The sequence below is a fragment of the Podarcis cretensis genome (genome assembly GCF_951804945.1).
Source record: "Podarcis cretensis genome assembly, chromosome: 10".
Lineage (NCBI taxonomy): Eukaryota > Metazoa > Chordata > Lepidosauria > Squamata > Lacertidae > Podarcis > Podarcis cretensis.
In genome coordinates, this window is record NC_137179.1 from 62,176,051 (window position 1) to 62,248,139 (window position 72,089).

The 72,089-nt window shown below is 44.3% G+C and overlaps 1 long non-coding RNA gene across 1 annotated transcript; it reads right to left on the reverse strand.

Annotated features, from left to right (window-relative positions):
- Window positions 1–29,906: 29,906 nt before the first annotated feature.
- On the reverse strand, window positions 29,907–33,267 carry LOC307226018. The gene is made up of 4 exons (XR_013843254.1): window positions 33,061–33,267; window positions 32,028–32,089; window positions 31,003–31,092; window positions 29,907–29,950 (listed from the first exon to the last, which is right to left on the reverse strand). It is a non-coding gene; the product is annotated as an uncharacterized lncRNA (long non-coding RNA).
- Window positions 33,268–72,089: the final 38,822 nt, after the last annotated feature.

Genomic DNA, 72,089 nt, shown 5'->3' on the forward strand with positions numbered 1-72,089 from the left:
CAGAATGTGTGCGTGTGTTTTTCTTGAAAAAGGATAAGAAATATATCATTTAAAAATGTATGTCCTCCTGAGGGACTCAACTAGATATTATAATAATAATAATACCCCAGCTACTAATATGGGCAGTTTCCAACACATATCAAAACATAATAAAACATCAAACATTAAAAACTTCCCAATACAGCGCTGCTTTCAGAGGTCTTCTAAAAGTCAGATAGTTGTTTATTTCCTTGACATCTGATGGGAGGGTATTGCACAGGGTAGGCACCACTACCGAGAAGGCTCTCTGCCTGGTTCCCTGTAACCTCACTTCTCACAATGGGGGAACTGCCAGAAGGCCCTTGGAAGTGGACCTCAGTGTTCAGGCAGCACAATGAGGGTGGAGACGCTCCTTCAGGTATACTGAGTCAAGGCCATTTAGGGGTTTAAAGGTCAGCAACAACTCTTGTGCTCGGAAACATACTGGGAGCCAGTGAAGATCCTTGAGGACTGGTGTGATATGGTCCTGACGGCTGCTTCCAGTCACCTTTCTAGCTGCCATTTTCTGGATTAGTTGTAGTTTCCAAGTCACCTTGAAAGGTCACCCCACAAAGAATGAACTGCAGTAGTCCAAGCAGGAGATAACTAGAGCATGTACCACTCTCGGGAGACTGTGCACAGGCAGGTAGGGTCTCAGCCGAGAAGGCCCTCTGCCCTGTTCCCTGTGACTTCACTTCTCGCAGTGAGGAAACTGCCAGAAGGCCCTCAGAGCTAGAAGTCTGCATTTTGGTTGATTGGTAACAAAGTTAATCTATCATGATTCCTTTACCCCATGAGCTGTCTTACACAGCTTTCATGCAAAGATCTGGAACTTGATCTAGGAGGGCAGACGTTCATTGAATTTCTGTTGTTGTGATGATCTAGTTTGGTGGCCAGTTTGAATTAATCTTTATGATAAGTAGGTCTTTCAAGCTCTGGGTAGTGGTGCCACCACTTCAGTCTTGTACAGGAACTTCTGGAAAACCACGAACTCGTTACAAGACAAGACAGATGTGGCCATGTTCTGATCTTGAGGGGGTGGGGAGCAGTTTAGTGAAAGCTCAACCAATGTCAAGGTGAAATTGCTAGGGGACAAAACGTGTACTCCCTAACAGAGAGCACGTGTTGCGGTGGGGTCTAGCAGGCCACCCCACTGTTGCTGGGCAGATCTGTTTGGATGGCCACAGGCAGTCATTGGGCAATTGAGTTTCTGGGGAGATTTCGATGTTGCCAATTTGGGGGTGGGACACAAAGGTTTTTAATACAGGGCACGCAGCTTTGGGTGTTTTCTTTTGCTGTGTGCACCGGATCACCCGCCCACCCTCCCTGAAATGGGGATCTTATCACTTTGACCTTGCTATGCCTGTCATGGGGTCATCTGCTTTTGGGGCAGGGACCTGGTAGGAATTTTGTCCACTTGGCTGATTGGCTGGTGCCATTTGGTTTTTGCCGACTGCGTAGCAAATCGTCACAACTTGTAAGGATTGTGGTTAGGCATTGGTTAAAAAATTGGTTGGTGGAGGGGTAAGTGCCTACCCCTCCAATGCTGGTGCTGCAAGGGAATTCCGTTAAAGGAATCCGGGGGCTTGTCATGCTTTTGTCCAAATCCCTGGCATCGGGTTTGGGCTGCGCAAGCCCCTGGGAGCATGCGGGGAGAGGTGAGGGTCTGTTGCCCAGCTTCATTTATCCCCCAATATTGTTTTCCCTGACTGGCTTCCGCCAGAAGTCAGTTCTGTCCCTGGGGCAAGGACAGATAGTCGTAACCAATGCCTAAGCAACCACTCACATTTGTGTATTTAAATAAAGTTGTGGCCAAAATTATGCAAAAAACCTTAAATAAAAATTCCATATGAAGTGTGAGTTTATTTTGGGGTGGCTTGGGGACCTCGACGCGCAAAATGCAGTTGGGACACAGAAGGCAATATAGTATCAGAGAAGGCTGGCTAGCTGTGAGGGAGGGGAAGAAACATGCAAAGAATCTTTAAAAATATGGCATCTCTGTCAAAAAAGTAATAAAGATGACAGCCAACCCTTGTGTAAGTCCTTTGTGACAAGGCATACTTAATGTTCCTCATGAGTGGCTATTTTTAAATATTTCATATAGAACTTAGAATGAACTTTGCCTTTATGGTTCCTGCTAATACTGCTCCTGTAGGATAGAGATAGATACCTGAACCATAACATAGAAGGACTTCGATCATAATGATATTCATTTGCAGCTTTTCATCGCACAAATATTATATTACTTTTTTTGAAGTATGGTGCTCATAAAATCTCTGCAAAAATCAGCACAGCCAGAGCCCAAATGACTCAGGAAGACTAGAGCTTCTTACAGCTAAACTTGATCCTCATCGAGTTATATATAAAGGGGTACCGAGGCAGCCATTTCAACAATTGCTGCAAAGGTAGCATATATGTGCATGATGGAGATATGGATGATGCTGTGGTCTAAACCACTGAGCCTCTTGGGTCTGCCGATCAGAAGGTTGGTGGTTCGAATCCCCGCGATGGAGTGAGCCCCCATTACTCTATCCCAGCACCTGTCAACCTAGCAGTTCAAAAGCACACCAATGCAAGTAGATAAATAGGTACCGCTGCAGCGGGAAGGTAAGCGGTGTTTCCGTGCACTCTGACTTCTGTCACAGTGTCCTGTTGCACCAGAAGCGGTTTAGTCCTGCTGGCCACATGACCTGAAAAGCTGTCTGCAGACAAACACCGGCTCCCTTGGCCTGAAAGCGAGATGAGTGCTACAACCCCAGAGTTACCTTTGACTGGACTTAACCATCCAGGGGTCCTTTACCCCCCCTTTTATATGTGCATGAAAGCTAAACACATGGCCCACTTTACAGTTTAACTCTCCAAAATTGTGTTCTGACGTCATTTCCCCCTAAGCTGGGCTCCAATACTGGAAGTGTATTTCATTTATGTAAGATTGGTTGTGTAGGGGAGCTGAAAATGATGCCAATATATTTCACATCTGGCAACCAATGTGCCCCTTTGGCTTCAGGTAGTACTTATCTAGACAAATCCAAAAAGCCCAGGACACAAATTTTCATGGCCCTCTAGCAACTAGTGTAGCCCATTTACCAGAAATACAGTGGAACCTCGGTTTTCAAATGTAGTCTGTTCTGGAACACAGCTTGACTTCTGAAACATTCGGAAACCAAAAACTGAAAACGGAAGTCTCAATACAATTTGTTGTTGTTGTTGTTTAGTCGTTTAGTCGTGTCCGACTCTTCGTGACCCCATGGACCAGAGAACGCCAGGCACTCCTGTCCTCCACTGCCCCCCGCAGCTTGGTCAGACTCATGCTGGTAACCTCGAAAACACTATCCAACCATCTCGTCCTCTGTCGCCCCCTTCTCCTTGTGCCCTCCATCTTTCCCAACATCAGGGTCTTCTCCAGGGAGTCTTCTCTTCTCATGAGGTGGCCAAAGTACTGGAGCCTCAGCTTCACAATCTGTCCTTCCAGTGAGCACTCAGGTCTGATTTCCTTCAGAATGGAGAGGTTTGATCTTCTTGCAGTCCATGGGACTCTCAAGAGTCTCCTCCAGCACCATAATTCAAAAGCATCAATTCTTCGGCGATCAGCCTTCTTTATGGTCCAGCTCTCACTTCCATACATCACTACTGGGAAAACCATAGCTTTAACTATACGGACCTTTGTTGGCAAGGTGATGTCTCTACTTCTCAAGATGCTGTCTAGGCCTGTCATTGCCCTTCTCCCAAGAAGCAGGCGTCTTTTAATTTCGTGGCTGCTGTCACCATCTGCAGTGATCATGGAGCCCAAGAAAGTAAAATCTCTCACTGCCTCCATTTCTTCCCCTTCTATTTGCCAGGAGGTGATGGGACCAGTAGCCATGATCTTCGTTTTTTGATGTTGAGCTTCAGACCATATTTTGCACTCTCCTCTTTCACCCTCAATAAAAGGTTCTTTAATTCCTCCTCACTTTCTGCCATCAAGGTTGTGTCATCTGCATATCTGAGGTTGTTGATATTTCTTCCGGCAATCTTAATTCCGGCTAGGGATTCATCCAGCCCAGCCTTTCGCATGATGAATTCTGCATATAAGTTAAATAAGCAGGGAGACAAAATGCAGCCTTGTCGTACTCCTTTCCCAATTTTGAACCAGTCAGTTGTTCCATATCCAGTTCTAACTGTAGCTTCTTGTCCCACATAGAGATTTCTCAGGAGACAGATGAGGTGATCAGGCACTCCCATTTCTTTAAGAACTTGCCATAGTTTGCCATGGTCGACACAGTCAAAGGCTTTTGCATAGTCAATGAAGCAGAAGTAAATGTCTTTCTGGAACTCTCTAGCTTTCTCCATAATCCAGCGCATGTTTGCAATTTGGTCTCTGGTTCCTCTGCCTCTTCTAAATCCAGCTTGCACTTCTGGGAGTTCTCGGTCCACATACTGCTTGAGCCTTCCTTGTAGAATTTTAAGCATAACCTTGCTAGCGTGAGAAATTAGTGCAATTGTGCGATAGTTGGAGCATTCTTTGGCACTGCCCTTCTTTGGGATTGGGATGTAGACTGATCTTCTCCAATCTTCTGGCCACTGCTGAGTTTTCCAAACTTGCTGGCATATTGAGTGTAGCACCTTAACAGCATCATCTTTTAAAATTTTAAATAGTTCAGCTGGAATACCATCACTTCCACTGGCCTTGTTATTTGCAGTGCTTTCTAAGGCCCATTTGACTTCACTCTCCAGGATGTCTGGCTCAAGGTCAGCAACCACACTACCTGGGGTATATGAGACATCCGTTTCTTTCTGGTATAATTCCTCTGTGTATTCTTGCTACCTCTTCTTGATGTCTTCTGCTTCTGTTAGGTCCTTTCCACTTTTGTCCTTTATTATGGAAATCTTTGTACGAAATGTTCCTTTCATATCTCCAATTTTCTTGAACAGATCTCTGGTTCTTCCCATTCTATTGCTTTCCTCTATTTCTTTGCATTGCTTGTTTAAGAAGGTCTTCTTGTCTCTCCTTGCTATTCTTTGGAAATCTGCATTCAATTTCCTGTATGTTTCACCATCTCCCTTGCATTTTGCTTGCCTTCTCTCCCCCGCTATTTGTAAGGCCTCATTGGACAGCCACTTTGCTTTCTTGCATTTCCTTTTCATTGGGATGGTTTTTGTTGCTGCCTCCTGTATAATGTTACGAGCCTCCATCCATAGTTCTTCAGGCACTCTGTCCACCAAATCTAAATCCTTAAACCTGTTCCTCACTTCCACTGTGTATTCATAAGGGATTTGACTTAGATCGTATCTTACCGGCCCAGTGGTTTTTCCTACTTTCTTCAGTTTAAGCTTGAATTTTGCTATAAGAAGCTGATGATCTGAGCCACAGTCAGCTCCAGGTCTTGTTTTTGCTGACTGTATAGAGCTTCTCCATCTTTGGCTGCAGAGAATATAATCAATCTGATTTTGATGCTGCCCATTTGGTGATGTCCATGTGTAGAGTCGTCTCTTGTGTTGTTGGAAAAGCGTGTTTGTGATGACCAGCTTGTTCTCTTGACAGAACTCTATTAGCCTTTGCCCTGCTTCGTTTTGATCTCCAAGGCCAAACTTGCCAGTTGTTCCTTTTATCTCTTGACTCCCTACTTTAGCATTCCAATCCCCTATAATGAGAAGAACATCCTTCTTTGGTGTCACTTCTATAAGGTGTTGTAAGTCTTCATAGAATTGGTCAATTTCAGTTTCTTCAGCACCAGTAGTTGGTGCATAAACTTGGATTACTGTGATGTTAAAAGGTCTGCCTTGGATTTGTATCGAGATCATTCTATCATTTTTGAGATTGCATCCCAGTACAGCTTTTGCTGAATGATGAACATTTCGGAACCCAAATGCCAAAAACCTGGAAGTAACTGCTTCGGTTTTCGAATGATATTTGGCCACGTGGCTTCCTTTTTGAGTTTCTCAATACAATAGGGAAACTCAAAAAGGAAGCCGCGTGGCCAAATATCATTCGAAAACCGAAGCAGTTACTTCCAGCTTTTTGGCATTTGGGTTCCGAAATGTTCATCAACAGAGACGCTCGATAACCGAGGTTCCAGTGTGCTGCATTTAGCATTAACTCTGAAAGTGTATACTTGATTCTGACTAAGCTCCCTAGAGCAAAATATACATCAGGATTAAAGGTAAAGGGACCCCTGACCATTAGGTCCAGTTGCGGACGACTCTGGGATTGCAGCACTCATCTCGTTTTACTGGCTGAGGGAGCCGACGTGCAGCTTCCGGGTCATGTGGCCAGCATGACTAAGCCGCTTCTGGCGAACCAGAGCAGCGCACGGAAATGCCGTTTACCTTCCCACCGGAGCGGTACATATTTATCTACTTGCACTTTGACGTGCTTTCGAACTGCTAGGTTGGCAGGAGCAGGGACCGAGCAACGGGAGCTCACCCCATCGCAGGGATTCGAACCGCCGACCTTCTGATCAGCAAGCCCTAGGCTCAGGTTTAGACCACAGCGCCACCCGTGTCCTGCCCCCCAACACACAAACACACAGAGTGGTGTTTCTCTCTCTGAAACATGAAGTACACTCAGAGCATTCCCTTTTCTTTCATGTTTGATGCTGTTAAATAGAATAAGGGCTGTGTGTGTGTGAAGGTTTTATGGTCATATTTCCAGGGGTGGACTAGATTGGGGTGCCTTCCAACTCCACAATTCTGTAAGTCTATGATTCTATGATATATATATCCAGCAGCAGCACTGTCCTCACTGCTGATTCTATTCAGCTCAGCATCTTCGTACAATTTAGGGTTGTTTGAGGCCAGTCCCCTTGAAACCAGGACTTTCCCTGCCTTAATTCTACGCGCTTACGGTGGAATCACACCAATTAGCACATCAGAATCATAGCAGAGTACCTATTTCACAGCAGAAAAGGGAGAGAAATTGAAGCAAAGCAAACTCACCAGTTAAAATTACTCCGACTTACCATTAGGTGGTGCACACATAGTATGAAATATTTGATTAAGTGGAATTCCAGGATAGTAGGTGAAAGGTTAAGTAATACATTTTGTAAAAGAACACATGCACACCAAAGAATGCAATTAATACTTGATTCCACTCAAAATTTCTAATTTATTCATGCCTGGAAGATCTAAGGCTGTTTGAGCTGAACTCGCCCACTCTCTCGATAACAGGAGAATTTAATACCACATTCCTGTATAGGGGTTGCTAGTTTCTATCTCTCTATCTGCCTCTGTCTCAGACCCTCCAAACGTCCCTGTTTTCCAGGGACAGCCCCGGATTTACAGAAGCTGCCCCAGAATGTCCCACTTCTCCTTAGGACGTCCTTTTTTTTTCATCAGAGAAACGTTGGAAGGTATGTTATGACGTCCCTATTTCCATTGGAGAAATGTTGGAGGGTATGGAGTTATGTGACCCCTGAATGAAGGAGATAAGAAACTATACAACCTTTAGAAGACATCTGAAGGCAGTCCTGTATAGGGAAGTTTTTAAAAATGTTTAATGTTTTATTTTGCTTTTTTATATGTTGGAAGCCACCCAGAGTGTCTGGGCAAGAGAGTCAGATGGGTGAGGTATAAATAATAAAATTATTATGAAATGGGATGTCCCTATTTTCATCAGATAAATGTTGGAGGGTATCTCTCTCTCTCTCTCTCTCTCTCTCTGACTCTCTCCTATATCCATCATCTATCTATCTATCTATCTATCTATCTATCTATCTATGTCTGTCTCTATCTATCTATCTATCTATCTATCTATCTATCTATCATCTATCTATCTATCTATCTATCTATCTATCTATCTATCATCTATCATCTATCTATCTATCTATCTATCTATCTATCTATCTATCTATCATCTATCTATCTATCTATCTATCTATCTATCTATCTATCTATCTATCATTGCTACATCTCCATGATAGTTGAATTTCCCAGACAGAGTCTGCTTCTACCTGCCTCACAGTCAAATATACCCATTCTCTGCAAGGTTTCAGTTATTCCTCAGCTTCCTTTTGGGGGCTCCTCCTAAAATCTATGTCAGGGGACACTACCAGATCAACCACTTCTTTTCCTTTTCTATTTCCTTATTACTGAATATTACTGCTGCCTACAGCTGCAACACTCAGTTAAAGGTTGGTACGTGGGTGGCACTGTAGGTTAAACCACAGAGCCTAGGACTTGCCGATCAGAAGGTCGGTGGTTCGAATCCCCACGGCGGGGCGAGCTCCTGTTGCTCGGTCACAGCTCCTGCCAACCTAGCAGTTCGAAAGCACAAAGTGCAAGTAGATAAATAGGTACCGCTCCGGCGGGAAGGTAAACAGCGTTTCCGTGCACTGCTCTGGTTCGCCAGAAGCGGCTTAGTCATGCTGGCCACATGACCTAGCTCCCTTGGCCAGTAAAGCAAGTTGAGTGCCGCAACCCCAGAGTCGGTCATGGCTGGACCTAGTGGTCAGGGGTCCCTTTACCTTTAAGCACATTGCAATTCCTACTTATTTCTTCATTCTCCTACCATGACCTTAGCAGCTTGGGGTCTTCTGTAGAGCTTGCATCTGAGATAAACTCTTCAAAAATATGCTGGATGGGACAGTCCTGTCAATTTGGCTTTTAAAAAACCCCTCAAGGAAATTAGAGAGAAATTATGGTCAACAATGGTGGGAGGTTGCAGCTCTAGAGAAGTTGTTGGACTACAACTCCCGTCAGCTGTAAGTATTGGCCATGCTGGCAAGGGCTGATGGGAGTCTGAGTCCAACAAATTTTAGATGGGCAAAGGCTCCCCTTTTAGATTGGCAGTATTTCTCTCTAGTTCAGCCTAGTGGGTTTCTTTCCTGAATTAAAAAACAACAACAACCAAAATGACAGGAGGGTCCCATCTATCAGACTTTTGGAACATTTGTTCCAGATGCCGAGCCCTGCCTTAAAAGAAAGATTGCAAAACAGAAGTGGCTAATATGTAGCTGACAGAAAACCTTCATAGGGAATCAAAAACACTTTCACAATCCCTCTCATTTTCCAGCATAAATCAGACGAGGATGACAGAAGCACCCTCACTGAAGTTTAAGCCAACCATGGTTTGTTGTTACAACCAACAAGAACCAACTGCGGCTAGTTTAAACTATGGTTTAGTGGAACAAGACAGATCAAATTATGGTTTACAATTCTGACTTGTTCCAGTAAACTATAGCTTTAAATTAACTTCAGTTGCTAAGTCAAATGACAAACTGAGATTAGTTTAAACCAAGAAGTAGATACTTCTAATTTATGGTGTGTTTAATGACCAACTGAGTTTGGTTTAAACCAGGAAGTAGATACTTCTAATTTATGGTGGAATGGAGAGTAAATTGAGCTGAATCATATTCATGTAGCAATGAATTAAGGTTAGTGTAATGTCTGAATCAAGCCTATCCCCACCAGTAATGTGGTACTTGGTGGGGAAAACTCACTACCTCACAATGTCACATTGTGCAGCAAGTTTCACAAGACCCTACCACTTTTGATGGCAGTCACAAGTCTTCTGCAGCATCTGGTTCTGCCTTATGTATCTGATCTCCAGCATATGGATTCCTAAAATTGATCCATATTAGCTATTCCATGCTGAACATTTGTACAACCTAGGGCAATTTTACTATCTGAAAGCACATGCTCTTTGAAGAACACATGGTGGCTGTTCTACCAGCCTTTGGCTGTTTCTCTGGGCAGTTAATGGAGAAGCTTTTCAGGGCATGTTTGACAATCTGCTGTACACATCGAGGGGCAAATGCCTTCAGATGGAACAAAAGCGCCCCAGATAAGAACTCTATTTAGTGAAGGGGTAAATTTGGGTCATTTTCGCATCGACTATGCCAAATAGAATTATGAAGTTGTAATTTGCAAATATCTAAAACAGCGCCGGGTGCTCATAAGAGAAAAGGCACTGGGGCTTTAATAAGAACAATTACTGAAGAGGCTTTCTAGGTGTTAAGCTGTTTAAATCCTGCTTGCATTTTCAGCAGTTCTCTTAAGTCATTATATAAAACCAGCCGCCTGGCCTTTTAGATGCACGCAGAGTAGCATGAGGTGCTGCCGTCTCAAGAAGGAGTTATGATACCATATGCTTCCAAATGTTGGTTTAAATTGTGTTCAGCTCTAGCAAATGACAACAGGACACTTTGCTGCTTTCCGGGAAACAAAACGTTAGTTGCAAATCTACACAGAGCCTGCATTACTAACCTGATAAAAGTTACCAATAATATGGACATATTTTGATTCTGCTTACTTTAATTTACCAGAGTTGTATCCTGTCTGTCATTGTAACAATGATCTCAGGGGAGCTAACAATGCAATAGTGTGGAAAAAGAGAAAAGTTGATTAACAACATTGTAATAAAACAACATACTGTGTTGTAAAAACCAAACCATGTGTTTGCCCCAGCTTCCTTGAGTCAGGAAGCCTGTCAGAAGCGAAAAGTTTTCAGCTAGCACCAAAAACTGGTCAATGTTGGTGCCACCATTGAGAAGGCCCTGTTGCAGGTCCTGGTAGCAGATCTAAGCCACAGGCAATCCGGAGTGATGTCACACACACACTCAAGTCCTCATGACATCAGTATTTCTGCAGTGCTAAGCAAATTTTTCACTTCTGAGGATAATTATTTCAAAATGTTAATATTTCAAGATTTTAAAATCACTTTTAATAACTATAGTTGCATATCCAACATGCATTTGCAAAAAACATGTCTTTTTTTTTTTTATAATGATTTTTATTAATTTTCCACACATAAAATAAAGAACAATGTAACACAGTATAACTTCATAATCATCGGTTCATAACCTTTTTTCTCTGACTTCCCCATACCTCCCTATCCCTGCATCCTTGTTTAAAATTCTTTAGCAACCCTTAAGTCCATTGTCTTAGTTCTTTTTCATAAATATTTCTTAAGTTTTTTTTGTTTACTGCTGCAATTCTTTACTTCTTACCCCCTGACATCTTAACATTCCTCAATTTTACAGTTATTTTTAAGATATATCTTGAAATTCTTCCAGTCCTCTTCCACTGTCTCTTTCCCCTGGTCCCGGATTCTGCCCGTCATCTCAGCCAGTCCCATAAAGTCAATCACCTTTGTTTGCCATTCTTCCAGAGTAGGTAGTTCTTGCGTCTTCCAATACTTTGCCAGTAGAATTCTTGCTGCTGTAGTGGCATACATAAAGAATGTCCTATCCTTCCTTAACACCACTTGGCCCACCATACCCAAGAGGAAAGCCTCTGGTTTCTTAGGAAAAGTCCACTTAAGGACCTTCTTAATTTCATTATAGATCATTTCCCAGAAAGCTTTATGCAAAAAACATGTCATTACATCCATTCTACATGCATTTGCTTCCTGATATATATGACAGATATATATATATATATAGAGAGAGAGAGAGAGAGATGCACAAAAGGGACTTAATGATGGCTACCAAAGATGAGAAGCAGCAAACGTCAAGGATGTCAAAATCTTCCACCGCAGAGGTGAAATATGACTCTGCACTTTTGAAGATACCTCTGAGCTAAAGCTTTCCACGCTTGCTTACAGTACCTTACTGCAGATAATATTACTCTCACCAGACTCTTTCTCAGTTGTGAGGAAATACATTTGTATTTGAAGGGTGAATTCGATGTGTCAAACATGCCAGAAAATGGGGCTTTCAAAATTGTATGTAATCTTTCCGAGGGAAAACTTTACAAATTCTGTGATGGAGTGGGTTCAGAAGGGATCAAATTATTTAACATGAGACAGCTGTATAGGGATGAATACAAATAATGAGCCCTGCTGGTGGAAGCCAGCACTTCTGAACCCCTTGAATTGGCTGTGGGGCTGGGGAGAACCCCTTGAACAGCATGCGGGGGGAGCAGTGGGTGGATCTTGCCTTCTGGCAAGTTGAATATGCTTGTGTTGATGGGATGATGGCCATAGCACAAGCCTTGAGTTCACCCCATTGAGATGTAGCACCTGAGCTTGTGAATGAAGGTGAACAGGATATGGGTCACCTTGCAATGTGGGTACCTGCTCCTGCTATCCCACAATTGCTTCAGCTTCCCACTGGGAGTGCTAGGATTCACAGTCCTGGTTCCCAGGTGAGTTGCAGCTAACTTGTGCCACCACCTCACCCCCCTGCCCCAGACAGTGGTGCCAGGTCGCCCCCAGGTAGCCAAGCCCATCGTGTGACATCACACACATCTGTCAGCACCACACAGGCTGGTGCAGCCTTCCACTAGGCCACACAGTCCTCCTCAATATGGGGGGGGGGGCTGGGCCCACTTCAAACAAATATTGAGGGCTGAGGAATACACCTTGACCCCCTAGAATTGGCACGCCTGGCCCCAGATAAGGTTTGTACATACCCTCCAACATTTCTCCAATGAAAACTGTTGTTGTTTAGTCATTTAGTTGTGTCTGACTCTTTGTGACCCCATGGACCAGAGCACGCCAGGCACTCCTGTCTTCCACTGCCTCCCACAGTTTGGTCAAACTCATGTTTGTAGCTTCGAGAACACTATCCAACCATCTCGTCCTCTGTCCTCCCTTTCACGCAGGTCAAAGAGCAAATTTGTTGTTGTTGTTTAGTCGTTTAGTCATGTCCGACTCTTTGTGACGCCATTGACCAGAGCACGCCAGGCACTCCTGTCTTCCACTGCCTCCCACAGTTTGGTTAAACTCATGTCAGTAGCTTCGAGAACACTGTCCAACCATCTCATCCTCTGTCGTCCCCTTCTCCTTGTGCCCTCCATCTTTCCCAACATCAGGGTCTTTTCCAGGGAGTCTTCTCTTCTCATGAGGTGCCTCAGCTTCAGGATCTGTCCTTCCAATGAACTCTCAGGGCTGATTTCCTTCAGAATGGATAGATTTGATCTTCTTGCAGTCCATGGGACTCTCAAGAGTCTCCTCCAGCACCATAATTCAGAAGCATCAATTCTTCGGCGATCAGCCTTCTTGATGGTCCAGCTCTCACTTCCATACATCACTACTGGGAAAACCATAGTTTAAACTATACAGACCTCTGTCAGCAAAGTGATGTCTCTGCTTTTTAAGGTGCTGTGGACATCCTATTCCACAATAATAATGTTACTATTTATACTACTTATCCATCTGACTGGGTTGCCCCAGCCACTCTGGGTGGCTTCCAACATATATAAAAGCACAATAAAACATTAAACGTTAAAGAACTTCCATATACAGGGATGCCTTTAGATGGCTTGGGGGTTGGATAATTCCATACCCTCTGATGAAAATAGGGATGTCCTAAGGAAAAGTGGGAAATTCTGAGATTAAATCAGAAACTGGGATGGCTTCTGTAAATCCAGGACTGTCCCTTGAAAATAGGGACATTTGGAGGATCTGTTTATAGGCCCCTAGGGTACTGGGGAAAGTGGGGAAGGTGGTTTTGGAGGTATGGAGAGTGTTCACCAAAGATAATGGAGCCCCATTTTGTGTCTTTGCATCACTGCAGATACTGCTATTTTCTTTCAGCCATCTCTTCAATATAAATGATCTGATTTCATCAAGCTGTGCCTTTCCCATTGTTCTGGTTCTGATGGGGAGACCATGTTCCTGAGCCTCAGGAACAGGCAGCATCGAGATGTGTTCCTCAGCTCAGACTGAGAACACGAAGAGAGAAAGATAATGTAGACCAGGCAGGGACTGTGCCTTCCTCTGGGTTTGGAGAGGATAGCTGGGGCATGGATTTGGAACAGAATAATAAACTGAGATGGCTACATGTTCATTTGAAAAGTACAAGCATTTTGGGACTGGGCTGACATATAGATTTCTGAAAGGATAACACAGCAGCAGCATACAGAATTCAGCCTGCACACTGCCTAACTGGGCAGTTTAGCATCCCTGCTATTCTCCCCATTTTTAATTCCCTCACATGGTCCCCAGAGAACTCTGAACTTCACTTCACTCCAGCAGCAGTGCATCTCCTTAAAAAGTTGTTTTTTTTTAAGAAGAAGAAGACAAAGATGATGATGAAGAAGAGATGGAGGAGGAGGAAGGGGGGAAAGGGATTGTGGGGACCTGCCGCTGCTGATAGCTGGCTAGTAAAGAAAAGGGACAGACCTTTCATTTTAACTAACTTTTATCAAAAACGTCTTATACATGGTCTCCTCCCTTTTTCTCCACTAATCCCTTATCCCTTGGTGGGTTGGCCAGATGTGTCTTGAGCCCCCAGGCTGAAAGAGGCAGTCTGATAGAGATTGTTGGAGGCAGTATGCTCAACAACAACAACAAGTAAAATAATAGCCACCATTTTGTGTCCTTTCATGACATTGCCAAATCACAGAGCGCTCCTCAAGTTCTCCCTCTGGGACTTCTGGCGAGCCTGCTATTCTGTAATATCCATTCCCCTATGCATTCCATAAATGTGAAGGCGTCTGAAAAATGCAAGGGGCGAGCCCTGAGGAACTTTCTGCTCATGTTTAAGAAGAGGAAAATACCTGGCTTTCTTCCAGGCCCAGCGAGGCCCAGCGTGATAAATATTCATGAGCCAAAATGCACCTGTATGTGAAGAGCCCTGGCAGATTTTATATTAAGCCTTTGCACCTTTGCTGCTTTGTAAACAGTGGGCATGACATCTAAGGCGATGGAGACTTTTTTTTAAAAAAGGATACCACCAGAGTTAGAAAGTGTGCAGCATGCTTTTTTAAATTTTTTTGAAGCTATCTGCGGGGGAACATTTGTAAGTAAATGCTGTTGATTTCCATCCTGAGGTGAAAAACTTTTCACCTATCCCTTGAACTTCTGCTTGGGTGCAGGTGCTACTGATCTTATTTGGCCTTGAAAGCGCTGGCAGCCAGTGTTTAGAATTTCAGATCTGCTCCGCCTTTCTGAGGAGTTTCCTCTGCAATGCCCTGTTTTTTATTGCATGAGGCATCTGCAGCACATTGTCTGCCCTCTGTGAATATAAAACAAATCCTGACAGAGAATTCTCTTCGGGCGGCAAGCATTTAGCTCCTCTGCGTGTGAGAGAGATCTGCTTGGTGCTTGCGTTTCAGGGCATCCCAAATTAATTTTGCACCATTAGGAGAGTCTTGCTCGTAGCTGAATTCCGCGTCCCGAGAGCCAAGAAATGAGGGTAATTCCTCTCTCCGCATTATCCCCCCCACCTCTCTCCGCACTCCACCCCTCCCCCGCCACAGCTTGCAGGAATTTGTTGCTGCAGTGTCACAAAAACGTGTTGTTGTTGCTTTGAATGCTGGGCCAGACTGTAAGGCAAGACAGAAAGAAGTGCTCGCGAGGAACATATTGAATTATAATAAATCTGTCTCGTCTGGAGACGATGATGAGCTGGCACATTTTGTCAAGTGGCAGCCTCATAAAATGGCTGTGTGCTGCATACATATGACTGCATTAGCAGGAGGCAAAAGATGGGGTGTGGGGAGAAGATGGCACCAGCCGAGGAACTGCTGAGATAGAGAGGTTGATCATTTGTATTCCGGAGCTCAGCGAGCGCTCAATTCACTGATCCAAACCAAACATGTTGAAGTCAAGGCCCTGTTTCTGTAACATCTTTGATATACAGCTGAGCAGTTTAACTGAATCAAAACAGTATCTTATTAGAAAAGGACTGCAAGCTGCAGTGGGTGGTGAGAACGGCCAGAGATTTTCTTGGCATGAAAGGTGTGTGCTGGTATTCCACTTCAGGGCTAAAATGTGCGGGGCGATGCACTGAGCATTAATCACACTGTTTTCGTTGCACAGCTGTTCCCTTCACAGTTAAGATACAGTGGTATCTCGGGTTACATACGCTTCAGGTTACATGCACTTCAGGTTACAGACTCCGCTAGCCCAGAAATAGTACCTCGGGTTAAGAACTTTGCTTCAGGATGAGGACAGAAATCGTGCTCTGGCGGTGCGGCAGCAGCAGGAGGCCCCATTAGCTAAAGTGGTGCTTAAGGTTAAGAACAGTTTCAGGTTAAGAACGGACCTCCAGAACAAATTAAGTACTTAACCCGAGGTACCACTGTACTGGCATTTGCTTCTTTGCCTTTCTTTGTTTAAATAATTTTTAACGTTTTTAAAAAACAAATAAACAATTCAACAACATTTCAAATTTAACAGTCAATCACTCTGCCTAAGGGACACAGGGGGCGCTGTGGTCTAAACCACAGAGCCTAGGACTTGCTGATTGGAAGGTTGGCAGTTCGAATCCCCGCAACAGGGTGAGCTCCCGTTGCTCGGTCCCAGCTCCTGCCAACCTAGCAGTTCGAAAGCACGTCAAAGTGCAAGTAGATAAATAGGTACCACTCCGGCGGGAAGGTAAACGGCGTTTCCGTGCGCTCTGGTTTCCATCATGGTGTCCCGTTGTGCCAGAAGCGGTGTAGTCATGCTGGCCACATGACCCAGAAAACTATCTGAGAACAAACACTGGCTCCCTCGGCCTGAAAGCCAGATGAGCGCTGCAACCCCATAGTCACCTTTGGCTGGACTTAACCGTCCAGGGGGCCTTTACCTTTTTACCTTCCCTACTTTAGAAGCACTCTGTCCTTTCTATGAGCTATAAAATCATGAGTTGATAGAACACACCATCACATTCCGTAGAAGCGGTTCACTCATAAAGGCTGAGAGGACAATCAAACTTAACCAGCAACCCTAAATTCTGGTCTGAGTGCTCAGAAATCTCACCTAAAGATAAGGCATCAATAGCCTCTGCAGCACATGTTACAGGCTACCCTGCTGGCTGAAATCTCTCTTTCTCTTTCTCTTTCTCTTTCTCTTTCTCTTTCTCTCTCTCCACTGTCCATTGCCACAGATTCTTTCCTCCACCCCCACAACAAATTGCGTAAATAGTTATTTAGAATGGAAGGAGAGTAATAGACAGGGCTGGTGATCTCGGGTGGGGGCAGTAGGAGAAGAATTTGCAGCATTTTCAAAAATATGTGATTCCCAGGGTTTCTTGGGAGACAGTTTCAGTCTGTTTGAAACCAGTTTATGTTTGTAGGTCACATCAGGCCTATGATAAGAAATCGCTGCAACCACAGAAGCTACAAATATATTTCTGAGGTTTAAAATAATGGGATGATTGCTTCTGAAGCTCTGAGGATTTGACTGGTGGTGGAGTTTGGTAGTAAGGGAGCTGCATCTGACTCAGTATACAAAACCGTTGCTGCCTCCTAAACTGTATTTACGATTTCCAGCACTTGACAAAATGGAGAGAGACAAGGCGAAGGCATCTGAAGTGTAAATGCTTGCTACTGCAGCTTGTTATTTTATTTGTGGGGATTGTTCAGCTGCTTAACCTTTAAAAGGAGAAAGCAGCCAATCGTTTCGACTTGCTTGGAATGCAAATACACAGAGATTCTCCACATTCATGACACAGGAAAAAAAGGGACATTGTTCCATTTACATTATCAGACTCTTCGTGCTGTGAAGAAAGCCCTTCAGATTGGTATTGCACAGATCTCAAGGTACGTCAGTGCTACCAAAATAGAGCTCCCCCTTTGTTCCTGAGTTCTGGGCAGTTTTTTGAAGCTGGATTCTTTCAGGAGAGGGAGAACAGAAGTGCTGCTGTAACTTGCTGGTAATGTACCGATTTACACATTTACATTCCAGGGTGCATCGGGAAGTACCAGTAGCCTGGAGATCATGCCACTATTTGAATACACTGTGATGGCCTGGGATTCGGACTCGGAGGCTGAACCTGAGGAATTCCAGCCTGCACAGGAGTCCCCACCTCCAGAACCAGCTGAGTCGGTTCTGGGGCTTGAGCCTGAAGGGTCCTCACCTGTGCTGGATCCTCAGGTGCAGGCACCAGCTGAATCTGCTCTGGCTCCTGAGGTGATGGAGGACCCATTGCCTGCAGGTGCTCCACTCCCAGCCCCATCAGGGGAAGCCGAGGTTGCCTTGGCGTCCGGTAACCCTTCAGCCTCTCCTGAGCTGCAGAGGCTCAGGGCAGAGAGGCGGAGGGAACTAAGTTCCCGCAGGAGGAGTGCTCACCTCCAGGCCAGGAGAGGCGAGTCACATGTGGACTGGGACCGCCCTATGCCTCAGGGCAGATAAAAGCCAGCCAGCCCCAGTCCCAGGTTGCGGGAGCAACATTGTTGGTAGCCTGTTCCTGCCTGCACCCTGTCCTGCTCTTCTGCCAAAGTTCCTGACCTCACCCGACTCCCTGCCTTGGACCCCGCTTCAGCTTTGACGGACAGCCTCCATACCGCACCCTTGATCTCAGACTGGACTCGGACCTCGCCACACGGGACCAGCACATACATGTGATACTTAGTACCTTGCTAAGACTAAGCAGGCCTGAATATGGTCAGTGCCAGGATGTGAGCTTCTGGTGTACACTCCCTTGAGTTCCATCAATGAAGAAAGATTGGGCATCAATAGAAGGTGGACTTGAGTGCATGACCAAACATATATTGCACAGCATATGTTACCTGAAGTGATATAGAATCATAGAATTGTAGACTTGGAAGGGACCCCAAGGGTTGTCAAGTCCAATCCACTGCAATACAGGAATTTCAACTAAAGCATCCATGACAGATGGCCATCCAACCGCTGCTTAAAAACCTCCAAGGAAGGAGAGTCCACAACTTCCCGAAGAGACCATTCCACTGTCAAACAGCTCCCACTGACAGAAAGTTCTTCCTGATGTTTAGTCAGAATCTTCTTTCTTTTAAACTGAAGCCACTGGTTCGAGTCCTACCTTCCAGAGGAGGAGAAAATAAGCTTGTTCCCTCTTCCATGTGACAGCCCATGAGATACTTGAAGATGGCTATCATATCTCCTCTCAGTCAGTTCTTATCCAAGCAAACCATATCCGACTCCTTCAACCGTTCCTCAGAAGGCTTGGTTTCCAGATCCTCGGTCATCTTTGTTGTCCTTCTCAGCACACGTTCCAGCTTGTCAACATCCTTCTTAAATGGTGGTGCCCAGAATTGGACACAGTATTCCAGGTGTGGTCTGACTAAGGCAGACTAGAGGGGTACTATGATTTCCCTTGATCTGGGTGCTATACTTCTGTTGATATGGCTGATGCTTTCCTCTGGTTTCATCCCATGCCAGAGACGTAATATAAGAAGTAGTCATCAGAGTTTAGAGGCCTTGGACGAGCCTCAGAGAGTCTCTGATTGGTCTATGTATTTGTATTATGCCCAAATGATGTGAGGGAAAATCCAGCGTGGCTTGCTTAGTCCCCCAAAAAGGAACTGCCACAAGGACCAGCAGGTTTCAGGTGCATTATCCAGCCACAAAGGTCTTATTCACACACTTTCTAATCTATAGGGCAGCCAGAGTGGGGTTGTTACATAAGACCTTTGTGTGTTGAGCACAGGTATCTAAAAAGCGAACCCTTTAGCTAGGCATGCTACAGAATGCTGCCCAAAACTGATATGGGAATGGCATTTGATGAAATTCTCTTATTTGTCCCATGTCTGGAATGTAAATCAATCTAGTGGAAATGCCTTCAGTCCACAAGCAATACGTAATTGATTGTGTGAATGTTGTTACACAGCTGGTGCGGTTGCAAATGTGTGCTTGTGTATTCTCACATCTTAGGAGCCAACCTCTAGGGGCTCCGCCAATAAAATATTCTCCAACATCAACTTCGTTGGACTGGTCATGTTGTGCGGATGCCTGATTATCGTCTTCCAAAGTAACTTCTCTATTCCAAACTTAAAAATGGAAAGCATAATGCTGGTGGTCAACAAAAGAGGTTTAAAGACTCTCCCAAAGCAAATCTAAAAAAATGTATTATAAACCTGACATCCTTCCGCAGGGCCTGCAAGACAGAGCTGTTCCACCAGGCCTTTGGTCAGAGCGCAGCCTGACTCCCTCCTCTGGCAATCTGCACAGAATTTTGCTAAAGGTTGCCATCAATTTGATTTTAATTAATTTTTATAATGAAATGTTTTTAGAGGGTTGGATTATTTGATTGTTGTTAGCCGCCCTGAACCCGGCTTCGGCTGGGGAGGGTGGGGTATAAATAAAAATTATTATTATTATTATTATTATTATTATTATTATTAAACACCGACAACTGGCAAACACTGGCCTGGAACACTCCAGTTGGAGAACAGCCTTTACCAAAGCTGCCATGGGCTTTGAAGACGCTTGAAGTCAGGAAGCAAGGGAGAAATGTGCTAAGAGGAAGGCACACTTGGCAAATCCACACTGTGATCAACTCCCTCCTGGAAACCTGTTTCCCCACTGTGGAAGGACGCATGGATCCAGAATTGGCCTCCACAGTCACTTACGGACTCACTGTTAAAACCGTGTTTATGGAAGACAATTTTACTCAGCTACGAGGGATCGCCAAAGAAGAAGAAGAAGAATTTGCCCCCCCCCCCCGAAAGTTAATGGGCATTGCAAATCAAATGGTGTGTGTGTGCTGTGTTGTGTGATCGATTATGCTGGGTGGGGCTTACCTGCTTCCCCCCCCCCCAATATTTTATTCAAGTTGGCACCTGTGTCTCGCATCCATATTGCAACACTGGCTGGGTGTGCCCTTCAATGAAGATCAGGAGATGCATCCCTTTCTTGAACTCCTGGTCCATTACAAACACACATACACTTTGCGTGGCAAGTACCCTCCCCCATGAGAAATGAAGACACTGGACACATTATTTAAGGTTAATGGGCATAAAAAGGCCACAACTTTATTGATTACAGAATTGAAAGGTATTGGCCTTAGGCATTGGCTCCTACCGTCTACCCAGCATAGAGACCGGGAAGGGTTGTCCACAAGCCGTGGGAGTCCTGTTGAAGTACGCCAACTAGGATCCCACGGGTGTCACCGCTCGGGGGCGTGCCGGAGGCCCTTACCTCCCTAGGTTTCGGACAAGGCCACGCCCCCCGGAGTCCTTTACCGGACTACCCTTTCCATTGGGGAAGGTGATGGCGCTTCCTCCCCCCCATTCATTTGCATAACAATAAACCCCTGCCAATGCCTAACCGCCAATACCGTGGAAGTTGTGACGTTTGCTACGAGGTAGGCGAAAAAACCAAAAGGCTTGAAGTGTGCCAACTTGGAAAAATTCCTACCAGGCCCCTTGCGGCGACCAACCGAAGTCCATAGCAAGGTCATACCTAGCTAAACCTAAAGGGTGGGTGGGATGGGAAAACCGCTCAGCTGGGAAAGGGAAAAGAGGGCGGTCCCCGTGCGTGCCTGGCCTTAAATGGGCTAGGCCCCGCCTCCCCGGTCCGCCGATTGGTGGACGGGGTGGAAGGCACGCCCGGGGATTCCCTGACCACGCGGGGGCAAGACCCCACCCCCGCGTGTGTGGGTGGAGGGTTTTGCCCGCAACTCCCTCTCCTCTCAGGCGGAAATGGCTTTCACATAACTGGGGCTCAATCAGAGCTTTTCTTTTGAAAGGTTAGTGCATTTTGAGGATTATTTGCTGCGTAATGTTTGACGTTTCTTTTACTGATTAATATATATACCATTGGAACAGGTACTCACTTTTTACAAAGTGAAAGGAAATATTTCTGCACACAGAAGCTTTTACAATTAGAAATATTTAGGGTGGTAGTCATCTAAATATTACTCAGAGTAGACTCACTGGAGTTGACGATCATGACTAAGTCTGCACCATAAATTTTAATGTGCATATTCTGAGTCAAACTTTGCTGAATAGTCATGAAGGTGCTGCAAAAGCCATTAAGTGTATTGACAGCAAACTCAGTTCTCTGAGTGTAGCTGGTTCTTTAGCCAAAATGGGATTGGGCAAGCACTATAGGGTGGTAGCAGGCTGGGGAGAGTTCACCCCATAGTGCTTGGATGGTACCACCTTAGCTAAAAGAAAATTTTAGCAGCATGGAATGGCAGAGAAGCTGATGAACTGAGAGGTAAAGAAACCCGGAAAATCTGGAAGACAGGAAGTGGAATGGAGTGTCCTGGAAAAGGGAATGGCTGGCTGGAATCCCGAATACGATAAATCCACATTGGAACATCAGGTGGCTCCGTGGGTCAGTGTGTCTGGCTGTTAACCAGAAGGTTGGTGGTTTAAGCCCACCCAGGGACGGCTGTGGGCAGGATTCTTGCATTGTGGGGGGTTGGACTCGATGACCCTCACATCCCTCCCAACTCTACAATTCTGGTTTTTTTTTTAATTTGCTGCTCCCACTTGTTTATTTTTTTATGAAAGCCAGCAGATTCTCCACGTTAGCTAGCTAATATTAACAGCACATCCTGTGTTCATTTGCCTATATTAGGAAGCACAGTGACTTTAATTCTCAAGGTTTTTTTTGGCAAACAGCAACGCATAATATTTGTCTTTAATGGGAAGCAAGCACAATAGGCAATACTGAGTGTTTGTGTTTTTCGATGATCCCTCGGTCTTGCTTTATAAAAATTCTGTCTGAGGCAGCCTCTGCAATTCCGCACATGCTATAATTAGCTGTGTGATTAGAGTGTTCTTTTAGCATCAACAACCTTGAGAATAAATAGGGAGTTTGAATACGTATGACTCTGGTGCTTGGCTTATAATGTGTGCTTTTTTATTTTAAAAAAATTCACTTATTTTGAATGGAGTAACATCTTCATGCAGAAATTGCAGAATTCACTTGAATGCCTGCCCACACACCTGCTATTTGTATGTGTGTGTGCGCACATGTATATATCCAGAAAAAAATGATATAAATATGGGTATAGATTTAAGAAAAGCAGATTATATCTTTCTTTCCAATTTTGGCAGAAACTACTGATGTATTTTATTCAGGCACAAAACCCACCTTTATCACAGGAGGCACACACTGGGCCAGCGCTCACTATGATTCCAAGGTCTTACTCCAGTTTTAAGTAAATCTTTATTCTCTTTTGGGCTTTGGGCTTTCATTTTTAGCAAGTCTCCTCAGTGAAGAATAGGATGGATTCAATATTTTCTCTGCCAACTCCTTCCACTCAAGCTGTTTACCCACAGTTTATGGTGAAGTCTTTAAGCACCCTGCTGTAACAGAGGTTTGAGGTTTTTCTCTGGTTTGCATTGTTAGAATTCCTGCTCCATGATTGCATCATGGGATTGTTGTCTATCACATGATGGTGTATATTTTGACTCCACAGAGTGGAAAGTGACAGAGACAGGATGTTTGTGTTACTGTGTTATGTGAAGTGAAGCACTATTGTGCTTTGTTTGTTTTTTTCTCTTTGCTGTCTGATGCTAGAGAGAGAGGGAGCCATGCTGCAGTGCTCCGTGTTTGTTTATATGTAAATAAAGTAGATTAGCCAAAATGCTGAGTTGCTGAGGTCTGTTACGCACAATGCGCAAACTCTGTGGATCCCTAAGTGTGCCGGTGTCGATTGGCATCGGTCGCTGTGATGCTCGGGCTGAAGAAAGCGTTTGAAGCTCCCGATCGACCAGGAGGGAGAGAACATGCCAGTCAGGCATATGTCTCTGACAGGGTCCTGCTCAAGTGTAGGCCGAGCTCCTGACAACCCTGACATTTACCATTGGACTATGACTGTTTATTTTAATATAAAATGCAGTCGAGGCCTAGGTCCTCTAACTCTAACACCTACTGAAGAACATTGAGGGGGGTCTGATGTCGCTCCACATCCTGGTTCTCAACAATGAGGGGTAGGTGCACATCTACAAAAAAAATATGATTGAGGTGCCCAAAGAACTTCAGCCCCCTGGAGCTGGCACCTATACTCTAACTTCAGTCAGCCATCTTAGCAACAGCAACAACATGCCCCACCACCAATGCTGCCTCCTATAATTATCAACTCTTTATCTTTACAGAATTCCACCCACCCCATTCGTTGCCTCTTCTCTGCCACATAGCGCTCCCTTCTGAGGGCACTTTGCAACAGAAAAGGAAGCATTCGGGGCCAGGCTACCATTGGCCACAGTGTAATATGTAGTTCGGCTCTCAGCCAATTTCTAGAAAGAGAAACTCTTACCTTTCCCTCATGCTTTATGCTTTTTTGGGGTGGGGAATATTAACATTGTGTCTGATTTTGTCCGCAGTACACCTCAGCCTCTCAACGGTCAGTTAGAATCTCACTTCTGGTCTATCATGTTAACAGACTGCAAACCTCGGAGATGCTATCTCTTCATATTCTATAAATGAGATGCTTTCTAGGCCTTTTCCTGTCATTCATATATATTATGTATATTATGTAACATGTTGTGTGTGCTATTCTGGTAATTTAAAAAAGTACGACTGCTCTCAGCTCTGAGTAAATTCTAGCAAATTAAAAAGTAAGACTGCTCTCAGAGCAGGGAACAGTCATACTTTTTAATTTACCAGAATAACACATACAACATGTTACATAATGAGAACAGCATCTCTATCAGAGCTGCGCCAATAATGAAGGCAAAGTCATTTATGTAAGTGGCCATGCACAGTTACAGCAACAGAGGCAGTGGGAGGCTTCAAGTGACTAAACAGGAACTGTAATCTGCAACACTGAATTTATGAATTGCTGTGGATGTGTTCTGATGACTAATGATGTACTGATCAATAGGGACTTAACTAATGGATGGAGGAGGTTCTCCAAACTGATAATACAAAGAGAAAGGGGTGGGGGGAGGAGGAGGAGAAAATACTCAGGCCTGAAGAACATTTTATTCCATCCCCAAGAGGGGGTCTTTAATGACTCTCAAACAATGACTTTACTCATAGCTGCTGGAGATGAAAGGCAGGGAGAAGGGACTCGTTTTTCCTCTCTTTGGAGAACATCAAAATGTGATTACAGAAAGGCAGCTCCCAATAGCAGAGATGTGTGAACTCCCTTTCCACTTATTATTCCAGAAACATGAAAAGGGGATTCGTGAGTCACACATACACCCTGCTTTTTTTTGGTGCTTCCTATATTGTGAAGAGCGACGCGGGTGGCGCTGTGGGTTAAACCAAAGAGCCTAGGACTTGCTGATCAGAAGGTCGACGGTTCGAATCCCCTTGATGTGGTGAGCACCCGTTGCTCTGTCCCAGCTCCTGCCAACCTAGAAGTTTGAAAGCACGTCAAAGTGCAAGTAGATAAATAGGTACTGTTCTGGCGGGAAGGTAAATGGCGTTTCCATGCGCTGCTCTGGTTTGCCAAAAGCAGCTTAGTCATGCTGGCCACATGACCTGGAAGCTGTACGCCGGCTCCCTCGGCCAATAAAACGAGATGAGCGCCGCAACCCCAGAGTCGGTCAGGGGTCCCTTTACCTTTACCTTTATATTGTGTGCATCTGCAGGACAGCTTGCTCATCTGGCTTCCCAGTGCCAAGTGTTGCTGCTGGCTCCCAAAAGGGCATGGGGATATAGGAAGCAAGGTGCAGACACGACAGCAGATCGGATTGGCTTCACTGCCGTGCTCACACTGCGGGGATCTACCTGCACCTCCCCCCTCCACTGAACCAGCAGTGATAGGTTTTTTAAAAAGGTAAAGGTTATGTCCAGTCAAAGGCGACTTGCTTTCAGGCCAAGGGAGCTGGCCTTTGTCCACAGACATCTTTCTGGGTCATGTGGCCAGCATGACTAAACTGCTTCTGGCACAACGGAAGCCAGAGCGCACAGAAACACCATTTACCTTCCTGCCACAGCGGTACCTATTTGTGTGCCGAGTTCCCATCTCCCACCAGTAGAAATAAAGACACATGACACCATTATTTTAGGTTAATGGACTAAAATTGGCCACAACTTTATTGGTAACAGGTAAAGAGTGGTATTGCCTTAGGCATTGATCCTATCCGACTATCCGGCTTCAGTCTGTTTGCTTGAAGACCGGGAAGGGTTAACACCAGCAGGGGGAGCTCTGCTGATGCACATCAACTAGGGACACCCCCAGGGTCACCACTTGGGGGCACACTTTGGGCCCTGGCCTCCATAGGCTTCAGACGAGGCCAGGCCCCCCAGAATCCTTTACTGGACTACCCTTCAATATTTGGGGGAGGTGATGGCGCTCCCCCCCCCCAACACATCTACATAACAATACCCCTACCAATGCCTAACCGCCAAAACCAAAGGAGTTGTGATGATTTGCTAAACCACATGGCCGGTGCCACATGGCCGGTGCCAATTTGCCAACGTAAGCCAGAGTGCATGGAAACACCATTTACCTTCCTGCCACAGCGGTACCTACTTATCTACTTGCACCAGCGTGCTTTCGAACTGCTAGGTTGGCAGAAGCTGGGACAGAGCAACAGGAGCTCACCCCATCATCGGGATTCGAACTGCTGACCTTCTGATTGGCATGCCCAAGAGGCTCAGTGGGTTAGATCACAGCACCACCCATGGCCCTACTCAATGTTGGGGAGGAAGGTGAGCAACACTACACTACCCTGCTGGCCACTACTGCCTGAAAGGTTCTCCGTTTTCTAAAGGTCTGGTTCAGTCATCTGCCTGGGCAGCAAGTTACATGACTGAGGTGTGTGTCCATCATGCATCATATGATGAGCGTGTTCTACCCAAAGGCCCACTAATCTCATTTCTGCAGTTCTTTGCCCTAAAAAAAGAAGCAGGAGTTGGCAACAGCCACCTCCTTCTCATCTTTTCTTGGCAACAGAACTTCAGTTTTGCTTCTATTGACCCTGGGAGGTGTTTGGGCTCTGCCGCTGTTGTAGTGAGTCTGCATACATGACCAGGGAACGATAATTCTGCCTTGTAATGTCAGTCCATTGAGACTTTTGGAGACGGTTGAAAATTAAAGAGACCAAATGGAAACAAAGTTCTCTAGTCCTCCTCTCTTTGGTGTCCAAGTCTCTATGGCCAACTTCTTGTGCAGATGACAATTCTGGAGATAGTGAAAAGGGAGGGAACATGATTTACTTTCTTCCCCCTCTATATGTGGACTAGTGGGGAGTGCCCGGTGCCACATGGGAATTTTTGGAAACTGAAAAATAATGTGATTTTTATGTGGATAGTGTGATTTGTGAATTTGGACCCGCCACACAAAAAAGCTGGATTAAATCACACCAAAGTCATGATTTGGTCCACTATCTTTATTCAGATTGGCAGCTGGCATCCAAACGTCAACGAAGTCCACCAGCTCTACTCCAGGAGCTCTTGTGCAGAGTTTGGTGAAGATAGTTTGAGAGGTGGCAGAGCTGATACCAAAAAACAGGAGAAGTCATGCCAAAGCCACATTTTGGTCTGCCACCTTGATTCAATATGGCAGCTAGCATCTGACGTCCACAAAGAGTGCCGCCCCCACCTTGAGAAGCCATGTTTGGTGAAGACATCTCGAGAGGCGTCCAAACGCAGAGAGAACAAACAAACAAATGGACAAACCACTTTCCAGAATATATAGTAGATTGGATCTCTCTCCCCACACGCAGCCTACATTCACACAAGATATATGCGTATAGGCTCTGTGGTGAACCAGTGATTGATGTATAGAGGTCACAGGGGGAGATTGGCATGATCACCCTCCATAAATCCATTAGGCCCAGAATTGTCATCTGCACATCTTTGCTGTGTTTCTGTCGTGTATGCATGTGTACCATGAGTAAAAAATGGGTTGTTGTGCAGCAAGGGAGCAGCGTGAGATTTTATTTTACAAAAGAACTACTTTAAATTGAGATGGCATTGTGCAGATCCAGTTCATAGATGAACTCCTTATAAAGTCACAGGGGGGGTTGGCATAATCCTATCAAAGCCACTGTAATTAGACTTTGCTTTCCTGCCCATATGAGGACTGTGTGCACATGTTTTGCCTGGCAATTCAGCCATACATCGATCACCACAAACCATAAGATAGATCTCATTTTGTTCTCTCTAGGGAACACAAAATGTTGACAAAGGGAACAGCATGTTCTGCACATTAACTGGCTAGAGGCAATTCTATTATCTATGAAGGATTACGCACGGCAGCTAGTAACCATCTGCATTGTATTTACAAAAGTAACAATTGGTTTCTCTCCTATTGCCTTGTTAACAATTTAAGACAAATTAGCTTTATTCATGCATTATTATTATTTTTTTTAAATTAAGGACAATCTAATTATGTATGCTTTTTATATTTAAAGAGTTGCCTTGCTTAATACAAAATCACGACAGCTTACCCATCAAAATATAGCATGAATTGCTAACAATAGGGAAAAGAAAATTGCAAACAATTGTAAGAATAACCGTCTCATTACCCCAAGTCACTGTTTGTTCATCACAATGACACCGTGGTTTTTTTGTGCTTCCAAAAACTGGCTAAGTTGGACTTGCAAAGGAAATTCTATTATATGGAAGCCAGAGAAAGGATGGCCAAAGTCCGTCTCTTGCTTTGGTGATTATTATATCGGTTGAAAATGGTGGCACTCAGGGTGAGCACGACTGAAAATACTGTCCCTTGCATAGGAGAAAAATAAAAAATAGAGCTAGGCTTATGATGTTTCCACCCAGAGCTACTGATTATTTCTGCTAAGCACATCACAAAAAATTTGCTTTTGGTATTCTTTTAAAAAATCCTAGAATGTTACACATCTCAAAATGTTGAGGAACTATGCCCATAAACATATAACCCATTTTGACTCCCCTCCCCCATTGTGGATCTTAATGTAATGATTTTCCCCTCTGCATCTCTTTCATAACTCTATTATTATGAATCCTTTGTCAATCCATAGTTCCAATTTTTACTGCAAGTTTTCTGTCAATCCTACCAATTGTTTATAATAGCTTTTCAAATAAATTATAAATTTTCCCCATTGTTTATTAAAGACCTGGTTTCTAATCCTTCCTGTAAGTTTTGCCATCTCGGCATAGTTCATCAATTTTGTCTGCCACTCTTCTTTGGTCAGAGTTGTACCATCTTTCAATTTCTGTGCTGTCCACGCAGCCATGATTACATACATAAATCGTTTTGTCTGGTCCTTCGGGATCTCTGGTCCTATAATACCTGTAATGGTTATAAGGGGTTACTTGTGCGTAAGTTGCCGTTACTTTCGGCTAGATTGCCTGGCTAACCATGCCCCGGCTGACAGCCCTTCACTCCGTGGCCATTCAGTCGCTTTCAGAATCCGTCAGTGGGCGTTTCTTGAACCTCTTCCAGCATAGAAGTTGTTTGACACCCAATCTCCGCCTACTCTCCCTGCGCGGAACTCTTCTGCGCAAGGAAGGAGTGGGCAGAGGCGTGCCCGTGCTCTCTCCACTAGTTTCGGGCGAAGAGTCTTGGAGACCCCTCTCCGAATCCTCCATCTCCCTCCCTTCTCTACTTGTGTTGCGCTGAATTCCTTCCCCTCTGCTGGTCCCCTCTCCTGCATCGCTCGGGAGCCTTGCCTCCACCTCTCGCTCCGATGTCAGTTCCCTGACAATATCTAAAAGAAAAGCTTTTGTTTTCTCAGGAAAAGTTATTTCCAGCATTTTTTTCAGTTAATTATACAGTGGTACCTCTAGTTATGAACTTAATTCATTCCGGAGGTCCGTTCTTAACCTGAAACTGTTGTTAACTAGAGGCGTGCTTTTGCTAATGGGGCCTCTTGCTGCCGCTGCGCTGCCGGCACACGATTTCCGTTCTCATCCTGGGGCAAAGTTCTCAACTCGAGGTAACTCTTCCAGGTTAGCGGAGTTTGTAACCTGAAGCATTTGTAACCTGAGGCGTTTGTAACTCGAGGTACCACAGTATATCATTTCCCAGATGTCTTTTATCATCTGACATTACCACCACATGTGATAAAAAGTACCCTCTTTTTTAAAAAATAAAACATTTCCAGCACGTTTTAGACTTTGATCTGTACGTCTTAGTCCTCTTGGACTTCCTGGCTATGCCCTTCCGTTAGATGACAGAGCTGTGTGTGACAGAGCTTGGAAAGTTCATTAAAAAGAAACTATTGTAGTTCAAGTTCAATGCATTGGATTCAACTAATGCAGTCCACTAATGGAAGTCAGCACCGTGATTACCACCAGTGCAGTGGGGCTGATGTGATTGAGTCCAGGGGCAGAGCAAGGTAGGTGTGGACCGCCCTGGGTGTCATCCTTGAGGGGAGTGACATGCGGCATGCTGCCTGCCTACGAATCCCGCCTACCACAAGCCATTGGGGGAAGGGAGGGAGCTGTGACGCTTTGCCTTTTTGACATCCCTGCACTCCTGGGCTGCTGGAGAAGGAGAAGAAGAAGAGTTTGGATTTGATATCCCGCTTTATCACTACCCTAAGGAGTCTCAAAGCGGCTAACATTCTCCTTCCCCTTCCTCCCCCACAACAAACACTCTGTGAGGTGAGTGGGGCTGAGAGACTTCAGAGAAGTGTGACTAGCCCAAGGTTACCTAGCAGCTGCATGTGGAGGAGCAGAGACACAAACCCGGTTCACCAGATTACGAGTCTACCACTCTTAACCACTACACCACACTGGCATGCAGACGGGCAGAGAGAGGACGGGAAGGAGGCAGCCGAGTAAACAAGTGAAGGGAGGAGGGAAGTAGAGAAGCAGGAGTGTCCTCAACTCAGGACCCAAATCTTGTAATCCCCAAAAAAGCTTAACAACTTTGGCCAACCCTCACCTCAAAAAGCTGAACAAATCCTGGCAATGACAATGGGTAGACCACAGCCAGTCTTTTTATACTGTGAGTGGATCACAGTCTCTTGGGAGTCCAACTCAGGGGTTGGCAACGTTTTTGTGGCTTGGGCTGGTTCACTGTCCCGCAGACACTGCGGTGGGCCGGAGGTGCGCACATGCACGCATGTGCAAATGCTATTTCCAGCGCTCTTTCTGGCATGGAGGAGGCATGCACAGCTTCCCACTGGCTGCAGGAGCTTAAGGTAAAGTTAAAGGGACCCCTGACCATTAGGTCCAGTCGTGACCGACTCTGGGGTTGCGGCACTCATCTCACTTTACTGGCCAAGGGAGCCAGCGTACAGCTTCCGGGTCATGTGGCCAGCATGACTAAGCCACTTCTGGCGAACCAGAGCAGCACATGGAAACGCTGTTTACCTTCCCGCCGGAAGCGGTACCTATTTACCTACTTGTACTTTGACATGCTTTCGAACTGCTAGGTTGGCAGGAGGAGGGACTGAGCAACGGGAGCTCACCCCGGCACAGGGATTCAAACCGCCAACCTTCTGATCGGCAAGTCCTAGGCTCTGGGGTTTAACCCACAGCGCCACCCACGTCCCTCCTCTGTAAAGGACTGCAACGTTCTCCAGGAATACCTGTATCTGACCAGTAACCTAGACCCCGTCTCTTTATTCACGTTTCCATTGGTCTCCAAATCTGTGTTTCCACTGTTGTTCTACGTGCAACTGAAATGAAATACAAATAAATGACCTTTTAATAATCGGGAGTGCCTTGGAGTAAGTGTTAAGTAGAAAGCTAATCTTGGCTTAGGAATGGTAAGAACTGCATAATGATATTGGCTCTGACCTCTTGGGCTATACTAGATGCATGAAACTTATATTATTGGAGGGTGTTTTTTGGGGTGGGTGGTGGCGGCGAGAATTATATTTAGAGGTTAACAAAACCCCTCGTTTACACTTTCGTTGCTGTTTTTCATAATAATTTTAAGCACATGCCAACCTGTAGTTAATAGTCTTAATGAATAGATTTCTGTCCCAAAATAAAAAGAGCTGATTTCAGATCTAGAATTCCAGGGTAATAAATGTTAAGTGTTTCCTTGGTACCTTGACCCCTATCCCTATTGGGACAGTAGTACTGCTCCACCCTTGAGCCCTAGTAGCTACAATATTTAACATTATTCTAGCTCAGTAAAAATCCACATTGTTTTGCGAGGTCTCTTTGTACCCAGGCTATGCCTGCATTTCTCTGCTTAATGGGATTTGTCATTCTCATCCACTCTGCGCTCGCGCTCTCTCTCTCTCTCTCTCTCTCTCTCTCTCTCTCTCTCTCTCTCTCACTGTAAGAGGGTTGCTCTCTGAATAAATCCTAGATATTGCTTTTGAGTAAGTGCAGACACCTTTAGTTACTCCAAACATAAACACAACTTTATTTAACAAATGACAGGCATATATATGAGTTTACAGCTGCCTCTTAATTCTCCCCTAGTGATCACTTCCTGTGTTAAAGTATTCTAGTGAATTATTCTTACATCTATATATCTTCTTTTATGCTCTAAGTTGTTTTGAGTGTCTTCTGCTGCTCAGCTTGGACTCTCTTTCCATCTCTATTAACTAACTAACTAACTAACTAACTAACTAACTAACAAACAAACATCTCTTACCTTCAGTATGGATGTATTTTCCCCAGGATGACTAATGGTGTAATATGAACCAAAAACTACAACTGAAGAAATAATAATGTAGATTTTAGTATAATAATAATAATATTAATAAAAGAGAAGTTAATATAGCAAAACTAATACTAATACCACAAAACTAATACAGTACTGTTGCATCTTACATGCATTTAACCTGTGTGATTTCAACCATATGCTGTTGAAGGCTGGCTAGTTGAAATTCAGTGGAAACAAGGCAAAGAGCTCAAAAGCTATATCTATCTATCATCTATCATCTATCTATCTATCATCTATCTACCTATCATCATCTATCTATCTATCTATCTATCTATCTATCTATCTATCTATCTATCTATCTATCATCTATCATCTATCTATCTATCTATCTATCATCTATCTATCTATCTATCTATCATCTATCTATCTATCTATCTATCTATCTATCATCTATCTATCTATATCTATCTATCTATCATCTATCTATCTATATCTATCTATCTATCATCTATCTATCTATTAGTTTTCAAATTTTAACAAATCCATCCAAATTTAAATTTAATACATTTTTTTTTTTAAAAAAAGGTTCCCCACTCCCATTGCAAGCATATGTCCATTACATTCCTGATGTTACCGCTTCATTCTTCGAGCTTAAAAGCTTTTTTTGGTGAGGGGTTCAGGGATGGGTGTAGCCAAGATTTTTGTTAGTGGAAGGGGGGGCAGCCAAAGTTGTTGCGCATTTTTTTAGGAAATCAAAGTTGTTGAGCTTTCCTTGGGAAACCACGGGTTCAGGGTTCAAGGCTGAGCCAAGACCTGTTGGCACCTGAAGCAAACAACAAAATGGTGCCTCCCACACCAGGGAAGAAGGGCTGAGTGAAAATCAATGTCAGGGGGGGAAAAGGGGGGGGGGATAAAGATCTGCATCGAGAACAAGGATGGGAAGAGACTGGCAGAACCACCTATTTGCCAAGAGGTGGCATTTGTGTGCGCGGTATTGCCAAGGAAGCAGCATGAAATATACTCGGAGTCCTACAGTGATTTCATGCTCTTTATTGCAGCTTGTAAAACAGTGATTCAATTTCCCCCCCAAACCTCAGGCTTTTATATACATTCTTTACACAATGAGTCCCGTCTGATTGGCTGATTCTGCTTCTCTCCTGGAGCCTGATTGGTCTTCTCCTGCAGGCCAATCAGTTGTTGCATTCTACGATCCTAATAGGCTGATTAACTTCCTCCTGGAGCCTGATTGGTCCTCTCCTGCAAGCCAATTACAAAATCATACAAACAGGTCGAATCAACAATGCAATTGCACAAAACATCTTTATATTCCACAATTGCTTGTTTCTGTTTTAAAGAAATCAATGAAATAAAAAGGAATGTATCATTTGATTTGGCAGAAGGGTAGCTTGGTAGATGGGTGGGAAATAAATTATATTCACTTCAATTTCTGTGCCTTTAGATCAAATTCCAGAAACTCCCCCATTAGATATTTGTTAGGTTCAGTATTTGTGATCAAAGGATGAGGAGGTGGGTTTTTTTATCTGAACACGGCAAGGCACTGATGAAATTGCAAATCACCTTAAAGAGATTTTGACCGCAAGAGGCAGGCAGCTGCGCCAGAACTGTTTATAGTCTGTTCTGTAACACTAATAAGCTAAATGCTTGTATTCTGCTCTTGTTCATTTTGTTTGCTAGTTGCTGTTAACAACTGGGCCTTTTCTTTCTTTCTTTTTTAAAAAAAGTCAATCTTGAACATCTGAACACCGGCTCCAACTCAACTATCCAGCTTAATTACAGAAGGATATAAAATTTTAACACCTATAAATGGCCTCTTATTTTGCCTATAAACTTGAGACACTGCAACAGAGGAGTTATTAAGAGAACAAGACTAGAGGTGGGGGTTGGAAAAAGAGAACACATTAGCTTTGAGGTGCAGCAAACTCCACTGTTTGGGAGGACTCATTCATCCAACGTTTTTTTCTCTCTTCAAACTCTAAGGTCGATTAGGTGAATGGTCTGTTTCCTTGCAGGTCAGTTTTTCCTGTAGCAAATCTATTCCCTCCATTAGTCTTAATGCCTCAAATTTGCACTTGTGGTTGGAAGAGGTTTTTATCCCCCATCCCCACCACATTTTTTGCACAAATAAAGGGTTGTTATTGTTTAGTCGTTTAGTTGTGTCCGACTCTTTGTGACCCTGTGGACCAGAGCACGCCAGACATTTCTGTCTTCCACTGCCTCCCGCAGTTTGGTCAAACTCATGTTTGTAGCTTCGAGAACACTGTCCAACCACCTCGTCCTCTGTCGTCCCCTTCTCCTTGTGCCCTCCATCTTTCCCAACATCAGGGTCTTTTCCAGGGAGTCTTCTCTTCTCATGAGGTGCCCAAAGTATTGGATCCTCAGCTTCAGGATCTGTCCTTCCAGTGAGCACTCAGGGCTGATTTCCTTCAGAATGGAGAGGTTTGTTCTTCTTGCATGGGACTCTCAAGAGTCTCCTCCAGCACTTTAATTCAAAAGCATCAATTCTTTGGCGATCAGCCTTCTTTATGGTCCAGCTTTCACTTCCATACATCACTACTGGGAAAACCATAGTTTTTACTATACGGACCTTTGTTGGCAAATAAAAGGAGCCCTTGATAAATAAAATGTGTCCATTTGCTAATACGTTGCCAAGCCCTTATTAAAGAAACTGGTAATCAATATTAGAATCAGATTAATATGATTAAGAAATACATGAACTATTAATAACAGGTGGTACATAACATTATTATAAAAAGGGGAAGGAAATGGCATTGGCACAGTACATTAAATGTCAAAACATTGAAAAACGATATTCTGTTTAGAAAGAAATGAATTCCTTCTGCAGGAATCAGTCAATTTGCTTTTTTGCTCCAGATGAAATTCGGGTGGTAACTCTGATCAGAACATGATAAAGTGTGAAGTTATTGGTCACTTGGTTTGAAAATACTGATACTTCTCCGGAATTGAATTGGGAAATCTATGAAGGGAACACCATGTCTTTCCACACTGGGGCCATTTAGTGAATTAGCTGCCGCAATTGCTTGAATTGAAATCAGAAGCAGTCAAAATCCTATAATGCCCATATGGGCAAGGTTGTAAGTATGTTTACTCAGAAGTAAACCACACTAGGTTCAAAGGGAGCTACTCCACCTGAAGTGTGCTTAGAATTCAATCACAAAGGCATATGCATTTACTTTTTTATTTTTTTGTCAAATCTTTTTTATTAAATTTTACATTGCAAATTTAAATTCAAACATTAAACATCAATATCACTGTTATGTACTGAAATTCTCACCCTGGGCCAGCAGGGGGCTACTGTAGATAGTTCAAGTCCATATATGCAAATAAGGGATCGAAAGTGACATTCAGTGACTGGATAGTTATAGAAAGTTGTTACAGTTACGTTGTACTGGAGCTCTATATAAGCAGGCTGGCTGAACCCTTCAGTTCAGTTCTGTTCTGGCCTGTGAATAAACAAGAGCTGTTTGAAGAATCGCTGTGTCGTCTGATATGTTCACCCACAACTTAACCATCATCATTTAGGATTCTCTGAATCCTTTGACTCCCCTCCACCCTTCCATGGTTACCATTATCAATCTTTTTCCAACCGCTTCTCTTATTTTCTCTATTTTTCCTTAAATAATCTATTTTCCCCATAATTTTTAGTACATTACAAGCGTTACTCAAACCCTGCCAAAGTTTTTAGTGGTTTACAGTGTTCTCTTAAATACATTGTAATTTTTTCCCATTCCTTCTTAAAGTTCTTCTCTTCCTGATTTCTGATTTTCCTGCTCAGAATTTGGTGGGGTTGAAAACAGCCCCCCCGGAGCTCCCAACCTTTGCATTTTTTTTAAATGGACCCTTTAATTGAATGTTTCCTATTCCTTTCTGTTGACTGGTCTCTAAGTCATTTTATCTCTGCAGCTAATAATAATAATAATAATAATAATAATAATAATAATAATAATAATTTATTAGAGCAATTGTGCTTCAGTGAAAAAAGAAAATGCAACCTTTTTAAAAACAGTGTAGTGATTAGAGGGGCTGATTAGGACTCGTGAGACCAAGGTTCAAATCTCAACTCAGATTTACTCACTGAGTGCCCTTGGGCCAATCACTGCCTCTCTGCCTAACCTAGGCAGAGGGCAGAGGGCCTTCTTGGTAGTGGCGCCCGTTTTGTGGAACACCCTCCCATCAGATGTCAAAGAAATAAACAACTATATGACATTTAGAAGACATCTGAAGGCAGCCCTGTTTAGGGAATTTTTTTATGACTGATGTTTTAATGTATTTTTAATCTTTTGTTGGAAGCTGCCCAGGGTGGCTGGGGAAACCCAGCCAGATGGGTGGGGTAGAAATAAATTGTTGTTGTTGTTGTTGTTGTTACAGTGGTACCTCGGGTTACATACGCTTCAGGTTACAGACTCCGCTAACCCAGAAATAGTACCTCGGGTTAAGAAATTTGCTTCAGGATGAGAACAGAAATCATGCTCTGGCGGCGCGGCAGCAGCAGGAGGCCCCATTAGCTAAAGTGGTGCTTCAGGTTAAGAACAGTTTCAGGTTAAGTACGGACCTCCAGAACAAATAAAGTACTTAATGTGAGGTACCACTGTATTATTATTATTATTATTATTATTATTATTATTATTATTATTATTATTCCTACCTCACAGGGTTGTTTTGTGGATTAAATAAGGAGGGGGGAACCATGAACCCCACCTTGAGCTTCCTTAAGAAAAAGGAGAGATGTAAATGCAACGGTCGGTCTGTCTGTCTGTCTGTCTGTCTCTCTCTCTCTCTCTCTCTGAAATTAAAACAAATCCATGCCACAATTCTAACAGCACTATGCATGTGCAGTTAGAAGCAAGTACACATACAGCAGTGTTCTGTCACCTGTGTTTCAACTCTCTCATTTCTGTATATGTCAGTGCTTTAACAAAGTGAATATGTATACGGTGGGGAGAATTAGCTGAAGCCGAGCTTCTTCAAGATGGGGAAACATGAATCTTCACCCGATAGAGTCTCCTTGCCGATGAATTTAATTATTGGGATTTCCATTAATACATCAGGACTTTATTATGAGAGACAAGTGTGCAAACATTTGCTACAAGGTGCAGCCGTGTCTGGGGAAGCTTGCAGTCGAAAAAATCAGGACAGCCGAGGAGACTGAGTCAAAACGAATAGTGAACACAAGCTTATTGAACTGAGTTATATTTGAATAGATTGTGTAAGGCCTTGTTCCTTGAGGACAACTACTCCTAACATCACAGGAAAAAGTCTCTCTTAATGAAGAAGATTGGAGCCTTTTCTGACATGCTAGCGATTTCAGATAGAATTCTTACTTTATTCCAGGCTAGATATTTCAAGAAGCTTATTGTAAAGGAAATGTTGTTACAGTACATCAAAACATTTGGATGAAGAAAGCTTTTCTCTCTTTTATCAGGCTGGGATAGGTTTTATAAGCTGTTGTACATAAATCTGTATAACTATACACCCCAAGGGTGCAAATTGTTTCTTGAGTGTATGCAGATACTTTTTTTGATGATGATAATAATAACTTTATTAACTGTTTTGCTGAGGAGCACAGAGCAATCTGGTTCCTGGGTAGTCTAACTATTCAGGTAGATTATAAATCAAGAGCGGTTTAATCGGTTCTCAAATGCTAGTAATCAAAGTCCTGTCCTTATGGGGGATGGAGATATCAGAGCATGCCCAGAATAATAATAATAACAATAAATAATAATAATAATAATAATAATAATAATAATAATAATAATAATTTATATCCCGCCCTCCCCATCCGAAGCCGGGCTCAGAGCGGCTAACAACAGTAAAAGTAACACAGTTTACATAAAATCACAATCAATTAATTGAAATACATTCTAAAATCAATTCATTCTAAGATAAATTCAGAATCAAATTAATGGCAATCATTGGGCTAGAGTTCTATGAGGATTGCAGAAGGAGAGAGGGGGTCAGGCTGTGCCTTGGCCAAAGGCTTGGTGGAACAGCTCTGTTTTGCAGGCCCTGTGGAAAGATGTCAAGTCCCGCAGGGCCCTAGTCTCTTGTGATAGAGTGTTCCACCAGATCGGGGCGAATGAATGAAAGAAGGTGTCAATGATGTTCTTTTGTGGCTGCAGGAATGATAGAATCATAAAGCTGGAAGATATCATGGAAGCCATCGAGCCCACCCACCACCTCTGCTCAGTGCAGGACACAACTACAGTGAGGGGGGGGGCTGGATCTGTTTGATGGGCCTTACCTCCCCTATTTCTCATGGGTTCAATTTGACAGGGGTCAGGGCTTGTCAATCGTGTGATGTCACAGTGACATCAGATGATGGGGAGCTTTGAAGTGCTGCCCATCGGCTGTTCATCAATACTTCAACTTGCCAAAGAAAAAACTAATGCAATATAAGATGGGGAATACCTGGCTTGGCCATAGTACATGCAAAAAAGATCTAGAGGTTTTAGAAGACCACAAGCGTAACATGAGACAACAGTGTGATGCAGCAGTAAAAAAAGGCTAATGTTGTTCTAAGCTGCATCAACAGGAGCATAGTGTCCAGATCGAGGGAAGTAATAGTTCTGCTCTATTTTGCCTTGGTCAGATCACACCTGGAATACTGGGTCCAATTATGAGCACTACAGTTTAAGAAGGATGTTGACAAGTTAGAATGTGTGTTGAGAAGGACAACCAAGATGACTGTGTATCTGGAAACCAAGCCTTCTGAGGAACGGTTGAAGGAGTCAGATATGGTTTAGCTTGGATAAGACCTGACTGAGAGATGATAGCCATCTTCAAGTATCTCAAGGGTTGTCACATGGAAGATGCAGCAAGCTGGTTTTCCCCTGCTCCAGAAGGTAGGATGCTTTAGTTGAGATTCTGCATTGCAGGTTAGATGATCCTGAAAGTCCCTTCCAACTCTATAGTTGTATGATTCTGTGATTCTACACTTATAACTGCTGCTGTGCCCACTTTTGTCTGGAGTCAGGTGTCAGCAATGGGGTGGCACTTTCTGTTCACTAGTGCTAGGACCGGGGGCTTTTTTCAGCTGGAACTCACCGGAACTCAGTTCCAGCACCTCTCAGATGGGTGCCATTGCCATGATAAGAGAATAAGGGAGGCGTTCGTAATGAGTTTTGGGACCTCTTTTTTCTAGAAAAATAGCTCTGGCTAGGACCTTTACACATAATGTTATGAGCTACATTCGTACCTTGGATCCCGAACGCCTTGCGAGTCGAATGTTTTGGCTCCCGAACGCCGCAAACCCAGAAGTGAGTGTTCCAGTTTGCGAATGTTCTTTGGAACCCGAATGTCCGATGCGACTTCCACGACTTCTGGTTGGCTGTAGGAGCTTCTTGCAGCCAATCGGAAGCCGCACCTTGGTTTCTGAACGATTTGGAAGTCCAACGGACTTCTGGAATGGATTCCGTTTGACTTCCAAGGTACGACTGTACTTCCTTTATACTAGCTTTCCCCAAGATGGTGTCCTCCAGCTGTTTTGGACTACAATTCATTATCCCTGACCATTGACTGTGCTGACTGGGGGTGATAAGAGTTGGAGCATAACAAAATCTTGTGAGAACAGGATGCTGGAACTTGATGGGCATTGGCCTGATCCAGGCAGGCTCTTCTTATATTCTTCACATTTGGAGGGCAGCAGGTTGGAGAAGACTGCTATATAGTGACTCACAGGCTCAGGCTGTAAGTTCATCCCTCAAAGTTGGTGGAATAGTTTGAAAAGTGCTCCAAGAAAGAGTTTTCCCAGCGTGACATCTGCAAGTTCCTATAAGTAACTTTAAATACTACTACACTTCTGGAATGACTCGCAACTTCTGCTGCTAAATTTAGCTACAGCACTGCTGTCGGTTGCTGATAAGCTAAAATTACATCCCTTTGATTTGCTTGCCATTTAAAAATATTTCAGAGGATTATTACATTTATAATCAGGATTATCACTCTCTTTCCATACTGGATTTAAGTCATGCGGTGGAAGAATGATTTCATACTTGACTATCTTTGTGTTCCCAGACAATATGCATCATAAATTTACCTCCTTATGGAGTAGCTCTGAAGAAACTGGGAGAGCAAATTCATTCAAGATTTTTTAAGCATCATTCATCAGAATGGTAATTTCCTCTGTATACACGCACACAAAACAAGAAGTAAGTTGTTAAAATGAAGTGTCCACTGGATAACCCGCTGAGAATTTATTGGCAGCTGCTGTTATAATCTCCTCATGTTTACGTTATTTGTGTTGATATTCATGTTGACTTTCTGAAATCAGTAGCTGCATGATTAGAGGCGAGGAAAGGAATTCAAATATTATCCACTGGGTTTCTGAAGAGCAAGGATGAACAGTTTGGGCCTCATTTGATCCTCAGGGTTCTTATGGGCAAATTTGAAGTCTCTGATTAGAATCATGAAAATCTACTCTAATTATCCCCCACCCCAAAGTAATTTTCCGACAGTGCAATCCGCTACTCAGAAGTTGAGTCTATTCAGATGTTTGAGTTCAATGGGACTTAGTACCCTTGTATAGGATGTCAGCCTTAATCTCATAATGATAAAGAAGTTTTAGCCAGCCTTGATGATAGTATAAATTCCAATATGCTCACCATAGTGGTGTGTATTGGCCCTGTGAGAACCTCAAATTATGAGGCAACTTGGATTTTCCATGTTTCGGAGTCATATTGTACCATTAACAATACATCTTGAGGCAGATTAGGGATGTGTCTAAGCTTCAAAGGTGTTCTGTGGCCTCGGCTGCTGAAAAAAGAGAGAAACAGTGGGAAATGATCTATAATGAAATGAAAAAGGTGTTTAAGTACACCTTCCTGAAGAAACTAGAGGCCTTTCTCTTGGGCATGGTCGGCCAATTGGTGTTAAAGAAGGACAGAACATTTTTTATGTATGCTACAGCAGCAGCAAGAATTCTTATCGCAAAGTATTGGAAGACACAAGATCTACCCACCCTGGAAGAATGGCAGATGAAGGTGATGGACTATATGGAGTTGGCGGAGATGACTGGCAGAATCCGAGACCTGGGAGAAGAGCTGGTGGAAGAGGACTGGAAGAAATTTAAAGACTACAGAAACAGTGTAAAATTTATGAATGTTAAAATGATGTTGGATTAAAAATAATTGGCATTAGTGATAAAGTTAGAAAGAGCATGCAAAAATGAATTGATGGATGAAAATATTTGAGTTGTGATATGTTAAGATACAAAGTTAAAGATGATAAATTGAAAGAGGGTAAGGATTTGCTGATTTGATTATGTAAATGGGAATACAAAAAGGGGAGGTGTGAGGAGGTCAAGGAAACAAGGTAATGAGCTTCAAGGTTAGAAAAGGAATAATGGAATTTTTCTTTCTTCTTTCTATTTTTATCTATTTTTTGTTTTTTTGTATTTTGTATTTTTCTGTTTTTGTTTTTCCTTTCTTTGCTGTATTTTGTTATGATTCTGTAAAATCTTAATAAATATTTATTAAAAAAAAAAAGAAAGAAAGACAAAAGAGAGAAACAGAACCAAGTTGACTGGGGAAATTCCCAGAGCTTGAGAGGGGTGGGTTTTTTAATTTGACTTCCAGGGACTGGGCAGAGGAGGAATTGTGGAACCGCCTCCCCAGCCTGACCCTTCCAGAGAAGAGGAAGACAGTTCAGAATTACAACAGGGGTTTGAGGGAGATTGCAACTCAGAGGCAGATGAGGGGGAAAGTTGGGAAATAATGGGAGAGGAGGAGGAGGAAGAGGAAGCACCAGGGGGGCAGCAGCTGATGGACACAGTGTCTTTAGAAAGCACTGCAGGCCTCCCGTCCCAGAACCTGGTGAGTGTTGAAAGTAGGAGAGCAATGAGCTCAAAGGCAAGAAGGCACATAGCAGCACCCATAGGAGAGATGATGTAGGAGAGATGATGAGATTGACGAATGAGGAAGAGAGAGAGACGGAGGGTGGAGATTCACTCGGAACAATGCCATTATCCAAGAGGCTGGGTTCTAAAACCTATCTCTGTAAATACTGACTAAAAGGGGGGTGGTAAGAACATTCCTTTGTCTTTGTACTTCCAGGGCCGTGGGATTCCAGGCAGCCACCTGACTTTGATAGACACCTCTAGCTTTTAAACACAGTGAAATACTTTCCCAGGGCACTCCAAACACAGTGATCTGTAGAGAGGGATTAAAAACAGTGTGTGATTCCCATATGCATGTATGATCCCCCGGTGCAAGTCAATGGAAAGATCTTCATTGTATCCCCCAAAATCTGTGAGAGTCAGAAACCCAGCCCCATTAACTCCTTCCCTCTTTCCCTGTGAAAGTCAATGGAGGGATTCATAGGTGCCAACTTCCTGGGGCCCTGGGTGCCCAATCACCCACAAAATTCCCCATGAAGGCACTGGGCACCCACAAATTTTGGCGGGCGTCCGCAGTCGTGGGACCAAGCTGGCACTCCTAGAGGGATCTCTTTCTCTCAAGTAGAAGAGACTGTATCACTAAGAATCCATGGTTGGGGCAAACATCCACTCATCACCATTGACCCTTCACCATCCCACCCACCCCCAGTATTTTGGAAGTGTATAGAAACATCAAAAAATGCTTTAAATGGGATCAAAACATGACTTACTTTGTCTGGATGCAGCCCAATGCCCTTCCAAACACCACAATTCCAAACACTGACTGGACCTCTCTCCTTCCTTGCTGCCTTTAACCAGCAACGCAAACCCGCTTAGTAGGCATTTCAGAAATTCCAGGATGCAGTTTAATCGCTTGGTTTTCTCAAGTTGGGGCAAATGCAGTTCTTTTCTTGAATGGAAACAAAGCCATGGGAAATTCATTCCGCCCTGAGTGGAGATTCTGCTGGTGTTGAACTAGAATCAGTAGGCAGTCCCTCGGAATTAGGTTTATGATCCCATTTGCAAAGAAATAAGAAACATCAATTTAACATAACCATGAGTTGCTAACAAAGGCACTGGCGAGCAATCAGATACTCCAGTCAATTACATATGGCCTTTCATTATTAACAGGCATTCCAGCACCATCGTGTAATGGAGGTTACAGTACATTAAATGCAAATTGTTGTCTGCATGTGTGGTTGACTTAACATTCCTCAATCAGTTTTACTGTTATGCTGGAGGCTGTGCGCTAAATATAGCAAACAACTGCATTGTACTGAAATGGGGGGGGGGAGTGTGGTTGTCTGTGAACGATTAATTGAAAGTGGCAGGATTCCAGGCAGAATTTGCAGAGCTTTTCTTTAGTACTTTGGCTGCACTATATAGTTCCCATATTCTCCGCAAGGTAGCAGTGCCAAAGAGTGCTATAGCAAACTTGCCCAGATAGGCTACACACATGCGTGCCTGATTTCATCATAATTATCCACACCGAGTAAAACAATCAAAGCCAGACCTGTGCAGATGAAAAAAACCACACACCCCAAATAACTGAGGAGCCAGAGTCACATTTCCAAAGAAGTCAAAAGCCAGGAAAATTCATTAGAAATTATCCAGAGAGTGCTTAATGATGCCCAGTGGAGCATGTGGCACAGACAGGGTTTGCATTCAGCATCATATGCAGTTTTCGACCGAACGTCGAACTTTTGAAAGATGTTAACTTTTTAGATGCCCACTAACTTTTCTAACTAACGCCAGTGGCACTGTGGATTAAACCACAGAGCCTAGGACTTGCTGATCAGAAGGTTGAGGTTCGAATCCCCGTGACGGGTTGAGCTCCCGTTGTTCAGTCCCTGCTCCTGCCAACCTAGGAGCTCGAAAGCATGTCAAAGTGCAAGTAAATAAATAGGTACTGCTCTGGTGGGAAGGTAAATGGCGTTTCCATGCACTGCTCTGGTTCGCCGGAAGCGGCTTAGTCATGCTGGCCACATGACCCGGAAGCTGTATGCCGGCTCCCTCGGCCAATAAAGCGAGATGAGTGCCACAACCCCAGAGTCGGTCACGACTGGACCTAATGGGCCTCAGATGGTGATCTGAGGATCTGGGTAGCTTCATATGGGAAGAGGTGTCCTTGTTCAGTTACAGCTCCCATCATTCCTGACTATTGACCAGTTATGTGGCTAAACCACTGAGATTACCACGTTTTGTACATGTCACCATGGCATCAGTTCAGAAAAGCTAATTGTGAAAAGAAAATGCTACAGTAAAAGCATGTTAAGATACTGGGAGATTGTAAAAAAATAATAGTGACTCAGAACAGATGTAAAAGACCATTTCCCACAACTGGGTGACAATTAGACCCAAAGAGGAAACCTGAAGTTTCCACTTTCATTTTAAACTAACCACAGTTCCCTGTGATATCTGAACTTGGGGAATTGTGGTTTTTAAAGACTAAGTTTGCGAAACGCTATGTGATTTTCTCACTAACTCACTGTGTCCAATTTGCAAAACACATCATGGATAAATTTGGCCATATATGCTTTGACTTTGACTCTGTACAGATATTGTTTCCAGTGTGTCTCATCCATTGTTTCTGGATTCCGATTGTTTCATTCATTCTGAGGATGTGGCTGAGTTTTGCTATGTGTATTCCTTTTGGAAAGAGCAGATCAGGTAAGTTCACCTTTGCAAAGTGAAACAAATTTATCTCCCATCTCTACATATAGCTAACTTAAATATCTGAAAGTCTGCTACCTTCCCTACAGTCTCTTACAGGTGTTAAGAGGGCAGAAGTTGCCCTCTTGATAGTTCTGCCACCCTCAGAAGTTTGGGGTGGGGCTGCCCAAGAGAGGGCATTCTGCGTGGCAACTCCTAGGTTGAGTAATTCCCTCCCCACAAAGGTATGTATGGCATCATCATAATATAGTTTTCAGCAGATGCTTAAGACACATCTCTTTACCTTAGTTTTTGACACTTGAAATGTGTTCTTCCTGGACCCACCTTGTTCCTGTGACTGTAATCTGTTTTAAATGCTTTTAAATGGATGTAACCTTCCCTGGAACCTCATGGTGAAGGGTGGGAAAGAAATTGAAGAAGGGCATTGTGGTCTAAACCACTGAGCCTCTTGGGCTTGCTGATTGGAAGGTCGGCGGTTCGAATCCCTGTGATGGGGTGAGCTCCCGTTGCTCTGTCCCAGCTCCTGCCAACCTAGCAGTTTGAAAGCATACCAGCATGAGTAGATAAAGACGTACCACTGCAGCAGGAAGGTAAACAGCGTTTCCATGTGCTCTGGCTCTTGTCAGGGTGTTCTCTTGCGCCAGAAGCGGTTTGGTCATGCTGACCACATGACCCAGAAAGCTGTCTGTGGACAAACGTCGGCTCCCTCAGCCTGAAAGCGGTTATGAGAGCTGCACCCCATAGTTGCCTTTGACTGGACTTGACTGTCCAGGGGTCATTTACCTCTACCTAATAAATTGGAATAACAACAACACCAATCTGCTGAAGAGAGTTGTAATGACAATTGGTACCTCAGTTTTCTTTGCCTCTTAGTTTCCCTTCACAAAACTTAAGCTCAGTGCACTTTAAGCGATCTTCTTCTTTGGCGATCACTCGTAGCCAAGTAAGATTGTCTTCCATAAACACGGTTTTAAAGTTGAGTCTGTAAGTGACTTTGGAGACCAATTCTGGATCCACAAGTCCTTCCACAGTGCAGACATAGATCTCCAGGTGGGAGCTGATTATGGTGAGGGTTTGCCAAGCCTGCCTTCCTCTTAGCTTGTTTCTCCCTTTTGTCCTGAGTTTGAGAATCTTCAAAGCCCATGTCACCTTTGGTAAAAGCTGTTCTCTAATTGGAGTGGTCACAGGCTGGTGTTTCCCAGTTGTCAGTGTTTATTCTCTTTTTTTAAAAAAAGATTTGCCTTGAGAGAGTCTTTGAACCTCTTTTGTTGACCACCAGCATTACGCTTTCCATTTTTAAGTTCGGAGTAGAGTAGCGACTGAATCTGTATCCACTGCCCATGTTCTGGTTCATGAGTAGAGGCTTCCAGATTTCACAGTCCTGCCCCCGTTACCATTTGCTGATCACCATGGAACTTTTTTGGGTTTGGGATGGGTTTTTGGAAGACGCCTGTGTGTGAATTTGTTTTATGTGTGTAGATCAGTGCATGCTGACCAACACACAGTCTTCACAGTAAGGCTCTATTCCGATGGCATGAGTAGTCACGATGACCAGTAGATTCATATCTGCTGCAGCCTTCACCTGCCTTCACAGCCGTTGTAACATACTACTTGCTATCTTCCACCTGTTCTGGCATCGAGGACTTCTTGGATCATTGTCTAGCTTCTCTCCTTTGACCTTACCACCTTGGGTGACCCTGCTGTGAGTACGAGACTCCCGGCAGCTTTGCTCACAAGAGTCATAGGAACATGCAAGCCCACTTACCATGACAGGGTGATGATCCAGCGAGTGAGTTTAAGGGATCAATGGCCAGGGCAACTTGGTCAATGGTAAGGCATATTCATTACATGCATAAAATCCCAGGTTACATTTCTGTCTCCAGTTAGACCAAGGATCGTAGGTAGCTGTGCTGGTCTGAGACCCTGGACAGCAGCTTCTAGTCATAGCAGATGCTCCTAGGACAAACTAAAGCCTTGACTCAACGTAGGATAGCTTTATGTCTACTAAAGAGGAAAGATATTTCAATAGCATGAGAAATGTAACCCAAGATCTTCCATTTAATTCCCTTGCATCTTGTTTTCAGTATCCACATACACTCGACATCTGTCGCCTTGCTTTTGAAAAATAAAAATTAAATGTCATCCAAGATGAATGCCATCTATATTGTATCATCAAAGGCAGAGGAGGGGCAGGAATGGTAGGTGGTGGCAATCACAACCTATATCTATATATCAAAAGGTAATTTCAGGGCAAAGCTAAACATTCTCGAAAGTGACATTTGAGTCATCTTGTAAATCTCATTTAAGGCAATTTTCAACATCACGATTTGCATTGGGCTTGGGCCTGTGTCTACACTTAGATCTGCGCCCCACCGTCAGAAATGTGAAATTATTTCTTTGCTTTGGATACAGAAGTGTTAGCAAAGAGTGGCATTTCTCTGGCATTTCGAGACCACGATGCTGGGTGGTGGGCCAAGCAACTTGCTGCAGCAATGGCATCATAATAAGCAGGTATCTTTTTTTGTGCTCTCATTGGGTCCTTTTGTTTGGCTGGAATGTGTCCTTGAGCTAGGATAGTCCCCTTTAGGTGCTGGAATGGAGTGGTGTGTGAAATGAGATATTGAAGCCCTGACATCTGTATGGCTGGTGTGTAGCCTACTGTACAATGCTAAGTCATATCTGTTGCCCAACCCACTTTAACCTCTGGCCCTGCCCACAACTAGCATGTGGCCTATGAGGAAATGCTGCCTTTGGACTGATAAGGTTTTCCCTTCCTTGTCCTAGAAGGAAGACTACAACCCTCAATAAATCAGTCATGAGACCAACATACCCTGCAACATTTCTGGGATGAAAATAGAGACGTCCGATTCCATAATAATAATTTTATCATTTATACCCCGTCCATCTGACTGGGCTGCCCCAGCCACTCTGGGTGTCTCCAAAGGTATATAAAAATATAATAAAACATTTAGCATTTAAAAATATTCCCTATGCAGAACTGCCTTCAGATGTCTTCTAAAGGGGCTACCTTTGAAGGTGACCTGGAAACTACAACTAATCCAGAATGTGGCAGCTAGACTGGTGACTGAGAGCGGCCTCCGAGACCACATAACACTGGTCTTGAAAGACCTACATTGGCTCCCAGTACGTTTCCGAGCACAATTCAAAGTGTTGGTGCTGACCTTTAAAGCCCTAAATGGCCTCGGTCCAGTATACCTGAAGGAGCGTCTCCACCCCCATCGTTCTGCCTGGACACTGAGGTCCAGCGCCAAGGGCCTTCTGGCGGTTCCTTCGCTGCCAGAAGCAAAGTTACAGGGAATCAGACAGAGGGCTTTCTCAGTAGTAGCACCCGCCCTGTGGAACACCCTCCCACCAGATGACAAAGAGAAAAACAACTACCAGACTTTTAGAAGACATCTGAAGGCAGCCCTGTTTAGGGAAGCTTTTAATGTTTAATATACTATTGTATTTTAATATTCTGTTGGAAGCTGCCCAGAGTGGCTGGGGAAACCCAGCCAGATGGGCGGAGTATAAATAATAAATTATTAGTATTATTATATTATTATAAAGGTAGTATAGTTACTTATTTCCTCGGCTTGGGGGTTGCATAACTCCATGCTCTCCAACATTTCCCCTATGAAAATAGGGATGCCATAAGGCACAGTGGGATATTCTGGTATTAAATCAGGACAGCTTCTGTAAATCCGGGACTCTCCCTGGAAAATGGGGATGCTTGGAGGGTCTGGGCCAATAGACCTATACTGAGTTGCTGTGAGTTGCTTTGAGGAGTCTGGGTTGAAAATTCAACTGGGCTGAAATTCAAGCTGCATAACTCTGAATGGGGCTTGCATTGAGGAGTTCGTTTTTTCCCTTACTTCCATAATCCAGTCACACAGGTGGAGAGTATCCCCCCCTTCCCATTGCACTGCAGATTTTCCTCTTTAGTAGGCTTCATCTAGTTGCAAACAACACCATCTGCCTCTGGACTCCATTCTATAATTTCCTCTGTCAATGTAAAAAAATTCAAATCCGATAGTCAAAAATATACTCAGTGGCAGTTGGCAATGATTTCTCTCTTCGCTGAATGGAAGAGGAGAGCAAATCATTCTGTCCTTAAGAATAAATGAGTGTTGCAGAGCAAATGGCATAAAGTTATTGAAGAGTTAGGCAGTTTGGAGGGAAGAATTTCACGTCTTTCTTTCAAAGAAATTCCAGCTTGCCCAGCATGGTATCAAAATATATTGTTTCTAGCTACTAGGGCATTTCAGGTAGATGGAAATTTGAAAATCATTCGTGACTGCCTCTGCCCTGCCCTAGAACTTGCAGTTCTAGTCCCAACACTTGGTGGGGTTCAGAGATGAACCCATAATCACTGTCCCTTCTGCCTTTCCTTTCACCTGCCGCAAGGTGAGGTTCTTGCCACTGGGGCAGAGAAAGTGGGAGACAGTGAGAGTTTCCTATAGGTGGGTTGTACCCAATCCTGCTCTCAGCTGGCTGTGGGCAAGGTTGTATTTGCCCTGATCCCTCTTGCTAGCATTCCAAGAAAGGTGGCCTAGGCAATGTGGAGCCCTCCAGATGTGGTGGACTACATCCCTAACCAATGATGGTGTTGGCTGGGGCTGTAGTCCTCAACATCTGGAGAGCATCTCTTATGCCATATCTTATGATTGGCCAAGTGTCAAAGCAGCAGACAGGTCCACAAACTAAAAGGGTATTGGGTTGAACAGGGGTGTTTGTGTGGCCATCAACAGTGTGTGTGTATGTGCAGACAGCCTTCTGCGGCAACAGAAGGACATGAACATTTTAGCTCCCATCTGTGCCTCTGCTTACAAAATGAGCCAAACAGAGTGCAAATCGCAGGGAAGAAAATGTTGGTGTGGACCAAGACCTCCTGTGTTTTGGCTCAGCAGTGCATGTTCTGCCACCTTCCTTTGCCCTAATATGGGCTGTCTCTTCAGTTATGATCTTCTGTCTGCCTTCCAGATCGTGCTTTGACTGTGCTTGCAGCCTGCAAGCCCTGACATTTGGTTCTGTATGTGCTGAGAAATAATCAAAAGCTTCTCAGCAGAACTGCTTGCACTAGTGCCATTTTAATAACTGTGCCCACAGTGTGGTATTCGCAGCTCCTGAATGTAAGGGAACATTGAAGCTCTCAGACTGAAGGCACTCATGGTTAGTTAGGAAGGGGTTAATTCTCCAGCAAGCCCATTGTGTGTATGGTGCACCCTTAAGTACCTAGCACCCACCTGCTCCCCTTTAAAAGCTTCCTTGCTTATATAAATCACATCTCACCCAAGTCTCCATAGTAATCTCTTGATTCAGCATATCCTGTAAAATGCCATTAATTGGTTAGGGGGAGGGGGGAGTTCAACTCCAATTTATGGACCAGTTCTATTATTCTTTAGTTCAGGTGTGTGAGGTGGTGGGAGAGGAGCTGAGATCCCGAGACTCCTTCGTTTCATTTAGAGAGAACCAGTAGCTTTCCAGCTCCGATGGTTGCAAGAAAAAATTCAGCTATGTTGTATGGCTATCTCATGAGTTGCATCCAGTTGTGTCCCTCTATACTTATGGGAGATTCTTTGGTTTTCTAACCACCAGGGCACAACGTAGTTCACAATGCCATACATTGCCAAACACTTCAGTTACACGATATACCACCTGAAATAATAATAATAATAATAATAATAATAATAATAATAATAATAATTTATTTATACCCTGCCCATCTGGCTAGGCTTCCCCAGCCACTCTGAGCAGCTTCCAACAAAATATCAATAAACAGTAATGCATCAAGCATTAAAAGCTTCCCTAAACAAGGCTGCCTTCAGATGTCTTCTAAAAGTCTGGTAGTTGTTGTTCTCTTTGACATCTGGTGGGAGGGCGTTCCACAGGGCGGGTGCCACTACCGAGAAGGCCCTCTGCCTGGTTCCCTGTAACTTGGTTCTCGCAGTGAGGGAACTGCCAGAAGGCCCTTGGCGCTGGACCTCAGTGTCTGGATAGAACAATGGGGGTGGGGACGCTCCTTCAGGTATACTGGACCGAGGCTGTTTAGGGTTTTAAAGGTCAGCACCAACACTTTGAATTGTGCTCGGAAATGTACTGAGAGCCAATGTAGGTCTTTCAAGACCGGTGTTATGTGGTCTTGGTGGCCACTCCCAGTCACCAGTCTAGCTGCCGCATTCTGGATTAGTTGTAGTTTCCAGGTCACCTTCAAAGGTAGCCCCACGTAGAGCGCATTGCAGTAGTCCAAGCGAGAGATAACCAGAGCATGCACCACTCTGGTGAGGCAGTCCGCGGGCAGACAGGTCTCAGCCTGCATGCCAGATGGAGCTGGTAAACAGCTGGCCTGGACACAAAATTGACCTGCACCTCCATGGATAGCTGTTGGTCCAGAATGACTCCCAGGCTGCGCACCTGGTCCTTCAGGGGCACAGTTACCCCATTCAGGACCAGGGAGTCCTCCACATCCACCCGCCTCCTGTCCCCCCAAAACAAGACACGACTTCTGTCTTGTCAGGATTCAACCTCAATCTGTTAGCCACCATCCATCCTCCAACCACCTCCAGACACTCACACAGGACCTTCACCGCCTTCACTGGTTCTGATTTGAAAGAGAGTTAGAGCTGGGTATCATCCACATATTGATTTCTCTTGCAGCCAACTGTATTGCCGTCAACATTTGGATACAGAGCTGGTATCCGTAAGCTATGTTCTTGCTATCTGATTGCTAATATTTGACATTATTTTCTGAAGTTTGTTTCCGGTTTGCAGCTCTGTCTACTTCCTCTGAGTAGGTGTGACTCATGTGAGGTTTTCAAATTCTGGAGTCAGATTGCACTGTTAATGAGGCATCTTGAGTCAGGAATAGGGATTCCCTGAAGTCTCAATTTGCTCTGTGGACTCAGGCGCCCCCCAAATGCTGCATTTTTTTAAAAAAAATGACCACTGTATTTCTTAAAACAAACAATTAAAATGAAACCAAGCTGATTAAGGAAACAGTCTGAGCTTGAATGGGAAGATGGTGGTGAGATGGTAATGAGGATATTTCGTTTTGACACACAGGTCTGGGTTTTAATCCCAGTTAATTATTTACCCGGGACGCAGGTGGTGCTGTGGGTTAAAGCCTCAGCGCCTAGGACTTGCCGATCGAAAGGTCGGCGGTTCGAATCCCTGCGGCGGGGTGCGCTCCCGCTGCTCGGTCCCAGCGCCTGCCAACCTAGCAGTTCGAAAGCACCTCCAGGTGCAAGTAGATAAATAGGGACCGCTTACCAGCGGGAAGGTAAACGGTGTTTCCGTGTGCGGCTCTGGCTCTGGCTCTGGCTCTGGCCAGAGCAGCGATGTCACGCTGGCCATGTGACCCGGAAGTGTCTCCGGACAGCGCTGGCCCCTGGCCTCTTAAGTGAGATGGGCGCACAACCCCAGAGTCTGTCAAGACTGGCCCGTACGGGCAGGGGTACATTTACATTTTAATTATTTACCCAGTGCACTCCAGTCACAGCAATGTGAAGAAGGGATGTGTTGAAGAGAACAATAAAAACTGTGTTTGCTTTTCACAGGGATCTGTGTTACTTTTGTCAGTGAACTCATCTCTCTTATTCAAACCAATGGAAAGAGAAGAAGAAGAAGAAGAAGAAGAAGAAGAAGAAGAAGAAGAGGAGGAGGAGGAGGAGTAGGAGTAGGAGGAGGAGGAGGAGTAGGAGTTTGGATTTGGTATCCTGCTTTATCACTACCCGAAGGAGCCTCCAAGCGGCTAACATTCTCCTTTCCCTTCCTCCCCCACAACAAACACTCTGTGAGGTGAGTGAGGCTGAGAGACTTCAGAGAAATGTGACTAGCCCAAGGTCACCCAGCAGCTGCATGTGGAGGAGCGGAGACGCAAACCCGGTTCACCATATTACGAGTCTACCGCTCTTAACCACTACACCACACTGGCTCTCTCAGGGAAGAAAAGTGGCTGTACCCCCAATTCCACAATGGGGGGCAGAAGTGCACCCCAAACCCTTGGAGTAACAGGATGCTAGATAAGAGGGTAACATTTCCACCGCCCCAAGTTTTCCTCGGGACCCAAGCTCTTCCCCACCCTTTACAATTCCTATTGTACCCACCCTACAACAGTAAAGGCTGCTCTTGTGGGCATGGCAATCATCCTGACATTTTCAGGCATTGTCTCCTAAGCAGGGGTAATCAGGCCTATCAGTTGCATCCAAGCCTGGCAGGAAGTGAAAGAGCCTCTCTCTGTGTGTGTCAAACTTCAAATATCTGGCAGGATTAATCCATCCTAGAGGACACGGGTGGTGCTGTGGGTTAAACCACAGATCCTAGTGCTTGCTGATCAGAAGGTTGGCTGTTTGAATCCCTGCAACGGGGTGAGCTCCCGTTGCTTGGTCCCTGCTCCTGCCAACCTAGCAGTTCGAAAGCACGTCAAAGTGCAAGTAGGTAAATAGGTAGAAAAATAGGCGGGAAGGTAAACGGCCTTTCTGTGCGCTGCTCTGGTTCACCAGAAGTGGCTTAGGCATCTTGGCCACATGACCCAGAAGCTGTATGCCGGCTCCCTTGGCCAATAAAGCGAGATGAGCGCCACAACCCCAGAGTTGGTCCCAACTGGACCTAATAGTCAGGGGTTCCTTTACCTTTACCTTTAGAGGACCTCTTACACCTGCATAGTTCTTAGCAACATGAAATTGTAAAGTTGGAAGGGACCCTGGGGGTCATCTAGTTCAACCCTCTGCAATGCAGAAAGCTCAGCTAGATAATATGTGACAAAACCTCCAAAGAAGGAAAGCCTTTCATGGGATTCTCTTGTACTGTACTGTCAAACAGCTCTTACTGTCAGAAAGTTCTTATTGCTGTGAAATGGGGAAATGAATTTTAGACTTCTCCATTATATAGTATGTGCGTGTGTGTGTCCTATCCTCCAACATTTCTCCGATGGAAATAGGGATCTCCTGTTCCATAATGATAATTTTACTATTTTTACTATTTTTACTATTTTTACTATTTTTTTTCCTGCATAATTTTTATTGTTTTTTAAATCATAACAAACATACTCTGGTTTCTCTTCAGATCGTATAAATCTTTCGCCTTTTATTTTTACTATTTTTTACTATTTTACTATTTACTAATTTACACATCTGACTGGGTTGCCCCAGCCATCTGACTGGGTTGCCCCAGCCACTCTGGGCAGCTTCCAACATATATGTAAAAACATACTAAAACATTAATTTTTTATTTTTTTAAAAAATCTCCCTATATGGGACTGCTTTCAGATGGCTCGGCGATCAAATAGCTCCATACCCTCCAACATTTCTCCAATGAAAATGTTGTTGTTGTTGTTTAGTCGTTTAGTCATGTCCGACTCTTCGTGACCCCATGGACCAGAGCACGCCAGGCAATGAAAATAGAGGCATCCTAAGGAGAAGTGGGACATTCCAGAATCAAATCAGAAACCGGGAAGGCTTCTCTAAATCAGGGATGTCCCTGGAAAAATAGGGATACTGGGAGAGTCGGTGTCTGTGTGTGTATGTAGAGAAGCAGAGTGTGTGTATGTATATATATATATATCAAATTTGATCCCAAATAACAAGTTGAATTGGAAAGATACAGAATGGCTTCAAAACAGGTTGGACTGCTTCCAAAAGCTACAGATACTGGCTCACATTGAATTTTGCATCCAAATTTCACCTGTAGTTTCTATTCACCTTTACAAAATGACATACAGCCCAGTTGTCAAATCTCTCTGATGATGCTAACAATATAGAATTAATAAGATCTGCATGGACGCTTTGGTCATACTTTGGTTCAGAAATGACTGTTTTGTGTTAATGAAATATTATGAGTCATAGAATCGTAGAATTGTAGATTTGGAAGAGACCCTGAGGATCATGTGGTCCAAACCTCCTGCAAGGCAGGACCAAAGATATGCTATTTTTCAATGGCAGGGAAACTTTGCATACAGTGGTACCTTGGTTCTCAATCCATTCCGGGAATCCGTTCGAGTCCCGAAACCATTTGAAAACCAAGATGCGGCTTCCGATTGGCTGCAGGAGCTTCCTGCACTCAAGCAGAAGCCGTGTCAGACATTTGTCTTCTGAAAAACGTTTGCAAACCAAAACACTTACTTCCGGGTTTGCGGCGTTCAGGAGCCGATTTGTTCGGCAACTAAGCCATTTGAGAACCAAGGTACCACTGTACTTATACAGTGGACCCTCTGGATATGAACTTAATTCGTTCTGGGGGCCTGTTCACACTTCCAAAATTACATAAACAGAGTTGTGCTTCTGTGCATGCATGTACAGCGTGATTGAGTGCTTCAGCGCATGCACAAGGCGTGCGTGCAGAGCATTTCTGCGCATGCATGCGTGCCGAAACCCGGAAGTATACACTTCCGGGTTTGCCGCGGCCGTAACATGAAGATTACATATGCAGAGGGATACATAAACAGAGTTACGACTGTACTCAGTTGTTTCAGGATATGCACATGCGAAAGATATGAGCAGCTTCTTCCAGAGCCTCAGGTGACCAGATTGATTTGCCTTAAGCATTATTATGAATTGCATCATTCATAAGTGATGGGAGAGTTTTACCATGAGAATGTACCACTGGTTCGTTTTTCCAGCTATGAAAACTATTAAGCATATCAAAATGTGAGATTGGACAGTCGGCTTGTGTGAATGCATTACATAACCTACTGTATGTGCGTATATTACACTTTTATAATAAAACACTTTCATCGACATTTAATAAGAGAGCAAATAGTCTGAGGAGAGTTGGCTGGTTGGAGGGAAATGCCTACCAAATTCTCATAGCAGGGAACTGCCATCTGTTAGGATATTTCCGTTCCACCTTAAAAGGGAGCAGGATGTTTGTGTCACAGCCTGCGTATTTCCTGTTCACAGGATGTTTCTGTTGTGTCTATGCTTTCGTTCTCTCTCTGTGCCTGAACACGCAAACAGGCAGTCATGTTTTTTCCTTTGTTCTGACCAACGCTGAATAAACTTCTAAATAATGCTCTCTTGCGTGCATCTTTCGCTGTGCGAATTCTGCTGATAGAGCGTGCATCAGCTCTGGAATGTGGCAAGCTATTTTCTGGAGCTCGTGTCACTAATTGCTGATACTGTATCTACGGGAGATCGATGGATCGTCCGGAGGCGACGTGGGGGCCATGATGGGCTTTATCTCCCTGGCAGTATCCCAACACCATCATGGTGTGGTACATATGCATCTTGTCAAGGGCCAGCAGGAAAGGAGGAGGAGGAGAAGGAGGAGTAAAGGCTCCATCCTATTATTATGGGATGATGGAGAAGGAGGAATGGCTCCATTGAATCCATTGAACATCTCCTCCTGACCACAACACTGTGTTCATGGGACAATGGACTCTGCCCACTGTTTTAAAGTACTGGATTTGTGAAGCCAACTTTATTGCCTTTCGAATCTGGAGTTAATTCTTTTACGTACATCTCTGCACTGGGCTTGTGAAATCGAAATCTGGACATGTTTCGAAATTGTAGACATTGATTTCAAATTCTGTAATTTCTGCTAATTTCCAGTGCTGCATCAAACAAACAGCACATCCGTTGCCAGGCTAACTTTGCCACCTTAAACCCACTTACCTGGAGATAAACCCCACTAAAATCATTGACACTTACCTCAGAGTAACCGCGCATGAGCTTGCACTGTTGCATCCAGTGAGCCTTATTCCTAGATAAGCATACATAGGATTGCAGCTTTAATCCATCTCTCCCTCTGGCCCAAATCTCCCTAACCTTTTGGTGCCTTAATATAAGGCTGGGGTTATGCAAGATGCCATCACTTTGTTTTTTAATAATAATAATAATAATAATAATAATAATAATAATAAAGTGATAAAACATCAAACATTAAAAACTTCCCTAGACAGGGCTGCCTTCAGATGTCTTCTAAAAGTCAGATAGCTGTTTATTTCCTTGACATCTGATGGGAGGGCGTTCCACAGGGTGGGCGCCACCACCGAGAAGGCCCTCTGCCTGATTCCCTGTAACCTCACTACTCACAGTAGTACTCCAGAAGGCCCTTGGAGCTGGACCTCAGTGTCCTGGCAGAATGATGGAGGTGGAAATGCTCCTTCAGGTATACTGGGCTGAGGCCGTTTGGGGCTTTTGTGTTGACTGCATTTAGTTAAAATGAAAATAAATAAACAACAGCAACAACACAAGCCATGGCATGGGACTTTAATTAATGCAGATTATTAAGAAATCCCAGTTTTGGCTGAAAGGATATATACTGGTGTGTACTGTAATAATAAACTACTGTACTGCATCTTCTGTCTGTCTCTCTCTCTGTGTGTGTATTTTAACACAAAACTGTGGCTAGGAGTTACCCATGTGTTAATAATCCTTTCGGCAGACCCAGAGCAAAGGAACAGAATTCCATGTGACAGGCGAAAACTCCCTACAGCAGCAGCAAGCACAGCTGGCTCACGCGCTGCGTCTTCCCCTCGGTTTCCTTAGAAACCATTTGCTGTTGAATGTAATTTTCATTGTTAACAGACTGCATGTGTTTTGCTTCGGAGGCTGGGGTCACTTGTGCAAATGCCAAGCCTTTGTAAGCTTTTTAATCAAAGAGAGCAAAGTTCTCTTATGAGTTTCCTTTACACAGATTTTCTTTTCTTCTTTTTAAAAAAAAAACACCTTGAAAGAATTGGTTGTAATTCGCCTTCAGTGCCCCCCCCCCCAGCGAATTTCATGTTGGAAATTATATCCCTCTACGTTTCAAGCGATACTCAGTTAGGGGAAACTCTTTTGTTAGTTTAAAATAACACTGCTGGTGCAAGCCAGCTGCAGATATTTTAATATCTGAATGGTGCTCTTGGGGGTTCAAAGCACTGCCTAGTTACTATGGTGTATTATTATTATTATTATTATTATTATTATTATTATTATTATTATTTCTATACTGCCCTTCGGGGACGCAGGTGGCGCTGTGGGTTAAAGCCTCAGCGCCTAGGGCTTGCCGATCGAAAGGTCGGCGGTTCGAATCCCTGTGGCGGGGTGCGCTCCCGCTGCTCGGTCCCAGCGCCTGCCAACCTAGCAGTTCGAAAGCACCTCCGGGTGCAAGTAGATAAATAGGGACCGCTTACCAGCGGGAAGGTAAACGGTGTTTCCGTGTGCGGCTCTGGCTCGCCAGAGCAGCGATGTCACGCTGGCCACGTGACCCGGAAGTGTCTCCGGACAGCGCTGGCCCCTGGCCTCTTAAGTGAGATGGGCGCACAACCCCAGAGTCTGTCAAGACTGGCCTGTACGGGCAGGGGTACCTTTACCTTTACCTTATACTGCCCTTCATCCAAGGATCACAGGGTAGTTTACAACATAAAAGCACAAAAATACATAACCTAGTAACAAATAAAAACAATACCCTCCTCCAGTTTAAAAGGCCATAGATTGTTTAATTAGCCAAAGGCCTGGGATGAGAAGAATATATTTTGCCAAGCGCCTAAAGATATGTAACGAAGGCACCAGGAGGCCTTCCCTGGGTGTTGTGACTTGAGTGTTGGACTAGGGCATGGGAAGCGGTGATCAAATCACCAACCACTCAGCCACGAAACTTCCTGGGTGATCTTGGGCAAGTCCCTGCCTCTCAGCCTGCCCTACCTCATAGGCACAGGGGTCTTCCAAAAACTTCCCAAACCCCCAAAGTCCCGTGGTGATCAGCAAATGGTAATGGAGGCAGGACCGTGAAATCTGGAAGCCCCTAGTCATGAACCGGCACATGGGCATTGGATACAGATTCAGTCGCTCTGACTCAAGGAATGAGGCAGTCGAGCAACGAGGCAGCTGTATCCACAACTGAGCAGCCCTATTTAGGGTCTACTCTGCTCGCCCCAAATAGGGGGAGGGGATAGAAAAGGTGCCCTAAAAAAATGTAGTATAAAAACCAACAACTGGGAAACACTGGCCTGCGAGCACTCCTATTGGAGATAAGCCTTTACCAAAGGTGTCATGGACTTTGAAGATGCTCAAGGGGGGTTGGACTCGATGGCCCTTGTGGTCTCTTCCAACTCTATGGTTCTATGATTCAAACTCAGGACGAAAGGGAGAAATGCTCTAAGAGGAAGGCACGCTTGGCAAAACCTCAACATGATCAGCTCCTGCCCAGAAACCTATGTTTCTTTGGAAGGATGTGTGGATCCAGAATTGGCCTCCACAGTCACTGTTAAGACCGTATTCATGGAAGACAATCTTACTCAGCCACGAGTGTTCACCAAAGACGACCACCCCATAGAGCTGTTGTTGTGGGGATTAAATGAAATGGGGAGGGAGAACAATGCAAGCCAACATGAGTTCATTTTGCTTGAGACTCAAAATGCAACAAACAAACAATATAAATTCTTCACAACTCCAGAAAGTTGTTCAGTGTTATTATTGGTAGCAGCTTGTCTGGTGGGATGGAGTTGTCATGCTAACTTACTGACGGTGGAGTTGACACTACTTGCCAGGCATTGCAGCTCTGCCCCACCATAGGAGCTGCTTCTTTTTGTCCCCATATTGCAGCTGTGGGGACCAACTTAGGCTGGAATAGAAGAGCTTGCCTAAGGTGGCCTATTGAGTTCAAATTTTGAACCAGGGACTTCTTGATTGGTGCCTAGGTCTCTTAGCTCAGGGGTAGATCAGACTCTAAAGGTAAATGGACCTCTGACTCTTAGGTCCAGTCCTGGCCGACTCTGGGGTTGCGGCGCTCAACTCGCTTTATTGGCTGAGGGAGCCGGCATACAGCTTCTGGGTCATGTGGCCAGCATGATTAACCTGCTTCCGGTGAACCAGAGCAGCACACAGAAACACCGTTTACCTTTCTGCTGGAAAGCACTTTGACATGCTTTTGAACTGCTAGGTTGGCAGGAGCAGGGACCGAGCAACGGGAGCTCACCCCGTCGTGGAGATTCGAACCGCCGACCTTCTAATCGGCAAGTCCTAGGCTCTGTGATTTAACCCACAGTGCCACCTGCGTCCCAGATCAGACTCTATTGACAGCTAATAGATTCATTGGATAGGATCCAAGGGTAATTTAGACCAACCCCCTGCAATGCAGGAATTGTGGGTGTGACAGGAAGTCCTCCTAACTGGAGTAACATCCCCCTGTGTGTCCACTCTGGGCAAACAGGAAGTGTTGTATTTGACTGCTTATGTTACATCCCACAGGAATCTCAGCTAAAGCATCCATAACAGATGGCCATCCAATCTCTGCTTAGAAACCTCCAAGGAAGGAGAGTCCACAATCTCCTCAGGGAGTCTGTTCCACTGTTGAACAGCTCTTACTGTCAGAAAGTTCTTCTTGATGTTTAGTTGGAATCTCCTTTCTTGTAACTTGAATCCATTGGTTTGAGTCTTAGCCTCCTGAGCAGGAGAAAACAAGCTTGTTCCCTCTTCCCTTGAGATATCTGAAGATGGCTATCATATCTCCACTCAGTCTTCTCTTTTCCAGGCTAAACATACCCAGCTCCTTCAACTGTTCTTCATAAGCCTTGGTTTCCAGACCCCACACCCCTGTCTTAGAGTCAAAGTCAGTTTTTTTTCCTGGTTCTGAGTGTTTGCTGTACTTTCCCCCCACAAAGAATTAGGTCCAGTCACTGTTGACTCTGGGGTTGCGGCACTCATCTCACTTTACTGGCCAAGGGAGCTGGCATACAGCTTCCGGGTCATATGGCCAGCATGACTAAGCCACTTCTGGCGAACCAGAGCAGTGCACGGAAACGCCGTTTACCTTCCTGCTGGAGTGGTACCTATTTATCTACTTGCACTTCGTGCTTTCGAACAGCTAGGTTGGCAGGAGCAGGGATCGAGCAATGGGAGCTCATCCCGTCGCGGGGATTCAAACCGCCGACCTTCTGATCGGCAAGCCCTAGGCTCTGTGGTTTAACCCACAGCGCCACCCGCGTCCCTACAAAGAATTATTACAAGTGTCCTATTTTGATCCAAAAGGCTTTACGTGAAACCATCCTCTAGGCAAACGATTTCTTTGACAAGCTACATTGCTGAAGACGACATGGCCTTATGGCCTTGGCGAGTGACCTGGTCACTAGCTAAATCTCATTAAACCTGAGGCCACCCAGACTCCTGGCTACTTGCCAGCACCGCCGACTCAACTCGCTGCAATGCTGGGTCTTTCTTCTTGTGTGCCGGTGGCTCAGTGGCGGAATTGCTTTTATCCTGGTGAGAGTCCTCTAAACAAACAGGCCTCTTGCGTGGATTGGTCTGGGACTCTGAGTGCACCTGAGAACTGTAAACAACTTGACTTCAAGAATCCCAGCTGAGCAGCCGATGATATCTGACTACCATTCGGCCGCGAAAGCTCAGCTTTCTCAACCTTCACAAAGGATGAAAAGCAGAGAAAAGGCTGCACTTTTTGCAGTTTCTTGCATTTGAAAGTCACACACACACACACACACACAGCCTCTCTATAGGTAAAGGAAAATAATCCTTGTGGTGCTTTGCTTTGGTAATTAAAGTTCATAGTCAGCCGCCTCTCATTTTTTTGCACACTTCGCAAAGAGAGAAAGAGAGTCTTGTTATCTTATTTTCATTGTCGGCTTCCTTAAGTCTGCAAATATATGAAGATAGAATCCATCATCTCTCTTGCACACGATCATGTCTCTCGAGAGCGTGATCAAGGTGACTCTTCAAGCTTATTACTTTCTTTAAAAGCAAAGAAAGCCAAGTAGATTGTTCCGCACTTCTAGATTGTACTGATAAGCATGTTTGCCTTAAAATATACAGTTGTTCAAGCTGTCATTCCTGTATTAGTCCCAGCAGAGCGGAGAGGAAATGAAATCAAGACATTAGCTTCTGTCAGATGAACCGCTTTAGGAATGTTTTACATTCCACACGCAGGGCTTCTCTTGTTGCGGGTTTAAGATCTGTGTTTTGGAGTCAGAATGCCTTCTCACAGCCAACTCAGGTGGTCAAGGCACTAGTAATTTGGAGGTGAAACACGGCCAACTGAAAATAAGACCCATTTCTATGTACCCAGGTAACATATGCAGAATTATGGAAATTTGTGAATTAGAAGACAAAGGGAGTTGAAAAAACCCAACCCAAACCAAAATCTTTCCTTCATCTATTTAACCCAAATCAACTTTGTCTATATTTGGCCAAAGCACAGAGAAGAAAAGTTGCAAAAGCCAATCTGATTACATTCACTTTTATTTTTAAACACTCCTTCATGTCTATGATTCTGTGTAAGTAAAAACATGTGTTAAGTAGTAAGTGTGAGCAATCGGTCGTGACAAAACCCATCTGCAAAGCATTGTGGGCAGGAAAGTGAACATGTAATTCTTGTTTCCTCCTTTGATGTTTCCTAATTGAGAAAAGGTAATAGAAAAGAAGAGGGTTTTTTAAGGTATATGCAAAGGTAATTCTAAAGAAATCTAATGAAATCTCGCATTCTGTACAGAGGAATCGGTATATCACACAATTATTTATCAAATCATATTACAAAGAGGTTTCCCAATGCTCACCTAAAGGACATTAAAGGTAAAGGTACCCCTTACCATTAGATCCAATCGCGGACGACTCTGGGGTTGCGCGCTCATCTCGTTCTATAGGCCGAGGGAGCCGGCGTTTGTCCGCAGACAGCTTCCGGGTCATGTTGCCAGCATGACTGAGCCTCTTCTGGCGAACCAGAGCAGCACATGGAAACACCGTTTACCTTCCCTCTGGAGCGGTACCTATTTATCTACTTGCACTTTGATGTGCTTTCAAACTGCTAGGTTGGCAGGAGATAAGCATTATAAGTAGAAGTTATTGTTCTCTGAAGTAAGGAGGCAGAATTGTATTGCTGTCCTGTTCACACTGACTTGCGAGTAAGTCCCAATGAATTCAGTAGGGTTTTTTGTTTTTGTTTTTGTTGAGTAAATGTGCATAGGGCCAAGTTGTGCAAATGTTGAATGTAAGAATAACCCTTCATTCCACCTGTTGGAATAATGGCAACTAATTTGGCACTGTAAACAGTGGGGCGTAAGAATAACCCACTTTTCTAGGGATCATTTTGTCTCAGATCGTTATCCTTCCTCCCTTGGTCGAAGAAGAAGAAGAAGAAGAAGAAGAAGAAGAAGAAGAAGAGGAGGAGGAGGAGTTTGGATTTGATATCCCACCTTTCACTCCCCTTCAGGAGTCTCAAAGCGGCTAACAATCTCCTTTCCCTTCCTCCCCCACAACAAACACTCTGTGAGGTGAGTGGGGCTGAGAGACTTCAAAGAAGTGTGACTAGCCCAAGGTCACCCAGCAGCTGCATGTGGAGGAGCGGAGATGCAAACCCGGTTCCCCAGATTACGTGACTACTGCTCTTAACCACTACACCACACTGGCTCTCCAAGATCAACAGAATCTTCTTTTTTTCACCACACGTTGAATTGGATGGAGCATAAGAGAATAAACCTTTCTCCACACTCCACTTAATCTAACCTCCGTATACAAAGTGATTCAGGAAACTGGCTGCATCTGCTGATCTCAAAGGACAGAGGAAGGAATACAGTGGTACCTCGAGTTACAGACGCTTCAGGTTACAGACTCCGCTAACCCAGAAATAGTGCTTCAGGTTAAGAATTTTGCTTCAGGATGAGAACAGAAATCGTGCTCCTGCGGCATGGCGGCAGCAGGAGGCCCCATTAGCTAAAGTGGTGCTTCAGGTTAAGAACAGTTTCAGGTTAAGTACGGACCTCCGGAACAAATTAAGTACTTAACCCGAGGTACCACTGTACTGTATTCACCATTGCATTTCCAATCCCTTTCCCTAATTTTCCTTTCTTTCTTTTTAACTGATCCAGCCTTTTAAGTCAATACTTCAGCTTTCCCATCTCAATCCCAAGGTCTCTTTCCTAGTTGGCCATCCTCTAATACCACTTCTTGAGCAGAGCTTAACATATTTTTTTTGTCTTAAAGATGATATACTATAATTTCCAAGAGGTCAGGAAGGACCAGCTTGTTCTTCTAGTTTCAAGTTGCCCAAAATGAGGAGTGCTCCGGAGAAGCATTTAGACATTATTTTGGGTAATTTCTTACTTATCCATTTAATTATATTCACTTATGACAAACCCTGCTTCCTAACAGTGGGTGGTGCTCTACTTTATCCTAATTAATGAATCAGTTAATGGCCAGCCTGCAGAGTCTGAATATGCGAATTTAGATTGATTCTGGTTAATTCATTTTTTTCTTTTTTAAAAAAGATATAGTATTGGTGTTACTCAAATTGCCTTTAGTTTGAAACCCTTGAAGTGTTGGGCATATTGCCTATTTAACCTGTGGTCAATGTGATCAAAGATAAGAACTCAACAATACTCATGCTTCATCTTAAGTTACCCCTAGACTGTCAATATTTTGCGGAAGGGATTCTAGAGCATCCTGGAAATATAAAAGGTAAAGCTAAAGGACCCCTGACAGTTAAGTCCAGTCGCAGACGACTCTGGGGTTGCGGTGCTCATCTCGCTTTACAGGCCAGGGGAGCTGACATTTGTCCGCACACAGTTTTTCCGGGTCATGTGGCCAGCATGACTAAGCCGCTTCTGGCGCAATGGAACACCGAAACCAGAGCAGCATACAGAAACACCGTTTACCTTCCTGCCAGAGAAGTACCTATTTATCTACAAACAAACAAACATACAAACAAATGGGAAAAAACCAACCTTGGCTTTTTGCAGTTAGGAAAGTGAGAGTGATACACTGAAAAGTATGAAATGAATGAACAATTGTCATACAATCTCCCCACAGTTAGGGATGTTAAAAAAATTGGACAAAAATAGGGAAGGAAGCAAAAATTGCAACAGTTTGCATATTTGTCTGTGGTCAGCAACATAAATCAGTCCAAAAATTGAGAATGGTTCCTTCACATCAAAGCTGCTTTTAAGTCCACAAATGAAATGCAATATTAACTTTGCTGTGATGTTTCCTTTCATTGAAATGAATATAAGTTTTATAAAAAGTTTTGGATGTTACATTAATTAATGGGCAGTAAAATTAAAAAAATACCTGATGAGCACAGCTACATTTTGCCTCCCATACAGTGCCCTATTTCCTTTATTTAAAAAGTGATTATTATTATTTTTTTGATTCCCCCTAAAAACTCTATCCATAAACAGAATGGAACAGGATAAAACAGAACCAATTTGGAGGAGGAAATGGAACTGGCATGTGATGGAAATGGGATGATGCATCCATTGCTAGAAGTCACCCATCTTTACGCAATTCCTGTAATCTGCTACTAAGCTATTTGTACTTCCTCCCCATGGACCCAGGGCTGGCCTAATACATTGTGCTACTTTTAGGCAAAGGATAGAATGACACCTTCCCCATTCCATGTACAAAAGCCGACCAGGCTGTCCGTTGAATTTTACTTCAACACCCTCTATTGCACATGAAGGCAGGAGATTAGCTGAGAGGTTGCATGGCACATGAACACAGAGCTCTGTCCACTCCCTGTCTTTTAGTATTTGCCACAAGGCAGCTGCCTCACTTTGTCTCATGGTAGGGCCTGCCCTGCACAAGCTGAGAAGTGCACAGATAAGCAGCCACAATATTTTAGAGTACATGTGATCATCGGATGGAGGGGCATAGCGTGGGTTGCTGGCGTCCAGACCGAGGCAAGTATTGTGCCTGTTGGCCTGCACCCAAGGAAATGGGGGCAATTGGCAGGCCCCCAGCTGGCTCCAGCCCACCGGCTGGTGTTCCAGGCAAACTCCGGTCCTTGGTGCGGCATAAATCTGCAGCCCAGGCTTCAGAAGACTGAGCACGCTATTCAGCAGAGAAAACGTTGCGCAAACAGAAGTGGCACAAGAGGCATATTTACAAGCAGGTTTATTCAGCGTAGATCAGGACAAAAGGAAACATGTCTGATCTCCTTCATGTCCAAAGCCAAAACAGAAAGCTATGCACAAACGGAAGTTCCCAGCATACTGTGCCAGAATGTAAACAGACATGTGACATGCAACAATTCCACACGTCTGTCCCTTAAGGTGGAACGGAATTCTCAACATTGCCCCCCTGGTGGACTGGCCAGAGGTCAGTCCCTTTGTTGGCCAGAGTCTAATCAAGGAAGTCTCCTTGCAAACTAGCCTCAACCTGGGAACAGAGAAAAGGCGGAGAAACACGAAGCCAGGAGTGCTGCTGTTTCGCTTCACCCTCCTTGCGTGTCGAGGTCCCCAGGGCCACCCCAAATAACTCACACATCACACAGAAATTTAGTTTAAGGTTTTTGGCATAATTTTGGCCACAACTTTTTTAAAATACAAAAATGTGAGTGGTTGCTTAGGCATTGGTTGCGACTATCGGCCCCCCAGTGGGGGAGAGACTGACATCCCGCATGCCTGCGAAAGTCAGAAAAGGGGAATACACTTGGGGGTAGTGATGGAGCAGGGAACCTGCCCTCAGCCCTCCCCAAATGCAACCAGGGGCTCTTGTGTGGCCCTAGCCCCTTGACAGGGTTCGGACAAAAGCAATAGTGAGCCCTGTATTCCTTTAACGGAATCCCTTGCAGCAGCAGCATTAGAAGGGCAGGCACAGCCAATCCATGCCCCTCAACCAGCCAAACCATAAACCAATGCTTAACCGCAACCTTACAAGTTGTGACGATTTGCTACGCAGCAGGCAAAAACCAAATGGCCCAGCCAATCTGCCAGATGGACAAAATTCCTACTGGGCCCCTGCCCCAAGAGCAGACGACCCCATGACAGGCATAGCAAGGTCAAAGCGAACAACCCTAAATATAGGGAGGGGGGGCGGGCAATCCGATGCATGGGGCGAAAAGAGGAAGCTCTATGCCTCGTGCAGGGAGTTTCAGCATTTCTGGCTGTCAATCAACAAATGGCAACATTAACTTCTTCCCAACAACAAAGGAAGCCCAATCACAACAGTGGCCAACGATCAATTAGCCCGCCCCACAACTTTGGAGTGTCTTGTCAGCCCCCACCACAACACGTGCTCTCCATGAAGGAGAACACGCTTTGTCCTTGCAGTGAGGAGCTCTGGGCACTGTGTGTGGCTTTGGCAGTGCTGTCCCTCCTTCCTCTTCCTCCTTCCCTCCTTGGTGGGTGGCACTGTTACCGTCCACTTTCCTCCTTTCCTCTCAGCTGGGGTGGGGTGCATGAGGGCATCCCTTTGCCAGCTATGAGGAGAAGGATGCTTTGATGCTGCCCCAGTTCCAAAGACCTGGCCCGGGCATGACTTGCCTCCCTGTGGCTCTGGCCTCAACAAGGGAGTCTGCCGTGCATTGTGCCCCCTCGGAAATTTGCACCCAGTGCCATGGCCCCCCTGCCTCCCCAAACTACACCACGGATCTGATGACCTGGAATCAGCTACATTGAAAACCATGGAAGCAAGAAGAATTACTGACAAAAGAAGAATGGCCGATGAAATTAATGGACTATACAGAATTAGATAAATTAACAGGAAGGATTCGAAATCTGCGGGATCAGAGATTCTTAGAAGACTGGAGTAAATATTTGAACTACAGTGGTACCTCGGGTTAAGTACTTAATTCGTTCCGGAGGTCTGTACTTAACCTGAAACTGTTCTGAACCTGAAGTACCACTTTAGCTAATGGGGCTTCCTGCTGCTGCCACGCCGCAGGAGCACAATTTCTGTTCCCATCCTGAAGCAAAGTTCTTAACCTGAAGCAATATTTCTGCGTTAGCGGAGTCTGTAACCTGAAGTGTATGTAACCCGAAGCGTATGTAACCCGGGGTACCACTGTATTTGAAAAGCAAGGAGGACAATTTGAAATATTGCAAGAAAGACTATGATGAGAATTATTAGTTAAGGATAATTAAAAGTAATAGAGAAATTAAGAAATGCAGAACAAGTGATAAAGAACGGAAAATCTTCAGAAGTTGTTGATGGAAGTCTAAAATATTGTACAAGATAAGAAGTTATGTTAAATGATTGTTGGAAATAATATGTTAAAAACCCCCAATAAAAATGTATATATATAAAAGAAAACCAAGGGCAGAATACATGGATGTGGAGATACTGAGGACTTCATATGTGGGCAACGCACTGCACAGAGGGTAGCGGCAATGCAGCTGATGTGAGCACTTTAATCTGGATTCTCTCCTTCTTTTGGTATACCTCAAAGTAGACCTATACCTGGTTTAAATTATCAATTTGTCCCTTGACACAGGGACATTCCCAGGGGAACTGAAGGAAGCAGTGGTGTGTCCACTCTTAAAAAAAACTTCATTAGATCCCTTAGACCTATCCAATTACCGCCCAGTTTCAAATCTTCCATACCTGGGTAAGGTAATTGAGAGAGCGGTTGCTGAACAGCTTGGTAGGTTTCTGGAGGAAACATCGGCTTTAGATCCATTTCAGTCCGGTTTCCATCCTGGTTTTGGGACGGAGACAGCTCTGGTTGCCCTAACAGATGATCTCCGTAGACAACTGGATCGAGGCGGGTCAGAACTGCTGATCCTTTTAGATTTGTCAGCAGCCTTTGACATGGTCAATCATGATCTTCTGGACCACCGCCTCGCAGACGTGGGGATACAGGGCATAGCCCGTAACTGGCTGTGCTCTTTTATCTCTGGTCGGGGACAGAGGGTGGCACTAGGGAGGGAAATGTCACCACGCCATTCCTTGGTGTGTGGAGTGCCGCAGGGCGCAATTCTCTCCCCGATGCTTTTAAACATCTTTATGCGCCCCCTTGCCCAGATTATCCGGAGCTTTGGGCTGGGCTGTCACCAATATGCTGATGACGCTCAGCTCTATCTGCTGATGGATGGCCACACTGACTCGGCCCCGAACACACTGACCAGATGCTTGGAAGCTGTGGCTGGATGGTTTCGTGGGAGCCAATTGAAACTAAATCCTTCGAAGACAGAGGTCCTATGGCTGGGTCGGGATGGCATAGGGATGAGGGACCAACTCCCTTCTCTTGCGGAGGCCCAATTAGTGCCATTGCCTTCCGTTAAGAGTTTGGGTGTAATCCTTGACGCCTCCCTTTCCATGGAGGCGCAAGTTACAGCAACAGCCAAGGCGACATTTTTCCACCTTCGCCGCATCAAGCACTTGGTCCCTTACCTTTCTCGCCCCGACCTGGCCACAGTGATCCATGCGACAGTCCTCTCCAGGCTTGACTACTGTAATTCACTCTATGTGGGGCTGCCCTTGAAGCTGACCCAGAAAATCCAGAGGGTGCAGAATGCTGCAGCAAGGCTCCTCATGGGGTCTCTGCCATGGGAGCATATTCACCCAGTGCTTTTCAAACTACACTGGCTCCCGGTAGAGTACAGGGTCAGATTTAAGGTGCTGCTTTTGACCTTTAAAGCCCTTCACAGCCTAGGACCCTCATATCTACGGGACCGCCTCTCCCGGTATGCCCCACGGAGAGCCTCAAGGTCCATAAATAGCAACACCCTAGTGGTCCCGGGCCCTAAGGAAGTTAGATTGGCTTCAACCAGAGCCCAGGGCCTTTTCAACTCTGGCTCCGGCCTGGTGGAACGCTCTGCCTCATGAGACCAGGGCCCTGCAGGATCTGATTTCTTTCCGCAGGGCCTGTAAGACAGAGTTGTTCCACCTGGCCTTTGGCTTGGAGCCAGTTTGATTCCCTCCCTCCCTTTCATTCTTTTTTCCTTTCCTTCTCCTCCTGCGACGAGGCTACATTTTAATATTTTAATGTTGTATTTTAATTTTGTTTTTAAGTGGTAATCATTCAATTTGTTTTTATTATTGCTTGTAAGCTGCTCTGAGCCCGGCCTTGGCTGGGGAGGGCGGGGTATAAATTATTATTATTATTATTATTATTATTATTATTATTATTATACCTCAAAGTAGACTGGTTGCACCTGGGAGAGCAGCAACTACAACTGTCAGCTGATTTATCTGGAAAACGGGGCTGCTAATTTCAAGAACAATTCGAAGATGCACCTTCAAGTAGGGCTGCCATACGGCCAGGTTTCCCCAGACATTGCCAGGATTTCAAAGGTGGAATTGATGTCCGGAGGGAATTCCCAAAAGGCAATGCTTTGTCCTGGATCTTAGGCAAGAAAGGCTCAACAATTTTGGGGGCTTCCTTAAAAAAAGCTCAACAAGCTTTCTCCCTTGTGTGTGTGTATGTGTGTGTGTGTGTTTTCACAGCTCAGAGTGGTGGTGTTCTTTCCTCCACACCCTCTTCTCAGCTGAGACAAAATTTTGCCTCGGAAAAAGGTCTCCAGAGACCTTGCCTGCTTAATATGCAGGTGGCATTTTTCAAAAGAGTTTTCTGCAAAGGAAAAATTGGGCTGGGTGTTGCTTCATCTGCAGGGAATCCAGGGCTGCATCTGAATCACAGATCCCGCACAGCACCGGGATGCCGGCAGTCTTGCACGATGCTCAGATCCCTGCATTCTTTGTGAGAGGGCGATGACGAAGGCAAAGATATTGAACATTCTTTGCACTTGCCTGCAGCACAGTTTAGTCATGGCAAAGCTCTCTGCTGCGCAGCCTGTGTCCTCGGTAAAAGCAGCAACTCCTGATGAAAGGCAGCGAGATAAGAGAGCATGAGTAAAGGATGAGTAAGCAAGCTTAAATTTATGCCTTAGAACATGTCGCAGCAGATGACAACTTCTGTGGCCCTTGGCTTGCGTCAGGACAGGAGTAAGGAAGCTCATTCTGTCCTTCAAAAAAAGAAAAGAAAAAGAGCTTTGCCTGTTGATCTATATCTATCTATCATCTATCTATCTATCTATCTATCTATCTATATCTATCTATCATCTATCTATCTGTCTGTCTATCTATCTGTCTATCTATCTAATCTATCTATCTATCATCTATCTATCATCTATCTATCGTCTATCATCTATCATCTATCATCTATCTATCATCTATCTATCTATCATCTATCTATCTATCTATCATCTATCATCTATCATCTATCTATCTATCATCTATCTATATCTATCTATCATCTATCTATCTATCTATCATCTATCTATATCTATATCTATATCTATATCTATATCTATATCTATATCTATCTATCTATCATCTATCTATCTATCTATCTATCATCTATCTATCTATCTATCTATCTATCTATCTATTCTATCTATCTATCATCTATCTATCTTTCTGTCTTTCTATCTTTCTATCATCTATCTATCTATCATCTATCTATCTATCTATCTATCTATCTATCTATCATCTATCTATATCTATCTATCATCTATCTATCATCTATCTAATCTATCTATCTATCTATCTACTATCATCTATCTATCTATCTATCTATCTATCTATCTATCTATCTATCATCTATCATCTATCTATCTATCATCTCTCTCTCTCTCTCTCTCTCTCTCTCTCTCTCTCTCTCTCTCTTCACTGAAAGATGGAAATATAGAACTGTCTTGTTCTATGTGTAGGTTCCAGCTGGACTGATAGGACCAGAGACCCCAAAATAGGATCAGAGACCCCTCCAAAAAAGTTGATTAACTTATTTATGTATGCAACAATAGCAGCCAGAATCTTATACACGCAAAACTGGAAAGAAGAGAACGAATAAAGAATGTTTTTCAAGTTAATGGACTATGGGGAGCTGGTGAAACTAACAGCAAAAATAAGAAACCAACAGGATGGCGTTTATAATTGGTCCATGTTTCATAAGCAGACAGTAAGGACTCGTGGCCGTGGTGAGAGCAAAACTAGCGCTTCCTTTCTGACAGTGAGCTGAATCAGCCAAGAGTCCTTGTACCATCCAAGACTAGACTCATTTCGTCCATTTCACTACTTAAACAGAACAAGTGAAGAATCGTAAATTTTATTTTCAAAATGCATATTTCTAATTTTAAAAGTTGGGGTTTGAGGAGAACCAGACAAAGTTCTAAGGCAACTTACACCAGCACTCCAAGATATCAGCTGGGCTTAGCTCTCCTAAAAGGGGGGAAAATGCTTAAGAGATCCTGCTTTGAGATCTATAACATTAATTGACAGAAAGAAACAGGGTGTAATATCTGACACTGACGGATTTTGGAAGTGGGCTTGATGTCCTATGGATGTATGGGGTTGCCATGGCAATTCTTGCATATGTGTGATTATTTTCCTTGGGAAGGAGCCTTCTCGGGGAGGAAGTGCCCACCTCCTCGAGTCAATCTCTATTAGACTGGCTGGCTGAACCAAGTGCCAGTGTCACTGAAGCTTGCAGAACCACATCACCGTCAGGAGCTCGTCCTACACTCAAGTACGACCTTGGCAGAGACACATGCCCGACTGGCATGTTCTCTCCCTCCTGGTTGATCGTTTGGGAGCTTCAAAAGCTTTCTTCAGTCCAGACATCACAGCGACCGATGCCAACAGACATCGGCACACTTAGGGATCCGCAGAGTGTTTGCAGTTTGTGTAACAGTCCTCAGCAACTCAGCATTTTGGCTAATCTACTTTATTTACATATAAACACACACGGAGCACTGCAACATGGCTCCCTCTCTCTCTAGCATCAGACAGCAAAGAGAGAAAACAAAGGACAATAGTCCCACT